Below are 72089 nucleotides of genomic sequence, written 5' to 3' on the forward strand. Positions count from 1 at the left end.
TATTTTTTTCATTTATTTTTATTAGTTGGAGGCTAATTACTTCACAATATTGTAGTGGGTTTTGTCATCCATTGACATGAATCAGCCATGGATTTACATGTATTCCCCTCTTCTCCCCCGCAGCAGTTTTCGTACTTTGCTTGATGATTCAGAGCTGGTCGAGCCGCCAGTGCGACTTCCAGCCTCAAGGGGGAGCCCCAGCCGCGGCGCAGTGAGGCCGCTCTGGCCAGCAAGGGCCCCGCTCGTCTCAGTGGCCAGCCCGTCCCCTCCTCTCCGTCTGCTGCCGTCGCCTCTGCCGCGGTCGCCGGGAGGAAGGTGGTGCTGCTGCCGCCGTTCCTCGACTGACTGGCAGGTACTTGGGCCTCGGCCCGCCGGCAGCCCCGGGATGAAATCCACTGACACCTCCCCCCGATGGCCCCGAAGCACCGGAGGGCCCGGCTTGGGGCCTGGCCTAGGGACCGGAGAGGCGAGGCCGCCCGCGGAGAACCAGACCCGTGGTGGCCGGTCTCGGGTCTGTGCTGCCCGGGGGAGCGGGGAGGGCCGGCGCGGGCTCTGGGGGCTGGTTTGAGGGTAGCGGCCGCGCGGCGGGCGTGGCCGGGGCGGGCGGCCTGGCGGGGGCTCGCGAGGTCGACGGTCCGAGCCGGAGCCCCCCGGGCCGGCGTCCCGTCACTCCGCCAGAAAAGGTGCCTTGTCTCGGCCTCGGCACGGACAGTCTGCGGCCAGTTACTCGGAACCCGCAGTCCAGGCGTGAAGAGAAGCTGCTGAGATTTGAGCGAACTGTCCCGATATCACATGGCCCCGGGTACCCGGGTTCAAAGACAGGACTGCTCCTAATTAAACGTGCAAAGCAGGAGGCAGATCATCTTGCAATACAGGGCTTTGCCTCGAGAAAATGACATTTATTCTTTAAAACGGCCCACGGTGCTTAGAATTGGCTACCGAATATAACGAAAGGGAAAAAATACATCATTTAATAGCATCACTTCTCATTCTAAAGAATGAGAGCGTAAAGAACTCGGATAGTGGGGTGGGAATTATAGTAAGAGCAGTCTTCAATGCTTACTATATGTCATTGTGCTGGATGCTTTAAGTCGTATTGTGTCTATATTTAATCCTTGTAGCAACAGCAGTGGGTACCATTTCCATATTACAGATAAGGAAACTGAGGCACAGAGTCTAAAGTAACTTGTCCAAGGTCAAACAGCTAGTAAAGGATTTGAACCTCATCTCCTTACTCCAGTGTTCCTGCTTGTTATCTATACAAACCTATTCCATAAGACTTTTGTTTGCTTATCAATTTGACTTGTAATAGGTTGGTACAAAAATAATTGCGATTTTGGACCATGAATTTTAAATCATTGTAACTAGGTGCCAGCACATCGTTATTAATCAAAATAGAAACCATTACAATCAACATATTTTTGCCAATGAAATATAAGTTTGTTTATTCCTATAGCGTAAAAGTGCATACTTTGGGATTCCATAAACTCTTGGGAAGCATTTTCTGCCTCCTACTGGTTGTGGGTGCGTTTTGCCTGCAAAAAGTTGTCAAGATGCTTAAAGAAGGGGTAGTCACTTGGTGAGAGGTCACGTGACTATGGCAGATGAGGCAAAACCTCATAGCCCAATTTGTTCAACTTTTGAAGTGTTGGTTGTGTGACATGTGGTGGGGCGTGGTCATGGAGAAGAACTGGACCCTTTCTGTTGACCAGTGGCAGCTGCAGGTGTTGCAGTTTTTGGTGCATCTCATCGGTTTGTTGAGCATGCTTCTCAGATGTCATGGTTTCGCCGGGATTCGGAAAGCTGTAGTGAATCAGACCTGCAGCAGACCACCGGACAGTGACCATGACCTTTTTTTGGTGCAGGTTTGGTTTTGGGAAGTGGTTTGGAGCTGCTTCTCAGTACAGCCACAGCGCTGGTTTTCACTGGTTGTCATATACAGTTGACTTTTCATTGCATGTCACCATCCAGTTGAGAAATAGTTCATTGTTGAATAAGAGCAGATGACACTTCAGAATGATGGATTTTTTTTTGATTTGTGGTCAGCTTGTGAGGCACCCACTTACTGAGCTTTTTCAGCTTTCCTATTTTCTTCAAATGCCAAACAACTGTAAAATGGTCAACGTTGAGTCCTTTGACAACTTCTCATATGGTGGTAAGAAGATCAGCTTTGATAATGACTCTCAGTTGGTTGTTGGCCACTTCCGATGGCCACCCATTACACTCCTCATCTTCAAGGCTCTCATCTCCTTTGCAAAACTTCTTGAACAACCACTACATGTACGTAGTTAGAAGTTCCTGGTCTAAATACCTTGTTGATGTTGCAAGTTGTCTCCCTGCTTCTTTACAACCCATTTTGAACTTGAATAAAAAAAGAAAAATCGCTCAAATTTGCATTTTGGCTAATGTCATTTCCATAGTTTAAAATAAACATAAAATAAACAACAAGTAATAAGTCATTAGCAAAAAACATAAAGCAAGAAATGCATGTTAAAATGATGTATAACAAAACCACATTTATTTAAAAATGTATTCCAGTATCATATGGCCAGTTTCAACAGTGTAAAATTGCAGTTACTTTCACACCAACCTAATAGCTTGAACTGATTTCCCCAAGGTTTAATTTTCATGGCTAAATGCAAGTATCCTGTACCAACTCCTTTTTAGCTTAAAAAGGGAGTTTAATTAGAAAAATGTTTGCTTATTAAGGAGTATGGTGATAATAAAGTTAAGCATGGACTAGGGCCCTCACACTCTGATACAGTTTGATTTGAAGTAGGGTTTATTTGGTTGTTAATGAGCTTCATTACTTTTCATCATTGTTTGCATTTTGATACCATCTTTAGTGAATTCACTTTGCCTTTGCAATATTATGACAGTAATGCTAAAGGGGAATGAAAGATTTGTCCATGTGATGAAGAACCCACCTGCCAATGCAGGAGACATAAGAGACGCGAGTTCAACCCCTGGGTCGGGAAGAGCCCCTGGAGTAGACCATGGCAACCCACTCCAGTATTTTTGCCTGAAGAATCCCATGGACAGAGGAGCCTGGCAGGCTTCATAGGGTCCATAGGGTTGCAAAGAGTCAGACATGACTGAAGTGACTTAGCACGCAAGTTAATATTTTAGAGGATGTAGGAAAGACATTTGAAAGACTGTAGTAAAGAGGAATTAAGAAATTTGGGGTGTGTTATTTAGAGCAAATTGTATTACTTACTATATGGAAGAGAAAGGCATTTCCAGTTCCTGTAAAGTGGTATTTCCCATTGTGGAAAGAAGTTGGATACTATAGTGTGCTAAATCACTTAGCCTTATCAGGATTTAAGAGTTTGCATATCCAGCACTCCTGTAGCAGATGTATCTGGAGTGCCTCCCAGAGCCAAGCATGGTTCTGATCCCTGGAGATGCAAGAGGAACAATACAAAACAGAATTCCTGTCCTCCTGGGGCTAACATTCCACTGTGGAAAGGTGGGGCTGGGGATGATAAATAAAATACTTTTTAAAAATTAAAATCTATCCAGTCAGGTGGTCATAATTGTTTAGAAGAAAAACAAAGCAGTGAAGGTGGATAGGGAGATCCAGGGAAGGAGCAGAAGCAGTTTTGAAATAAGGAACAGCTTCGTAGAGAAGGCTTTTGAATAAAACCTGAAGGGGTCAGAGACAGCCTTGCAGCTGTGTAGGGGTCAGGTGCACCGGGCAAGGGCACAGGCCCCGAAACCGCCAGGCTTGTTGGGGGACCAGCGGGTTTGAGCAGAGGAAGGGAGGGTGAGGTAAGGTCTAGAGCTCATCTCTCCTGGTGAAGACCGTGGCCTTTCCCCTGAGTGAGCAGGGAGGTGGTTGAAAGAGGAGTGGGGGGACTTGACTTAACAGGTGTAAAGGACCACTCTGGCACCTGTGTTCAGAACGGATAGTAGGAGCAAGGATGGAAGCAGGGAGCCCAGTTAGGTTGGGTCAATATCCAAATGAGAGATGATGGAGTTTAGACCCAAGTGGTAGCAATAGTATAGTAAGAAGCTGTCGTTCTCTAGGTATGGCTGACGGGATTTGCCGATGGATTGGATGTGGAGTATGAGAGTAAAAGAGGGAAGGATGATGCAAGGCCTTTGGCCTAAGCTAGTGGAGGGATGAAGTTGCCCTTTACTGCCATGGGGAAGACATGAGGATGAGAGAGATGGGGAGGTTGGTGGAGCAGGAATCAAGTTCAGTTTTAGACTTGTCAGGTTTGAGATGCCTGTTGAGGTGATGTTTTATGAGACTGGAGTTGAGTGGAAAGGTCCCAACTCAAAATAGAAATTTAGGAATCATTAGCAAATAGGTAGTATTTCAGGCCTTGAGATTATATGGGATCTGTTCTAAAGAAGTGAGGATTGAACTCCGGGACTTTCTTTGAATGTTCAGAGGTTGGAACCACAAAGGAGACTGAGAAGAAGCCTTTGATTTGACATGTCACAAGATGAGGACTATGACATGAACTTTGGACTTAGCAATGTGACGATCACTGGTGTTGATGCAAGAGTACTCTAAGAAGAGTGGGAGAGAAAATCTGATTGGTGTGGTTGGAAGAGAGAATCGAGGGAAAGGGATTGGAGTTGGCTAGTATGGACAGCTTTTTAGAGGAGGTTAGCTGTAAACTCTTTATTTGAAAGCACTGCAGTTGTCCTCACAGTAAATAATTTTATTTCTAGCTCCACCTATTTAGCAGTCAGACTTGGATCACTTTATCATTGATTGGTGAAAGTAAAATAGCTATACTACTATACTGAAGATGATAATGTATTATTAACCTCCAAAACCCACACGCACAAAAGCTTGTCCTTTTTACATAATTCATTTCAGAGCTCATAAAAGCCCTTTGGTGAAAGATGTTCCTTTGTCACTTATTTTTGTTCTTACCTCAGATTAAAATAAAGGTGCTACAAACTGTTCATTTAAAACAAACTACATGCTCAAGAAGGTTGAAAACCAAGATTTATTTTGAAATATGCCTTTTATCTCAACATGTGTTTAGGTTCTTGTTTCTGCCCTCAATAAATTATTGCCCAAACACAAAATAATCTACAAGGTATACAGTATATACCAGATTTACACCATCTTTACTGTGGCTATAAACTCTTTCTATGGTCTTGTTTTGTGCCTTTTCCATAGCAAGTTCAGCTCACAGTTGCATAGTAAAGGTTTAAGGTGATTAAATTATTTTGAAGTTTAGGATTATATCTACTGATTTTTTTAATCCATTAGTTTTATCTGGAAGATGATGTGTCCTTCAGTCTACAGATGGAAATCTTTTTTTAATTTGAGGGAAGTATTTTCTTAAGTTTGTCTTTTTTTGTTTTCTCATTTTTTTCCCCTCTGGCAATTTTTCATGGGTTGGCTCTGTTCTCTAGTTGTCATAATCATTTCACATGTCCTTGTACACTTTTCTTTTGCAGAGTTTCTTAAATTAGGCCTTTCCATCACTGATTTGATTTTTTGTGATATTTGTTATGTTCTTTACTGCTTACAGGGGCATCCCTGGTGGCTCAAACGGTAAAGAATCTTCCTGCTATGTGGGAGACTGGGGTTCATTCCCTGGGTTGGGAAGTTTCCCTTAAAGAAGGGAATGGCAACCCACTCCTGTATTTTTGCCTGGAGAATCCCATGGACGGAGGAGCCTGGCAGACTGCAGTCCATGGGGTTGCAAAGAGTGATACACAACTGAGTGACTAACACTTTCTCTGCTTACAATTTGAATTTTAAATTTTCTTTTATGTTTTTATCTAATTCATAATCTTTTTTTAATCCCAGTTTCCATATGGTACTTTTTTCCCCCTATAACCTGAGTTCTTAATTTTTTTTATATTCCTAAGCCAGATGTTTTCTTTTTTTTCATTTCTTGTAAGTATTTTTCTCTGTGCAGAGCTAATGAGCCTCTTATGTTGCAGGGTTTTTCATTAACTCTGTTCATCCTTTAATAATGGAAGAACTTTTGAGATTGTCACTATAGAAATGTCATACCAAATTTGTTCCATACCATTCTACTAAAGACTTTTGTAGATTTCTTACAAGGAAAATTAATGAGAATTAGATTTTGTAAAGGATTGTATTGTGGTGTTTGAAAAAGATTTACCTATTTAAAGTTATTTTCAGTATTATTAGAACCTAAATTTATGGTTTATATCTTTTTAATAAAGTCCCATTTTCCAAACCAGCCTACACACTTAAGAATGATCAACTTACATCTTATGCATAAAGTATATATAATATATAAATCAAATCAGTGACAAAAGAATAGCTAATTTCCAAATTAAATAGATGCTTGTTCCTTTTTCCAGCTTCATTGAAATATTATTGACAAATAAAAATTGTATGTAGTGTTTATGCAGTCTGATTTTTTAAAAGGCGTACGGTGTGATGATTTAATATTTTAATAAATTTGAAATGATTGCCCAGTCAAGTTACAATTAATACATCCATCACCTCACATAGTTACCTTTGTGTGCACATGTAATGAGAACACAAGATCTGCTCAGCAAATTTCAAGTACACAGTACATACTATTGCCTATAATCATCCTGCTGAACATTAGCTCCATGTCATGAGTGAAAGTTTGTACCCTTTGACCAACACCTTCCCATTTCCCTCTCCCTCAGCCCTGGCAGCCTCCCTTCTGCTCTCTGGTTCTGTGAGTTTGACTCTTTCAGATTCCACATCACATGTAAGTGAGATCATTCAGTATTTGTCTTTCTGTGTCTGACTTATTTCTCTTTGCGTGGTGTCACCCAGGCTCATTCGTGTTGTCACAAATGGCAGGATTTCCTCCTTTTTGTGGCTGAATAATATTTCATCGTGTAATATATATACCACATCTTTCTCGTCCATTCCTCTCTCAGTGGACACATAGGCTGTTTTCATATCTTGGTTATTGTGAATAATGCTGCAGTGAACATGCAGGTATCTCTTGGAGATAAGATTTCATTTCCTTTGTATATATACCCAGAATTCTAGAACTTGAAGGAGTGTAGGACTTGAAGAAGAACTTGTTCTTTTTTAAGTGCTGTTCAGTTTTTCTAGACCTCTTTGTTCACTGCAGTATTTAGTAACCTTATATAATTTAGCTTTTGATTTGCCAGTAATTATTAGAGAAAGAAAACAATTCTAGACTAAAATATGTTCAATAAAGATAGGCATACACCCATTTGATTAAAAAAATTTGATGATTTTTTTGTTCCCAGCTCTTGGTCACGTAGCCATAAACACACATATGCCAAAGAAATACTGATGCTTCTGTGTATTCACAGGACTATCCAATAAGTAGTACTTTTGACAGATTTATGCAATTGAAGACAATCAATCAAAAGATATGTGCACATTGTTATTTAGGGATGGTGCCAAGTCATTCAGAAGCAAATGCAAGAACACACATGATTTATTTAGCTATTTTTTCCACATTAGGTCTCCATTAAATTCCTCTGCTGTATTTTACTTTAAAGAAGTCTTAGTTGTGGCATGCAGGATCTTTAGTTGTGACATGTAGGATCTAGCTTCCCAAGCAGGGATCGAACCCAGGCCTCCCGAATTGGGAGCACAGAGTCCTAACCTCTGGACTATGGGGGAAGTCCCTGTTTTACTGTTTAACGTAAGTGTATTAAAACTAGCTAAGAAACCTGTATTTTCGCTTATGGTGTCTTTTTTTCTTTAGTCTAAGTTAAAAAAATTTTTTTAAATGTCCTGGGTGTGGCATTGTCAGAACGGTTTAGGCATTCTAACTTGGTGGCATTTTTAGCCCTAGTATGTTTTTTTCCAAGAGCCAGATGGCACTGATTCTTTCATTTAAATCTCTTCCTGCCACTTCCCCATTTGGGGCTGTGTTTGCCTCTTGGTTGTTTTTCTTAAAAACAGAACAAAAACTGGTATTGTCTGTGTTTTCCCCACAGTGAGCTTATTTTTATCTCATCTATTCAGATTGTCTGTTCAACTTGTGCTTCAAGTTATCTCCTTGGTGAGCGCCTAGAATTTACCCAGCTTCAGTCTGCCTCCTGCTTGCTGTGCTATTTATTCCATTTAAAAATGAGATTTCTTAGACCTTAGTTAATTCAGCTTCTTGAAGAGAGTTAGATATCATTGCTCCCACCCTTCATTTGATCTTTGTCTTTTGCTGAAACATGTAATACAAGCAGTATTTTTTCCTTAGAAAGCAGTGGCAGAAGCACACAGCAATAGGAATCAAGTGGTAATGACCACTTTAGGTTCAAGGTAAAGGAAGTGTTAGTTGCTCAGTCATGTCTGACTCTTTGTGATCCCCCAGACTGTAGCCCGCCAGGCTCCTCTGTCCATGGGATTCTCCAGGCAAGAATACCGGAGTAGGTTGCCATTCCCTTCTCCAGGGGATCTTCCCGACCCCGGGATTGAACCCTGGTCTCCTACATTGCAGGCAGATTCTTTTCCCTCTGATCCACCAAGGAAGTAAGACTTTAGGTTCTGTATCATTTAAATATTTGGTTGTAACGGAAAACCTAATTTAAACTGTCAGTAGAAAAGGGACTTTATTGATGCCTGTATTTGAAAAGTCTGTAGTTCGTATGAGCTTTGTGTGAGGTTTAGTCAGGGTCTGGCTCTGTGTCCCCATGTGCTTCCATCTCCAGCACCCCCACCTTTCTCTTTATCTGTTTCTCTCTCCCTCTGTCCCTTCTGAAATCCGTGTCAAAATGACTAAAGCAGTTTTAGATGTTCTGTTTACACCTTATTATCAGAAAAAAAGAATATATCACTTTAATATATATCACAGTAAGTAAAGGGTCTTATTGGACTGAAGTATGTCTACTTCTAGATAAAACCACTGCATAAGAACCTAGTGTAGAGGACAGGGAACTCTGCTTAGTGCTCTGCAATGACCTATATGGGGAAAGAGTCTAAAAAAGAGTGATATATGTACAACTGATTCACTGTGCTATAACATTGTATAAATAAATCAACTACACTTCAATAAAAATTAATTAAAAAACAATAAACCACCACAGCTAGAAGAATGTACTATGTCACGTGTTGCATGGCTTGGAGTCAGGGCTTATTTCCTCAGAACACACTTACAGACAGCCAGGAGTGATAGTGCTGGGACCATGGGACAGTTTTTCTGTCCTTTTCCTACCTCTTTGGTATGAACGGTATGCAGCCACTTGTGTGCACCACAGTGGCACTGGGCCTCCGAGAGGATGAAAAGCACAGTTAGCTTTGGCCAGTTTGTAAGATCTTCAGCCTTTATGAGACCTGGTTCTGAACTCATTGTTGGTGGCAGGTTGGAGGCAGCTGTGTGGAGGAGTAAGCATGTGGGAGGAGGAATGGAGAGCAAAAACAAACCCTTCTCCCAAAATAAGCTTAGAGCAAAAATTCCAAAATGAATGAGAAAAGATCCAGTGTCAAGAAAAATCCATCCAGCAATGTTGCATTGGAACACAAACTCAGCCCTAGTGTAAGTAATTGTAGGAAACTATCCAACAAAGTTATTTTTCCTTTTTTTATTGAACTATGATTGTTTTAAATGTTTTGATTTAAGAGGTACAGCATATCAGTTCAGTATTTTTGCAAATTATATTCCATTACAGGTTATTACAAGATAATGGCTATAATTCCCTCTTCATACAGTATATACTTGTTTCTCCACCAAAGACTTTCAATTGTCCTTATGCTCAAGTAGAGAAAGCACTTGCATTTATTAAAAATGTTAAATTATGAAACAAAAAATAACAAGAGCAGATGGAGATGACAAAATTAGAACTCTTAGAAGTGAAAAAGTACAGTAGTTGAGGGTTTTTTTGTTTTTGATGTGTGATAAACTTACTCAATCCAGCCAGAGATGATAAATCAATTAGAAGATAGTGCTGAGAACTGTACCTAGAAGCTACAGCATAGAAAAGTTTTTTTTTTTTTAAAAGAAAAGCATAAATTGAGTTTCCAGCATATATCTAGTAGGAAGATATGATCGAAAAGCAGTAGTTGAAGAGGTAAGTGAGAATTCCCCAGAATTCAAGAGGCCATGGTCCTTAGATTATAAATGATAAAAACTCAGAATTCCAACAGGATAAATAAATCCTCCTAAATAAATCCCAGTGAAACTGTTAACATTAAGGATTAAGTGAAAGTTTTTAAACCAAAGGAAAAAAAAGACTTATGCAACAATTAGACTAAAGCAGATGTCTTCTAGCAATAATAGATGCCAAGAAGCAGTGGAATGATAGCCTCAAAATGCTGAGGGAAAGTAACTGGCAGCTACAGCCTTGTAATCACATGAACTATTATTCAAGAATAAAGTAAAAATAAAGCCACTGTCAGAAGACTGAAAGAATGTACTGCTTATAGATCCTCACTAAAAGAATTGAAGGATGAACTTCAACCAGCAGAGTGAGGCATGGAATTTTTTTTTAAAAAGAGTGGTCTGATTGATAAAATGTTGATAATTTAGTTAACCATTCTTTTTTTTTTTTTTTACATTTTTTTTTTTTATTAGTTGGAGGCTAATTACTTCACAACATTTCAATGGGTTTTATCATACATTGATATGAATCAGCCATAGATTTACACGTATTCCCCATCCCGATCCTCCCTCCCACCTCCCTCTCCACCCGATTCCTCTGGGTCTTCCCAGTGCACCAGGCCAGGGCACTTGTCTCATGCATCCAACCTGGGCTGGTGATCTGTTTCACCATTCTTTAAAAAAATTTTTTAAGGTAAAATCTGTAGACAACAATCATGAAATGGAATGGTCTTGAGACCTTAGTCACTGACCACTCTTTCCTGTGTTGGTGACAATGGCCTGGTAGGTCTTTGGGCAGTCTATAAAAATAGTTCCACAGGAAAGTGGTACAGAGTTTTGCCAGCCTCTAGTCCTGTTTCTGAAAGATACCATAGGCTCTGAGTACGCAGATGTAATCTGAGCCAACTCACAGATCTGCCCTTTCACTAGGAGAGGCTGCATGGGGGCCGGTCTCAGTCAGAAAGAGGATTGCTGTGACTCCTTGTCCACTTGGAATTACTGTTCCACTAAGGAAGCTACCAGGACTGCTGACTCCATCCGGCTGTATAGTCCTGGCATTTCCTACTTCTTGCCCCACAGCTTAGGTTCCTAAGTGGCAGCACAAGGCAAGCTCCAGCCAGAAAACAAAACTTCTGCTTGTAATCCTATACTTAGTTTATCCTCCTAAGCTGGGTTAAAAAAAAAAAAACCTAGTGGGGAAAAATTCCGTATTTCTCTTTCTTGAAACTAAAGCCATTTCTAAGCATGTAACTCACTACATTCTTGGGGTATCAAAGATGTGTCCCCAGAATAGGTTACCCACAGTCCAAAGGAGAGACAGCAGGAAAAGAACCAAAGGCTCCCTTTAAAGCCTTAGACACTCAACTCTCTTACTAAAACTCTGCACTTTCTTCCTACGTGTTAGTCACAGAGATGGGGTGGGGGAGGTCCACCGCCCCTCAAGGCCTGGGCCGTGGCTAGTGGAGGGCCTTGGTGAGGGCTCTGGAGCCCTCAGGGTGTAGTTCCCAGTCTGTTCCCTGGGCCCTCCAGCTCACCTGCTGGGTGAGCTGGAGGGCCTCCAGGAGAAGGCCTGAACCTGCCTCTTACCTCACTCTCCACTTGACAACCACCACACCATCGACCCTGGGCTGAGTTGCTTCCCTAATGGTCCCTCATTGACAGTTACTTGTGAGCAGGGTCCACTGTGGTGCTGACCAGACCTCTCTTGGGTTGTGTAGCTTAGGGAGTGTCCTATTCTGCCCTTTGTCACTAGAATGGGTGTTTTATATTAAGGATGCCACATACACTAGCTTCCATCTAGCACGTAATTCAGAGCATGAATAGGAGCAGGTTATAGGAGAACTGTGAAAACCTGCTACGTTGAAGATGTGCCTTGTATTTCTCCCATAGATCATGAATAAGGCTAGAACCCTAGAGGTGAGGGTTGACATGCAAAGTTACAGCCTCTCTGGTTTTCAGTATCGTCTATAAACCTGGGAGCTTGGGTTAGATAATCTGTTAGGTGATCCTAGATCACCCTTCAGCTGTAAACGTTTCACAGGAATACTCCTAAGAACTCAGTCTTTTGCTTTCAGATGATTTGAGGTGAAGTCTGGTTAAATTTTGTGTACTATTTAGAAAATAAACAATAATTTATGAAAAGTTATAATTCCTATATTTTAAAATAACACCAAATAAATAAGAATGTCATTTTTGTAGCACTTTAACAATTCTGTGTATATGAAGTCTGATATCAGAGGTGGGCCTAATGAGGTTTCGGTTTTTTAAAAGGCCTGGAATCATATTTATGCTGTTTATTTGCCTAGTAAGCTCTTCTCCCTTCTCCTACCCTGGCTGCTTTGCCTGGCTTATGGGATCTTAGTTCCTTCGCAGGACCAGGGACAGAAGCAGGCCCTTGACAGTGAAAACACCAAGATCCAACCACTGGACTGCCAGGGGATTCCCCTTCCTTCCTCCCTCCTCCCTTTCTTTTCCTTCTTCCCTTTCTTTCTTTTCTTTCTTCTTTGAGGTATAATTGACACACATTATATTAGGTAAGCTTTTCTTTTCTAAGGAAAATTGAAGTTCATCCCAATTCTGAACAGTTTCAAAATTAGTAAGAATGACAATAAGTGACTGAGATGAGACAAAGGAAAACCAGAGGCCCTCGTTCTGGCTTTACACCGGTGCTGCTGCTGCTGCTACTAGACGCTCAGGTTGCTTTTGAAGCCCAGGTGGGCCACAAGGTGGCACCACTAGGTCATGTAAGCAAAATACGGCGGTAGCTAGGAAAAAACTTTTTTAAAAAAATCAAATAACCTTATTGCAAAAGTAATATAATACACTTCACATTGATCTCCCAGTACTAATTTCATGTCTTTATTTTATTACTACACATTGAAAATGGGAAATTTCAGTGGGAAGAAGTCCCTTGCTAAGAATTTTTAACATGGCAAACACAGTAAAAATTTTTAGAAAATACTAAAAGGCATCAGAATAAAATATCTAAGATAATATTCTCTTTGTGAAAAATTTAATTTTTATCTACATTAAGTCAATATTTTTCTGAAATTTGAATTGTAACTAGAAAACATTTTTTTTGGCTGTACCAGGCAGCATGTGAGCTCTCAGTTCTGAAACCAGGGATTAAACCCACGTCCCCTGCATTGGGAGCATAGAGTCTCAACCACTGAGTTGCCAGGGAAGTCCCACTGAATTTTAATAATTTAAAAATAATGGTAAGTAATATAAATATTTCAGGATATATATTTTAGAAATTCTTGTTTGGTTTCTTGTGATTTCCTGATGGAGAAATAAAAATTAAGGCAAGTATTTTCTCACTATCCCAACAAGTAAGAAATGCTTGAGAATATTGAGTCCAGGAACACAGTTACTTCCTGTAAGTGGAAAACACTTCCAAATATTTTAATTTTTCTTACTCTTAAAAAAATTTAGTGTGAGATGATTGCAAAGAGTTTATCAGAATGATATGTGCTAGACTGACACTTCTTGCCAAGTAAGAAACATTTCCAGATATTTATTGTTTTGCCACAGTTTAAAAAGTTTACTTCTAGTGAAATGATTCTAAGAGTTAATTCAGAGTGTGTAGGCTAGACTAATGTTTCCTTTTATATGACCTTTGATGAAAAGATTTGCTAAAAACTAATTCATTATATTAAAAAGAATCTTATGAAAACAAACTTAGGGACTTAGTTTTTTCACCTATAAAAATGTGAATAATGATATCGGTAGTACTTACCATATAGGTCTTTTTCATGAGGACTCAGTACTAGAAAAATACTTAAACAGTGCCTGGAGTATAATAACTTGATAAATGTTAAACATGTTGCTAAGCAGTTGTTTGCAGAGTAATAGCAAGCATACAAATAAATAATTTTGCCCTTTCGTTATAAATAATACTCATAACATAATAAATATTTATAAACATAAATTCTTTGTTCCCTAAGAATATCACCTAAGTAATACCTGATTAGCCCACTTTTAATTATTATCAATATATGAGCTTATGCACAATGTACTGGCCTTTCCTAAAGGAGCGTTCTCTAATTCACACATTTGAAATTAACCTCCCCTTTACTGCAGTAAAAGATTTTTAATAATGAAGTAATTGATAACTTGGCATTGAAGAAATCACAAAATTAAAAAATTTTAGACAGTTAAATTCAACTTGGAAATACCATAAAATGTGTATGCTCCACAAATTTAAATATAAACTAAAATTATATCTGTGGTGAGTCCAGCTCTATCTAAAAAGTACTTTTTTGAACTTCTATTGATCATTTTGAGCCTTGGAAGTAAAATTCAGAAGGCTCTACTTTTAAACTTCCTCCTTTAAGTATTCTGCACTGAAATAGCCTGAAATGATGTGTGCGTGCTAAGTTGCTTCATTCTGACTCTTTGTGACCCTATGAACTGTAGCCTGCCAGGCTCCTCTGTCTGTGGGATTCTCCAGGCAAGAATACTGGAGTTTGTTGCCATGCCCTCCTCCAGGGGATCTTCCCAACCCAGGGCAGGGATCAAACCTGAGTCTCGTGCATTGCAGGCAGACTAAAAAGCAGAGATCTCACTTTGCCAACAAAGGTCTGCATAGTCAAAGCTATGGTTTTTCCAGTAGTCATGTACAGATGTGAGAGTTGGACCATAAAGAAGGCTGCGCACCAAAGAATTGATGCTTTTGAATTGTGGTGCTGGAGAAGACTCTTGAGAGTCCCTTGGACTGCAAGGAGATTAAACCAGTCAATCCTAAAAGGAGATCAACCTTGAATATTCATTGGGAGGACTGATGCTGAGGCTGAAGCTCCAGTACTGTGGCCATCTGATGGAAAGAGCTGACTCATTGGGAAAGATCCTGATGCTGGGAAAGATTGAGGGCAGGAGAAGGGGGCAGCAGAGGATGAGATGGTTGGATGGCATCACTGACTAAATGGACATGAATTTGAGCAGACTCCAAGAGAGTGAAGGACAGAGGGGCCTGGCAGGCTATAGCCCATGCTGTCGCAAAGAATTGTATCCAAGTTAGCGACTGAACCACAACAGCAAAAGGACCCTAAATCTAACTTAGTTTAAGGTGAACTGTAAATAAGAATCTTGGAAGTTTCATAGTGAGCAAAGCAAGCCTTGCATTAAGATTGCTATCACAGTAAACCATTTGCCAGTAAGAAATGAAGCTGGTTCCATAGCCTTTCATTATAGTCAGGTTCATCTGTGTCACATTTTTTAAATACATTGCCTAAAAACTTATTGTGATAGTCAAATTTTGTCCAAAAATATTATTTAAAAATTCTCTTAGACTATCTTCATTTTGACTGATTTACAGTGTCAGTGAATTTGAATCTGTGTAATAATTGGAAGACTGTAGGGTGGATTCTTTTTTAATATGCTAGGAAATTCAATAATAAAATTATGGTACATCCAAACAATAGAATATAACTATTAAAAATAATGTAGAAGACTGGTAGCATGGAAGCATGTTCACAATATAATAAATTTAAAAGTTTAACGTTAGTATGTATAGTATGAAGTAAACATTCATTCATATAGAGAAAAAAGCTGTGAGACTGTAACATCAAAATATCAATGATAGTTACTTCTAGTTGTTAGGATTATGGTAACTTACTTTCTTCTCTTTGTTCATGTTTATTTTCCTAAGAATTTAACAATGAACTATAGAACTAGTCATAAGAAAAAATGTTACTTCAAAATCCTGTTATAGTGAACTTAATTGAGTGTACATTCAGCAAAGAATTACTGGATTCCCCCATGTCTGGGTTTCAAGAAACCATGTGCCAGGCACTGTGTAATCTGCCAGGATACACAGACAGGTCAGGCCCGTTTTTGTCTTCTTAGAGGCATGGTCTGTCAGGAATTTTAAAAACAGTTGTAAACAAGCAGCAGAGCTTTGTATAAACCATTTTCTCCTGATTATCTTAATAATTGTATAGAAGCTGCATGGCATTTTGTAAATCTTATAGACTAAATTTGAAATCCACTCTGACACTTAATAACAAACTTAGACACGTTAAATTTTCTAAGTCTTGGAAATTATCAAGACCACTCTATTAGAGAAATATGGAGCTTCCAAGGGGAACTCAGTGGTAAAGGATACCCCTGCACTGCAGGTTCAATCCCTGAGTCAGGAAGAGCCCCTGGAGAAGGAAATGGCAACCCACTCCAGTAGTCTTGCCTGGGAAATCCCACGGACAGAGGAGCCTGCTGGGCTGTAGTCCGCGGGGTCACGAAAGAGTCGGACGTGACTTAGCGACTAAACAACAACATTAGAGAAATATAGCTGCTGAAGATAAATAGACGGAGAAATACATTCCCTGTGTTTTGGGACAGAGTTTGAAGACTGCTCACAGCTCACTTTCTCTTACATGGGGCTTGTTATCGCCTCGTCTAATGTCTGCGGATCCTGCATTGCTTAGGTTTTAAGAAAGGTAATTTTAAAGTGCAAGCAGTTAGGATTTAATAAATTCATTGGGCATTCTTGTTTTATGGTTCTTTGAGATCATTTTATGTTTTAAAAGTAACTGTATCCTTCTAAAAGGATAAGAATAACCAGGTATGGTATAGTGAATCTAGATTTGGGGGTTCCATTTACTGAATGTCATTCTCAGTTTTAGTACTTGCCCTTGACATCAGAAAATGCAGGCAATAAGATCTGATAGCACATCTCTTCAGGTATGCCATTTTTCCTTGAATTTTGTTGACTGTTTGGAACTTGCTTGTGTAGGCATAAGGCTGTCAGTCCATTTGAACCAAGAATGTAGCATTTGGTCTTCCCTTTCCCAGTGACTTTTCAAAATGAAAAATAAATCAATACATTATGTATGGTTGGTGATATTGGATATAGAAGACCAATTTAAAGTTGTGGTATAGTAAATATATGTTAAAATAGAGCATGTTTTCTTCACTATTTGTTAACCATCAAGAATACTTAAAGCTGTTGAGATTGACCTAAAATTAAAATAAAACAATAAAATATAAAAGAAAAAAGAGTATTAACTAGAACTTTATTATCAAGTTGGCGACTCACAAGCTTTCACTGAAACCTCCTTACTGTTTGTTATGTGGGTTTATACAAGCGCTGTTTGGCTTTAGGAGCTGTTATTACTGAGATCTGGGTGACTGCCTTGTCCCAGAGAATGAGTGACTCCATCTTCATGAAGTTTCCTGGGCAGAACCATAGAGCATGGAGTTGGAAGTTTTAAAGCTAAGCTATACCAGCCCTCTAAGACCTGACCCCCAGAGTCCTCCTTCTAACAATCCCAGGGAGTTGGCCTCTGAACCAGTCGTTGAACATTGTCCCTTAGGAATCAAAACTAGGCCATGGTGAACAACCTGAGGACTTCCTGGGGCTTGACTATTCCCACTATTGGCTGTTTTTGTCATTTTTCCTCTGCGAGGAGGAACCAGTTCTTGTTTTCTTTCTTTGAGGTCTTTATTCCCCACTAGAGGTCACCCACTTGTTAGAAACTGCTGTGTTAACAGGGGATCAGTGCTCTATGCAAGCTAGAGTACAGTTGAGGACTGGTCTCAGAGCTGTGCCCAGCCTCGGGAGGGTGGTAATTTACATTTTGGGTACTTGAGTCATATAGCTATTGCGTAGCTGACGTGGGGCTCAAACCTAGGTGTTCCAGTTCCAGATACATTCTGGGTGGGGCAGCCAAGCCCTCTGAACCTCTGACTGTAGGGAAGCTGCCTCTGGAGTCCTATACACTCCTGAAAGCAGCCCCTGGCAGCAGTCTGACTGCATCGCGTCTCTCTCGGAGACCTCCTGCGTTGCCCACCTCTAAGGCTGCCTGCAGTATGCCCACATCCTTTCACAAGGTGACAGACTCAGCCTTCCGTGAGTCTTGAAATATATCACACATTAATGCCTCTAACTCTACTTGTGAAATGGTTCTTATGACACATTCCCTTTGGTAGATACCAGGGCTTCCAGCTGAGCCCTTCCACATGGTGAGTTCTACAAATTCTTCCATAAATAACCTCTTACTCTTCTAGCACCCAGAGAAATGACCTCAAAGAAGACCTTTCTTTCTCCTGTTTTTTTTCCTTACATGGGGAAAATGAATACCTTCGGTCCCTGGTCCTGTGGAGGAACTCAGATCCCATGAGCCAGGCAAAGCGACCACGGCAGGAGAGGGGAGAGCTTACTAGGCAAATAAATAGCAGGAATATGACTCCAGGCCTTTAAAAAATCTAAACCTCATTAAGCCCACCTTTGATATCAGACTTCAGATACACAGAATTGTTAAAGTGCTACACAAATGACATTCTTACCTATTCATTTATTCAGTGTTATTTTAAAATACAGGAATTACAACTTCTTGTACTACAGTTTTACTCATATGTTATCATGAGGGAGACTGACTGAATGGCACACAGGATCTCACTGTATTATTTCTTACAGCTGAAGCTGAATGTACAATTATCTCAAAAAATTTAACTGAAAAAATCTCTAGTCCTCTTCACCCTTCGGACGACAGTTAATATATATCCTGATTTTTATTCATTTCTATTATTTTGAGGGGAAGCTATTAATAGCTTTCCAGTGATTTATTTAGGATCTTTGACATTTTCTTGGCAGGTTTCTAATAAGTAAGTCTAATGCATTTATATAACATTTAGTTTGAAATCGTAAATTTACAATTTGATCAAGTTTTATTTTCTTATGGGTCCTTGTCATATCAAAAGAAACTGGCGGAAAATAGTCTTTCTTGTGAATTTAAGGAAACATTTGAATTACTTAGGGGTGCATAACTATATAATCTATAATTCTGTCTCCAATCACAAAGCAGCAATTGTCCTTTTCATAATGTTGGGTTGACCAAAAAGTTCATTCAGGTTTTCTCGTTAAGATTGTACGGAAAAACCCGAGCAAACTTTTTGGCTAACCCAATATAAATGTTAAAAACTTCAAAATAACCCCTGTACCATTTTAACATTGAAAAAGGCAGATTTTATATTAATATATTAGAGGCTTTGGTCATGAACACTCAGCTCCAGTGGGCAGGACAAGAGACTCAGAAAATAGTAAGCTTTGGGTGAACACAGATTATTTGTTCAAGGAAATCAATTGAGTGGCTCACTGATAAATGAAGTTTGTCTAAACTGGTATTACAGACTCAGAAAACTAGGGAACAGTCGAGAAGGGTGGATGTTTTGAGTATTACTGTGTCATCATGGTATTTGCTGAGCTATTACGGGACTGGTCCTCACATGCAGTTTGTCAGCCCTTGTCTTCACTTCCAGCCTCAAACTGATAGCCTTTATGATACAACCTAACTTACATTGGTAAAGGGAGCTTCCTAAAATGCCACTGATTACTTTCCTATATAAGTTTACTTACGGGGACTTGATAACAGCATGAATGACTAGTAAAAGTCATGAATTTCAGCTGGAGCTATAAATTTGGAATTTAGACTTTACTTTCCAATTTTACCACTTTGCATGGTATCTAGAACATTTTTGGCACACAGAAATGTTTGCCTAGCAAATTACTATTGATTTTTTGTGGTCCATACTTCCTGTCCATAACCTCCCTCCCTTCCATGTTCCTTCAAGAGGAGAGAGTGGTCAAAAAGAAGACTCTGGAAATGTCTCTCAGTGCCCTGAGGGGAAACCTGAGGGGATCCCGGTGAAAGCGCAGAGATAGGGTACCACCCAGGTGCGAGAGGGGTGAGGTCAGGCAGGTGGAAAAGACTGCAGTTAGATCTTAGCCAGTTTCCTTTCACACTGAAAAGAAAAGATGGGGGAACAATCTCAGAGGAGATTTAAATTAAGTATACCAGCATTCAAGACAAATTAGAAATTTTTTTTTTCTTAAATGTACCTATTTGGTTTAACATAAATATTGGATTGTTTTTACTTTTTTCCCCCCACTGCAAATAGCATTTTATTTCTGAAAATTGCCTTGGTGGGCTAACCTGAGATGCAGCCACCATTTCTAATGTGAAGAATATGCATTTCAAATTCTAGTAAGTTCGAGCGAATTTTCACAGTCCAGTGAGTTTTCTTCACTGCTGGTGGCACATTATCAGACTCTTTCGTCTTTCTGACCGTGTTTGTGGGCTCCTTTTGCCACTTTATTACTCCTCAGTGGCTTTGCCAACTTTATAAGTTGATGCCTTACCCATAGATTTTCTAGAAAGTATTTACAGGTCCCTCTGCATTGTCTTGGTTTAGTAGGACAGCAGGTCCTTTGTTATAACTGAATTTTCTCTTTACTGTAGATCCTTGCTGGCACCTTTCTGGATATTCTGGTGAACCTTGTTAAGAATTCAGAGAAACTGTCACGTGACAAAGAAAGATCCAGTCTTAAGGCTTACGTGAGTATTTTCTACTGTGGACTTCTTCATAATATGCGAAAACTTCAGTGAACTGTGGTCTTGATTTTGGGTATATTCAGTTCTGTGACCAAGATGAAAAATGTGATCTATCGTTAGACTTTAGGCTTATTAAATTTAGAGGTTAGTAGTTTCTTAAGGACACAGAGAAATTCACAAAATATACCATGCTTATTCTCATACAAAAAATAGACAAGAAAGTCTTGCCCTTTTTACTGAGCCAATATTCAAAAGAATCCCAGTCTGAAAACCACAAGAATTCTTACTGTGTTTGAACCAAAAAACATAGTGTTTTTTTGGTTCAAAAACACCAAGTAGATTGTTTTTCATTATCTATTCTTAGAGAATTTAACCAAAGCACATTACCTCTTGAAAAATCCTTGATACGTGGTATTTTAATTTTTTAAGACGTTTGTGATACCTCTGTCTGTTTTTATGATCCAGTTAATGAATACTATAGGGGAAAATAGGGAGATTACCCTTGAAAGAGAATTTTGGACTGTTTTTTGAGTAACATCTTCCCATTGGGTTACTTTGTTTTGAAGGTATTATATAGTATCATAATCTGAAGTTTATCTTATCTTGATTTCTGTAATTCTTAATCATAAGCAAATTTCCCCCTTATTTAGAGTTACCCTTAACAGCTCCTTCTCACCCTTCATATCTGTGTTAATTATATCTAGGATATCCCCTCCAGTATGCCCCCTTCTCTCTGCCACTGTATTAGATCAGGTTATCCTCATTTCTTGCTTGGATTTCTACAATAACTTATTGATTGATCTCCTTGTCTCCAGTCTTGAGCCCCTCCGATCCAACCTCTTTATATTGCCAACAAAATCATCTTTCTGAAAGAATGATATACTAAGACTATGCCATTTCCTTGACTTAGAATGCTTCGGTGACTCCTACTAAAATCAAGTATAGTAAATCTTACCATGGACTTATTAGGAAGATTAAATAAAATTCATTAAAAGCCTTTAATGCAGTGCCTGGCTCAGAACAGGCCCTCAGTCTGTGTTACTGTCTCCCCTTTGCCCCCATGGCAGCAGCAGAGCTTAACATGGCCCAGGACCAGAGGGGCAGTGGCTCTGTGGGAAACCAGGCTAAAAGGAGTACCGGCCAAGAATCTCACCAGACTCCAGAGCCAGGCTTTCCTGAATCCCTGTGAGGTTAGGCACAATAGATTGATCTAGCATCCAATTCCATCTGTGTTCCAGAAAGACTTTGCCTGGTAAATTACAAGCCAGCTCATCTGTGACTAAGCTTTTGTAACCTTAGGAGCCATCTTTACAAACACAGCAGTCTCTGCCTTTGTTTTCTTCTTTTGGTTTGTTTTCTCTTTAAGTCCTTAGTAAAGTTTCTTTTGTCAGGCTTTAACTTTTTCTTAAATGAATCAAGGAAGAGATGGTTGCAGGTGGGGTGGAGATGCACACGCCTGCATGCACACTGAGAGACCCAAGAGATTGCTGGGGGCTGGGAGTGTCAGTGAAAGAGGTGTGGACAAACCTATTGGTGAAGTGAGTCTACTCAGATGGGTGCAATATTAGCATGGACACAGCTACTCCCATGGAGACCTCATCTCTCCATCTTCACACAGTGGGAGTTTGGCAAAATCAGTAGCTAGATAACCATAGAAAAAAGCAGAATAGGAGCAATACTGTAAAAAAGATGGACATTCTCAATTTCATGATAGGCCTGGTTTTTAAATTTAGTTTGCTGCTTTCCTTAGGTTTTCTCTTTTATTAAAATTTGACCTTTGTGCTCTAAACAGCATTTGAAAGTGAAAGTGATAGTCGCTCAGTCGTGTCCAACTCTTCGTAACCCCCTGGACTGTAGCCGGCCAGGCTCCTCTGTCCGTGGGATTTCCCAGACAAGAATACTGGAGTGGGTTGCCCTGCTTTCCACCAGGGGACCTTCCCAGCCCAAGGATCGAACCCACATCTCCTGCAGTGGCAGGCAGTTTTTTTTACCCGCTGAGCCGTCGGGGAAGCCCCAAACAGCATCGAGCAGGTCCTTATTGAGTGTGAATTAAGTTAATCGTTTTTTTCATGCTGATTGAGTTAACTTTTGAGTACGTGATTCTGTTTTACAGTATAGAATATCTCAAGTATAATAAGAAAACAAATATACGAAAGAGAACTGCTGTGTGTGTATGTGTGTGTGTGTAGGTAGTTCTTTGAAGTTTAAGGAACTTACCTTCTGACACTGTAATAAAGCTAAATCTAAGCACTTATGTCTTGCTTTACTTTAAAAATATCTCAGTCTTTTTATATGATGAAAAGTGAAATAGGGCTTTATGATAATTTAATTGCAATTTTGATCCAGCAGATATGGGAAAAATTAGACATTTTAATGGAAAATATAATTGATAACTCTGATGTTGTTTCTGTTTGGTGAAGTAATTTATTAGAGGCAGGAGACCAAGGATAAGAAATAGTACTTTTCTAAATGACTTCACTGTCTTGATTTAGTTCGGCTTCTCTGAATCTCAACTCACCTCATGTTTCTTTACAGGCACATTCCATCCACCACATCTGAACAATGTCCTACGTTTTTGTAAATGATTCTTCTCAGACTAATGTACCCTTGCTACAGGCCTGTATTGATGGAGAGTTTAACTACTCCAAGAGGCTTTTGGAAAGTGGCTTTGACCCAAATATTCGTGACAGCAGGGGCAGAACAGGCCTTCACCTTGCAGCAGCCCGAGGGAATGTAGACATCTGCCAGTTGTTACATAAATTTGGTGCTGATCTCCTGGCCACTGATTATCAGGGAAACACAGCTCTTCATCTCTGTGGCCATGTGGATACTATTCAATTCTTGGTTTCCAATGGACTCAAAATTGATATTTGGTAAGTTCTGTGGTTTTTGAAGTCTCGTCACTTCTTCCCATTAGCCTCTCAACCGGTAATCTAATCTTGGAATCTATTGATTTTGTTTCCTCATTGATCAAGTGTAGTGACAAGTTCAGAAAGGTATTGAGGACAATGAGTGAGGGAACAAGAGCCTGACTTCTAGATTTGTGCTGAAGCAGTGTAAATTTTTCTATGAAAATAGTGGCTAGGTTCTGCTGCTAATTAATTATGTATTACAAGACAAGGGAAAAAGAAGAACTAACATTTGTTGAAAATCTGTTATGACCTGGGCACCGCATTTACTGTGTTAGCTCATTGAATCTTCAGAATGAATAGCTCTTAAGTATTCGTTTTATAGACAAAATAGTTGAGACAAGAATTCTGGGTTAAATGACTTAACGCAGTTGGAATTTAAAACTAGTTCCACCTGGTTCCAAAGCTTGTTTGCCTTCTGTCGTGTAATATACCATGCTAGCTTCATTATCTCTCTGGACTCAGAGTTCTTCTTATACTGAACAACTTGAAGAAGTAGTGTTTTTTGTTTTGTTTTAGTGATACCTTGTCTCTTGAGTGGGAACGATATCAGGTCACTTTAAAAAGAAACCTTGACCTTTAAGCTACATTTTTTATACCTAATTTATTGGTGCTATAATGTCCCTAAATCTGAATAAGACAGTAAATGGTTCTGCTACTATAGGACAAAATGTGGTAGGAATTAACTATAGGATTCAGTGTTGGTCGGGCTTTCTCCTGTTGTTAAATGGTTAGGTGAACCAAAGTAGATTATTTGATTGCTTTTGAGCTTGGGTTTTTCTTTTTCTTTTAGTTCTTAGACATTTAAAAAAATAGATACTGTTCTCATGAAATACATAAATGTCAGATAAGAATGAATCTAGAAAAAAAAAATGAATCTAGAATCTAGACTTTTCCAATTAGTTTCTAGGAAGATGCCCTTTTTTCTTTATTCTCATTTATCTACTCTTGATTATGTGTATATTTTTCCTTTTTCCTAAAAGAAAAAAAAAAGGTTAACTCAAAATTCAGGCTCCATCTCAACCACTAGTTCTGTTCTGGTTTTAATTTTGAGTTAATGGGGCCCATGCCTTCCTCACTGAGATCTCCACAAATGGCTACTAACAGTATAGTGTAACAGCTATTTTTATTTTTATGGACTTTCTAGCAACCATCAAGGTGCTACACCCCTAGTTCTGGCAAAGCGCAGGGGAGTGAATAAAGATGTCATCCGATTGCTGGAATCATTGGAAGAACAGGAGGTAAAAGGATTTAACAGAGGAACTCACTCAAAACTAGAGACCATGCAGACAGCTGAGAGTGAAAGGTACTTAAGATTTCATTTTTTTAAGAGGCAAGTCCCTTCAAGTGAATCTTTTTTTGTGGTTTGTTTCTTTTGTCTTTTTTAGTTTATTTATTTTTAATTGGAGGATAATTGCTTCACAGTATTGTGCTGGTTTCTGCCATACATCAACACGAATCAGCCATAGGTACACGTATGTCCCCTCCCTCTTGAACCTCCCCCCACCACCACCCGCACCATCCCACCCGCTAGGTTGTCAGGGAGTGCCGACTCGAGCTCCCTGAGACGAATAGGAAATTCCCGCTGGCGATCTGTTTACGTGTGGTGATGTGTTCCAATGCTCCTCTCTCAGTCTGTCCTGCCTTCTCCTTCCCCCGCTGTGTCCACGAGTCTGTTCTCTGTCTGCGTCTCCACTGCTGCCCTGCAGATAGGTTCGTCCCTGCCATCTTTTTAGATTCCATTTACATGTGTTAATACACACAGTGTTTTTCACTTTCTGACTTACTGCACTCTGTTTAATAGGCTCTAGGTTCATCTGCCTCATTAGAATTGACTCAGATGTGTTCCTTTTTATAGCTGAGTAATATTCCATTTTGTATATGTTCTATAGCTTTTTTATCCATTCATCTGTCCATGGACATCTAGATTGCTTCCATGTCCTAGCTATTATAAATAGTGCTGCAATGAACTTTGGGGTGCATGTGTGTTTTTAAATTATGGTTTTCTCAGAGTACATGTCCATTAGTGGGATTGTTGGGTTATATGGTAGTTTTATTTATTTTTTTTTTTTAAGGAATCTGCATACTGTTCTCCATAGTGGCTGCATCAATTTACATTCCTACCAGCAGTGCAAGAGGGCTCCCTTCTCTCCACACCCTCTCCACCATTCATTGTTTGTGGATTTTTTGATGATGGCCATTCTATCCAGTGTGAGGTGATACCTCACTGTAGTTTTGATTTGCATTTCTCTAATAATGAGGGATGTTGAACATCTTTTCATGTGTTTATTAGCCATCTGTATGTCTTGTTTGGAGAAATGTCAGTTTAGGTCTTCTGCCCACTTTTTGATTGAGGTGTTTGTTTTTCTGACATTGAGCTCCATGAGCTGCTTGTATATTTTGAAGATTAATCCTTTGTCAGTTGTTTCATTTGCTATTATTTTCTCCCTTTCTGAGAGTTGTCTTTTCACCTTGTTAATATTAATAGTTTCCTTTGCTGTGCAAAAGCTTTTAAGTTTAATCAGGTCCCACTTGTTTACTTTTGTTTTTATTTCCATTGCTCTAGAAGGTGGTCATAGAGGATCTTGCTGTGATTTATGCCAAAGAGTGTTCTGCCTATGTTTTCCTCTAAGAGTTTTATAGTTTCTGGTCTTACATTAAGTGAATCTTTTATGACAACTTTTTGTCAGCTTTATATTTATTTGCTTTCAAGTAAAGTGCTTGATACTGTCTTTGAACTCTCTGTTGGTCCTTATGGCTCCAGATTACGACTGAAAAGCCATTAACAGAAAGCATTGTGTGCCCACACGCACAGAATGTTCTGTTAGCCCACTGCTTAGCTGGCAGTGCACGGGAGAAGAGCCGAACAGGAGAGAAGGAAACAGAGGTTTGAGAATTTAAGTACAGGTTACAAGAAGAATGGGATTTCAGAAAAGGCAGAGGAAGATAGAAGGACTTGCACAATATTAGGAAAGGTAGTTTCAGAGATAGGGAATTAAAGTGCTAAGGGAAAATTAAAACAGGAGAGTAAGACAAGATTTAACACATACACAATTCAGTGATGTGAACGTGACTTTAACATGAGTTGGAACAAATGAAATTTGGACTCCTATATGTAACTGAAGCTAAGATGGAGTGACTGACAGGGTCTCAAATATCTCATCATTCCTCTTCTAAAAGCAGTTTAGAACATAGTTCAGGAAGCTCTGACAAGGTAATCAGTCATCTTTTCTCTTGGCATCACGGGCTCAACAGGTAAAGCCTCTAGGCCAGATTCAGTTGTACCAGCTTGTAGTTTGGTTGACCACTGTGGAATTTCAGCCTTCCAGACGTTGCAAGGTAAGAAGTATAATGAACTTAGATAATCTCCCAGATTTTTCAGGGGACTGGGGCCCTCATTAGCTACTGACTCAGTAGCAGATTGACCAGGACTTAGAATTAGGAGCATATGGTCCACTTAGACTGTTCGGGTCATTGTCTCTGTGAGTTCCAGGTGAAATCTTCTTTGGCTTTCATACTTCACCCTTAATTTGATTCCTCTGTGCCCATGATTCCTTTCCTCCCTCTTCATAGACTTGCTCGCGTACTTCTTTGGGACCACTGATTCCACTCTCAAGTTTAGGATTATTTTGTTTGTGGCAAACACTTATTATTGTCCAAAGAAATTAAAGTGTTTTACTTCTAAAACGGTGCATGCTCCTCATGACTTATCACTGAAGGCTGGCAAGTACATAAAAGAAGAAGTCAGCGGTGCGCTGCAAGCCCTTCTGTCACCTGCATGTTCTGGACTGGCAGTCAGAATGCTGTAAGAAATTTAATAACATTGAGTTGTTTTTTGTTAAAGATCATATGCTTCCAAAATAACTTGAAATTTATTTTCATAATGACTTTGGCCTTCTGTACCATGAAAAATGTTCTAGATGTGCTCTTTCCTGGTATATTTTCAGGACCTTGCTTGGTATATTTTGTTACTGTCCAGTTTCTTGGCATCTCTGTATTAGAAATATGTTTTATTTTGCCTCAGTTGTAATTCCTTATTAACTCAGAAGTGATTAGTCATTTGAGCAGTGCAGTGTGAAATATTTATTCCTGCTTCTTTCACATACCTGCCATTGCACTTTAGTATGAGGATTTGTATTATTTACAGCATTAGGTAAAGCTTGTTCTTTAAAAATTGAATTATTAATACTTGTACTACCTAGTTGCCCTGTCTTACTCCTGCACTTTAGTGTCGTGATAGGAAGGTGTGGTTGAAGCTTAAGCTAAAAAGCTTAAAAGCATTGGTCATTAGGGAAAATGCAGATTGAAACCAGAGTGAAATACCACTTTATACCCAACAGAATGGCGGCAATCAAAAAGATGGACAATAACAAGTACTGGCAATGATGTGGGAAAATTTGAACCATCCTACATTTGCTGGTGGGAATGTAAAATAGCTGCTGCGGAAGACAGTCTGGCAACTCCTCAAAAAGTTACACAGAGTCACCATATGACCCAACAATTTCACTTTTAGGTATACACCCAAGAAAATTGAAAAAAACATGTTTACACAAAAGCTTGTATGCAAATTTTATAGAAGCTTAATTTATAATAGCCAAAAGGTAGAAACCACCCAAAAGTCCATCGTTGATGAATGGATAAGCAAAATATCATCTATCCATTCAGGGAAATACTATCCCACTATAAAAAGTAATGAAATACTGATATGTGCTGCAACACCGATGAGCTTTGAAAACATGCTCCATGAGAGAAGCCAGGGGCAAAAGGCAGTAGTGGTTGCCAGGAGCAGGGGAAGGGACAAGAGGTGGTGGTTGCTGAAGGGTACAGAGTTCATTATAGAGGTGACCAAGATGAAATTAGATAGTGGAGGTGGTTCTGCAGCTCTGTGAATTTTCTAAAGAACACTAAATCATGTACTTTAGAAAGATGAATTTTATGGTACATGAATTATATCAATTTAAAAAAAGTGAGAGGGGGAAGCTTAAAGGTGTTGGCTAGCACATGGCATTGTGGCATAGCTGTGTGATGATTAGCCTTTTCTAGAATAGGAGATAAAGCAAGATTTTGAATCTATTCAGTATTTTCCTGTTTCCTTACAATTCCCCGAAACATAGCGTAACTTCTTAAGGGCCTATAAATCAAGTTGATGAAAAATACTTCCCTACACCATTTAACCTAAGTTTAATTTAGTTCCTTTTTATTTAGGTATGGGCTGACAGAGACAGTGTAGATGACACTGTACACAAAAAATTACACATTGTACACACAGACCATCATGCTAGAATCACATATTTCCTAGATAGTAGAAAAATATTTCATCGGACCAAGTCACCATAGACAGTTCTGACTGTCAGAACTTCATGAGCTCTTAGAGAAGGTGCGACTGAAGTCTCATTTTATAGGTCCCCACCCACCCCCACTGTCCAAAAGTAGAATGTTCCTAGGAACCTTCTCCTTAGGTCCAGGTGGCATAAAGTGAAGAAGCAGTTACCTTAGGACTCATCTTACTAACAGATGCACAGAACAAATTGAGATGAAACACAGGTGCTCACAAACACCGCTCAGGGCTGGGGCCGCTGGACGCTGAGATGCTGTGAGGTCCCTGGGGAAGGAGCCTGGTGGTGCCAGTCTTGCTGGAAGACAAATGCTGAACACTGTTTCTGTTTTACGCCTTTCTTCATAGAAAAGCAAAAATCCTCTTGGGATTTCTTTTAATTAGCAAGTACAGGTAGTATAGTAGGTGTTTCTTAAAAGTGAGGTGGCATAAAGTGAACTTTCAAAAAGTGGGGGATACCTGTATATCTAACACCTTTAAGTATGAGAGCATTCTGAATCAGACATAGTCAATAAATTTCATGTAAGTCAAAATGACGACATTATTAGAACAGGAAGTACAAGCATTTAAAAATATGGAGTTCAGGGTCCCTGTGTATCAAGCTAACTCAGATGTTTTGAAAGCCTTTTCTTTAAACAGAGTAAGTGAAATATCTGTGGCTCAGAAGTTTGGGGTTTGTGATAACTTTGTAGTCATAGAAAACTTGAGTGCTTTCTGCCTCTCCACAAGTGGTTATTCTAATAAATAGAGAAGTGAGCCAAAAAAAAAAAATTTAACCTCTCCTGAGCTTCTCAGAGTTCTAGTCTTATCTTTGAACTTGCTAGAGTTTTCTTTAAATTTTTGTATTGTTATAGATTCCCATTGAAAATGTCTTCTCCTATTCAGAAGATAAACATTTTTTAACATATAAAAAAAGTTTGGATGTCACACAGACTGGCCCTTTACGAAGTCATTTTCCCAGGATTAGAAAAGACACTAATGCCAGGAAAGGCTGAAAGGGCTGTGGTTAACAGTGTCAGTGAATCAAGTAAAGTTGTAACTTAGCAAAAAAACCTGCCACTTGTGCCTGATGAACCAGACTCTAAGACCTTGTTTTGTGCTGTTTCCATTGTTCCAAAATGGTCAGAAGAATATGAAAAGAAGTTTAGGAAGAATAATAACAGCAGTCAGTAGCTGATACCTGTGATTATGGTCATTGTGGCTTTAATCTAAATGACAGCCTGTTATTGGTCCTGCGTGTTGTGACATAATTGTGGGTGCTAATCTCTGGGAGCTTCGAGCTCATCACAGCGCAGCCTCTCGAATACCAGTGTCAGTTATACTCTATTTGTAGCAGTCATGTTCTCACTTATATAGTTTTTATGGTACCTGTACTACCTTATTTTCAACTAGACTCAGCCTTTATACAGAAGAGAAGTAAACTTATTTTGTGTTGTTGTACAAGATAGAGCTAAAACCAGTGGGGGGAAGCTAGTAAGAGGAATCTCTAATGGCTAGCCCTGTCCAAGTGTATAACAGACTGAAGAGTAAGCATCCATTATTAAAGTATTTCACTTTAAAGAAGGAATTCCTTCACTGGTCAGATTATTGAACTAAATTGATAAAAATCCACCTTTGAAATTCACACACTGTATAAAACAAGTTTTTAGATTTTCCCATCTTTGCTTATTTTCCTTAACATGAATTCTCAGATTTTGAATCCTTGTGTTGAACTCTGCAAATAACCAGAGTGTATTTTGCTACAGTATCTGATGACCCGCTAAGTGACTCACTTGACCTTTTTCAAGACTTCCGCTTCACGGTTGGGATGCTTTTATTGTCGTTGTTCAGTTGTGTCCAACTCTTTGCAACCCCGTGTACTGCAGCACGCCAGCCTCCCTGTTCTTCACCATCTCCTGGAGTTTGCTCAGACTCATGTCCATTGAGTTGATGATGCCATCTAACCATCTCATCCTCTGTTGCCCCCTTTTCCTCCTGCCCTCAATCTTACTAGCATAAGGGTCTTTTCCAATGAATCGGCTCTTCGTATCAGATAGCCTAAGTTTTGGAGCTTCTAACTTTGACTCTTCTAGATACTAAACCAAGGAACATAATCATTACTGTTTAGCAATTTATGGTTCAAGGTAAATTGTCCAAATACTTGCAGATATTTAAATCGGTACATAAATGGGTATTTAAATCAGTACATAAATGGGTTAGAATATATATGTCAGTTTTCTTCTCGTCAATGTATATTTTAAGGTTGGTCTTCTTAAACAATGCAGTTTCTGTGGTTTCTTGTTTTTGAAATGGGTGATGTCTTGTTTCATGTCCTTTCTTTCCCCTTGCTTTTCTCACAGCGCCATGGAAAGCCATTCCCTCCTCAATCCCAACCTGCAGCAGGGTGAGGGGGTCCTGTCCAGCTTCCGCACCACGTGGCAGGAGTTTGTAGAGGATCTGGGCTTCTGGAGGGTGCTGCTCTTGATCTTTGTCATCGCTCTGCTGTCTCTTGGCATCGCCTACTATGTGAGTGGGGTGCTGCCCTTCGTGGAAAACCAGCCTGAACTGGTGCATTAAAGGAGCTCCGGGGAGAGGAGACAGATGCCAGTGTCCTGGCTTCCAGTGTTTGTTCTCAGTTTCTTAAAATCTCTTAGTGCAAAGCAGTGAGGGCTGTACTTTTGTTTCTTTTTGCATTTTTACACATTGTAGTCCTTTTAGAAGAACAACCTGTCTGTTGGAACTAACTACATACTGTAGTCAAGGATACTGTCCTAAAGCTACCTCCAACTCAGCCTGACTTCTTAGGAAAGGCTCTGCAAAGCCTTGTTTGATAAAAATGTGGCATTGGCTAAGGAATGAGAGATAGAGGATGAGACTAGGAAATCCTTGCTACAGAAACCTTACCCTAACATAAGACCAACCAGGGTGAAATGTTTAAAGTTCATCTTATATGATTAGTTGTGGTTGGTAATTTTGTTTTGTTTTTGCTTATTTTTGCAAGAGCTGCTTTTCACTATTTACTTTCTCTGGGGAATAGTAGGGTAGGGGGAAATGAAACCTTCAGCTTAAAACTTGAAGCACTTTTTTCAGATTTTGTAGCGCAAATCAGTATTGTTGGGACCTGTTTGGTTTATTTTAATATTTTCAAGTCTAGTCACAAACCAAACAGAACTTTTGAAAAGGAACTATATTTTCCTCAAAAATGATTGATTTGATCTTATATTTATTTGTTTTTAAGATAAGTTTGATTTTTTTTTTTGTAAGCTGCTTTGCTTGTTGTTAGTGTCTATGAAAAATGAACTTGAGAATTTTCAACTGAGAAACTTTCATTTCCCCCTAGTGTTTATTTCAAAGATATTCTATTCATCAAAAATACAGTTGGAAAACTTTTTCTACTCAGTAGTTAGCAGGAATAAATATTTCTGATGTTTAATGTCACTGTAATTCTGTAGCACCATTATTATGGTGAAAAATTCAGTTCGATAAGCTAGCTGTGTTGTCATGATCATATCATAGTTCATAATTTTTTCATTTTCTGTGCAGTCCTCTTTAGAGGCCCTGTTAGAATTGTCATAACAATCCCATCCATGTCAGTTGTTCTCTGGTGGAAAGAATCAATGGAGCATTTCTGAGTTAACAGCGCTGAGCAGTATTGTACCAGGTGTCATAAACTCTTTATGAATGGTAATATTATGTAAATTGAAATCTGGCCCTCAGACCATATTGCAGCTTTCTGCAGTGTGTTTGAAGGCCTCTTGTTAATGATTTCGCTATGTTTATATCATATTATTGGGTTATTAAAAAAAAAGATATGAAGACTTGATAATTATTCATTAGGTATAGTCAGAAAATTGTGGTGAAAGAACTAATGGTTTTATTTTTCAGAACATAGTCATATAAGCTACTGCTAATTGAATTGTTGCTAGAATTAGAAATTATAATTTAGAATAGAATTGGTATTTCTGTGATTCTTTTTGCTTCTTAATATTTTCTCTTTTGCATTTATACATCTAAGATTGAGGCATTTTCTTTCATGTGACTTTATCCTGTCCTAAAGAGCTGTTCTGGAATTTCTGATTTACCTGACTGCCTCAGGGTCAGCTCATAGCATCTTGCTTTTAGATTAGCTGCAAACAAAATTAATCATACTTGATGTAAATACAGCAAAAAACAGTGGACATTAGAATGGAGAACACTTCAGATTAAAAGCTTTGGAATTAGCTTTGCATTTGTTTGTAACTCTAAACAGATGTGCAAAATTGGTTAACATATATGTAATATATTGTATTTTTAAAGATTAATGTTTCCTTTTAAGTGATGATTTCTTTGTATTCTGTTCTCTGCATTCAGTACTCAATAATATTACCAATAAATATATTTATAATCTGTTAATCACAATTTATTTTCTTATTTATCATTGTTTTCCTTTTAATTTAGGATTTTTAAAAAATAGGTTCCAGTTGGCTGTTCAAAAAAGCAAGGAGCTTTTTTTGAAACCCCATGTAATAGGTGTATCAAGTTTCATTTATGTTTGGCTTATAAATGTTCTGACACTAATTTGGGTGAATTACTTATGGATTTAAGAGTAATAATGCTGCTATTGCTAAGTCACTTCAGTTGTGTCCAACTCTGTGACCCCATGGACTGTAGCCCACCAGGCTCCTCTGTCAGTGGGATTCTCCAGGCAAGAATACTGGAGTGGGTTGCCATGCCCTCCTCCAAGGGATCTTCCTGACCCAGGGAGCGAACCCACATCTCTTATGTCTCCTGCATTGGCAGGTGGGTTCTTTACCACTAGCGCCACCTGGGAAGCCCGAGTGATAATGCCTACCATGATTTAGCACCTCCCAATTGTGCAGATCACTTCAAAGCCTCATCTCATTTAATCCTTATGATCATCCTTATATTCCCTGTAAAATGAGGAAACTGACACTATGAGGGTTAAGTAACTAACTGGTCAGTTACTTAAGGTCCAACAGGCCATAGTGGAATAGCGATTCCACATTCAGGCTCTATCCCCAATTTTAGGTTTGTTCTTTCCTTTTCCCCTGCTGTCTTGCCTGAGTCTGGCAGTGGAAACATCTGGAATCGTACCTACTGCCATCTCAGCAGCACATGCTACTGAAATTTTCAATCCTGTTTCTAAATATACCTTTTCCTCCTCCTGTATGTCCCATGTTTCTGTAACCTCCCAGGGTTTCTAACCCATAATATTGAAGCTCAGATCCTGGCATATTCAGAAAACTTGACACAGTTAACTGTATCTGACTGCCCACTTCTCTACCTGTGATTTCCTCATCACATACCGTACTTAGTAAATGTGTTTGTTGACTCTTGAACAGTGTGGGGGTTAGGGACTCAGGGTGTTGACCAATGCGTAGTTGAAAATCAGGGAGTAACTTTATAGTGAGCCCTGGGTACCCAGGTACCAAGGTACCTGGTACACATCCTGGTACCCAGGTACACATCCTGGAATGTGATGTCAAGAGGACCTTAGGAAGCATCACTAGGAACAAAGCTAGTGGAGGTAATGGAATTCCAGTTGAGCTATTTCAAATCCTGAAAGATGATGCTTTGAAAGTGCTGCACTCAATATGCCAGCAAATTTGGAAAACTCAGCAGTGGCCATAGGACTGGAAAAGGTCAGTTTTCTTCCCAATCCCAAAGAAAGGTAATGCCAAAGAATGCTCGAATTGCACTACCACACAATTGCATTCATCTCACACGCTAGTAAAGTAATGCTCAAAATTCTCCAAGCCAGGCTTCAGCAATACGTGAACCATGAACTTCCAGATGTTCAAGCTGGTTTTAGAAAAGGCAGAGGAACCAGAGATCAAATTGCCAACATTTGCTGGATCATTGAAAAAGCAAGAGAGTTCCAGAAAAACATCTATTTCTGCTTTATTGACTATGCCAAAGCCTTTGACTGTGGATCACAATAAACTGTGGAAAATTCTGAAAGAGATGGGAATACCAGACCACCTGACCTGTCTCTTGAGAAACCTGTATGCAGGTCAGGAAGCAACAGTTAGCATTGGACATGAAACAACAGACTGGTTCCAAATAGGAAAAGGAGTACATCAAGGCTGTATATTGTCACCCTGCTTATTTAACTTATATGCAGAGTACATCATGAGAATTGCTGGGCTGGAGGAAGCACAAGCTGGAATCAAGATTGCTGGGAGAAATATCAATAACCTCAGATAATGCAGATGACACCACCCTTATGGCAGAAAGTAAGAGGAACTAAAAAGCCTCTTGATGAAAGTGAAGGAGGAGAGTGAAGAAGTTGGCTTAAAGCTCAACATTCAGAAAACAAAGATCATGGCATCTGGTCCCATCACTTCATGGCAAATGGATGGGGAAACAGTGTCAGACTTTATTTTTTTGGGCTCCAAAATCACTGCAGATGGTGATTGCAGCCATGAAATTAAAAGATGCTTACTCCTTGGAAGGAAAATTATGACCAACCTAGATAGCATATTTAAAAGCAGAGACATTACTTTGCCAACAAAGGTCCATCTAGTCAAGGCTATGGTTTTTCCAGTAGTCATGTGTGGATGTGAGAGTTGGATGGTGAAGAAAGCTGATGCTTTTGAACTGTGGTGTTAGAGAAGACTTGAGAGCCCCTTGGACTGCAAGAAGATCCAACCAGTCCATCCTAAAGGACATCAGCCCTGGGTGCTCATTGGAAGGACTGATGTTGAAGCTGAAACTCCAGTACTTTGGCCACCTGATGCGAAGAGCTGACTCATTTGAAAAGACCCTGATGCTGGAAAAGATTGAAGGCAGGAGGAGAAGGGGACAACAGAGGATGAGATGGCTGGATGGCATCACCGACTTGATGGACATGGGTTTGGGTAGACTCTGGGAGTTGGTGATGGACAGGGAGGCCTGGTGTGCTGTGATTCATGGGGTCACAAAGAGTCAGCCACGACTGAGCAACTTAACTGAACTGAACTAAACTTGTAGAACTCAGGGTTCTACACCTGCAGATTCAACCAACAGTAGATGATCTTGTAGAACTGAACATATTTAATGAAAAAAAAAAAAACCCATGTATAAGTGGACCCATGCAATTCAACCCTTGTTCAAGGGTCAACTGAATTTTTCTTTTTTTTTTTTTTTTTGGTCTTTTTGATGATAGGTTTCATGAGAGCAGGAACTCAGATTATTTTTTTCTCTCCTATTTGTTCACAGTGCACCGTGTAGAACTCTTTGAACACAAAGACTTTTTTTTTAAATCGTAAGTGCATTTTTTCTTTGCAGATTAAGCATGTGCTTTTCACACGTTTCCTCCAACAGGCTGCATGTATGTGAACGTGCTGGCCATTTTTCCGCCATATGTCTGCCGCTGGATGGAAGGACTAGAGTCTTGTACTGCAGGCTCCTTGACATAAGAGCATGCAGGCTTTGCACCAGCGCAACGTGCCTAACGTATACCATAGGTTTTAAAAAAAAAGCTTAGTTGCTTTCCTTTTTACCACTTGGTATAGAAATGCACAACAGTATTCTCTTTTTATTGTTGTTGTTATTTTAACCAGGCCTCAGTCTTTGACTTGTGAAGTTGTTTATGAATATATCAAAGTGCTTTCAGCTGCAAGAAGTCAAATCCAAATTCAAAGCAGATTAATTGATTTATGTAACCGGAAGCTCAGAGGTAGAGTAGACCCCAAGGGTGACATAATCCAAATTTAGCTCAGTTCCTCCGTGCTTTTCACTTTGTCCTCCTCTTTGTTGGTTTCATTTTCCACGTGGTTCTGAGATGAGTCCAGAATTTTCAGGCCTCACATCCATTTGTAAGCATGTAGAGAATAAGAAAAGAAACCGTCTTTCCTTAGGTGTGGGCTTCCTTGGTGGCTCAGATGGTAAAGAATCCGCCTGCAGTGAGGGGCACCTGGCTTCGAGCCCTGGGTTGGGAAGATCCCCTGGAGGAGGGCATGGCAACCCACTGCAGTATTCTTGCCTGGAGAATCCCCATGGACAGAAGAGCCTGGCGGGCCATAGACCTTTGGGTCACAAAGAGATGGACACGACTGAGTGACAAACACTTCCTGAGGTGTTCTCCTAGGAAGCTTTGCTGCAAAATGCCCAGCAAACTTCCTCCTGGTATCTTTGGCCAACATTACATCGTGTACCCTATTCTCAGACCAGCCAGTGCCGTGTGCCGGGTGACGAGGCCTGTGTTGAAGTATCAGTCATGGGGAGGATGAGATTGGTGGAATTATGTGATTGGCTTGGACCAGCGGTTTTAGAAATAAGCGGAGGCGCTCCTGTCAGTCAGCGGGCAGGAACCGTTTATGTCCTGTGGCACCTGGGACAGTTTAGCACAACAAAGAACCATTCCACGTGCCATATGATTCTTGAATGTTCTGCTGGCCATCCATTCATATGGATCTTTTTCTTTTAAGTTTGTTATCTGAGCCTAAAACCTAACTCTACTTTACATTTCAAAGTATTTTTTCATATGGTTTTCATGTGCCCCGAATTCTCTAAGAATACAACTGCAACATAATTGAGGGGAGACTCGACTCCCTTGTGGCTCAGATGGTAAAGAATCGGTCTGCAATGTGGGAGACCTGGGTTTGATCCCTGGGTCGGGAAGATCCCCTGGAGGAGGGCATGGCAACCCACTCCAGTGTTCTTGCCTGGAGAATCCCCATGGACAGAGGAGCCTAGTGGGCTGCAGTCCACAGGGTCACAAAGAGTCGGATGTGACTGAGCGACTAAGCACAGCACTCTGTTTTGTTCAAAACTTGACCAGGATCTTGACCTCTTCCTAAGAATCTTATTCTTGGCAGCAGTGCTAGTGATGACAGTTGAGTCCCCCACATAACCCTGTGAGTGGGCACTGCTGACTTCTTGTTTCTTCTAGTGTGGCTGTGTCTGGGCACTCACGTATCGAGATGCACACTTTGTTATCAATTACTTTCCCTTTATTTTTCCTTTATATTACATGATTTATACTAAGTCGTTCTATTAATTTCAGCAATTGTTACTCACTTTTATCTGGGACGCCTACTGCAGCTTCCTTTATCATCTCGGTATACCTTCTCCTAGTAGTTTATTTTGGAGGGTATACCAGGAAGTAGCATTTCTCAAAGTTAATGGAACGCTGGGGAGAAGAAAGGCGGCCAGCACTGAGACAGCCCCAGCTGTGCTAGATGAAGTAGAACCTTGGAATCAAGCCCATTCCTCTGGGCTCTGAAGTTGATTCAAAACAGTTTTCTAGGGAGGAACTCAGCCTTGCTGTGGATACCTCCTTGGCGTCCCTCCAAGTGCTGCTAGGCTGGCGTTCTGGCCAGTCCTTCACGCGTTCATTCTCTTCACTTTACATCATGAACAGACAGCTCCACGTCAGGCATTAGGGGTCTCCACTCACTGGGCAACAGAGGTTTGGTCATGCTCTAGTTAGATGTCAGGGAATACAGTCTGGAGTTCCCTGTTGCCTAACAGTCATCAAGAAACTTAGCAGATAACCACATTCACGGTGTTGCTTGGAACCTGTTGTAGATGGGCACTGTCCAAACTTTCTACAACAATGGAGATTTTCCGTATCTATATCTGTCTAGTGTCGTAGCCACTCATCATTGTGGCTGCTCAAACTCATTTAAATTAAATTAGAAATTCAATCCTTCATTAGCACAGTTATCCAAGCCTGAAACTCAACTGCACTCACTGTACATTTAAAAACAAAACCCGCCACATTTCTAGTGCTCATTAGCCACAAGAGGCTGTTTCATTGGACGGTATTTTTTTCCGGCTGTGCCAGGTCTTAATCGTGGCACACGATCTTTAGTTTCGGCCGTGGGATCTAGTTCCCTGACCAGGGCTCCACCTGGGCCTCCTGCACTGGGAGTGCAGAGTCTTAGCCACTGGACCGCCAGGGAAGTCCTTGGATGGCAATTTTTGCAGAAACTTCTCTTGGACAGCAGTATTCTCAAATCTCCCTTGGGCTCGTCGGGTTGGATAGAGCTAGCTATGAACGGTATGAAGGCGGTTTCCACCACAACTGCTTTTACTGAGCTCTTTGTTAACAAGTAGTAACACAGTGCAGTGCTTCTTAATCCTCGGCGGATTGTTCTTCTATTCCCAGCTCACGGTTAGGGCAACTGAGTCACCTGAGGCAGGCTGGAATAATGTCCCAGGTCACACAGCTGTTAAGTGGCAGAGCTGGGGTTTGAAGTCAGGCAGTATAGGAGGGGTCTCTTCTAACCATTACGCTGTGATGCTGCCCTCTCCTCAGTCCTGGTGCCATCGCCTTGGAGTTTGAATTGTCTCGAGGACCAGCCCAGTGTACTAACCACTGCATCTGTTACAAAGAGAGTGATTGAAGATGCTGGCGGCACAGTTCTTCTGTATGAAGATCCATAAGTGCTTTTCGCAACCACAGAAAACTACATTTCTGCTGAGCTTTGCTTCCATCTTATGTTCTCTATGAATTATGGAGTTGATCAAGTAGAATTCCTCTTCCACACTGGACGCTGTCAAGTTTAATGCCAGATGGGAGTTCTGTCAGAAACGATTATAACAGTAGTCATTATGGTGATTTATTAGGACCACATTCCTGATTCATTTTATATATCCTCCTCTTTAGTTTTATTTCCTATTCTAAATGTTCATTTTAAATTTATGCTATTCTGTATTATTTAAGCCCCCCGTCACTTGTGGATCATAATAGGGGATGGGTTGTTAATTAGGCAGTTATTAGTTTGGATTGACAGAACTACCACAAAACTATCTGTCATTTTCCGGAAACTAATGACATAAAATGTATTGACCTTTTGCAACTGGAAAAATAGTTGTTGCCTCCTATTCAGAATGCAGTTGCAGTTTTTGGCATTACTGCAATTATGTTTACCTTCCTTACGTGTCTCTCTTTGTTCCAAAAAGTATTTGAGTTCCCCTGAATAAGCAGGTAGTAGTCTAAACCCTGGAAGTCCAGTGTCCTAGTTCTATTCTAGCATTTTAATGACTCATTTGAATGAAGCTTAGAAAATAAACATTAATAAATACTAAGAATTTTAGAGATAGTGCTCCATTAGAAGTCATCTAGGGAGGGTAAAAGGCCAGGAAGGACTCAATGACTGTGGTCCCTCAGGTAAGAAGGGCAGAACTGTAGTGTGAATCCACTTTTCCACTCAGCTCAAGTACACCATCCCTTACTCTTGCGATCTCCATCCCCGCACCCTCCACAGACCATTCTAATGTTATTTAAAAATACAAGTTAGAGCGTTCTCTGTCACCACACACAAAAATAACCTCAAAATGAATTAAAGACCTAAATGTGAGACCCAACACTATGGAACTCTTAAAGGAAAAGAGAGGCAGAACGCTCTGAAATAGATCACAGCAAGATCTTTTTTGATCCACCTCCTAGAGCAATGAAAATAAAAACAAAAATAAACAAATGGGACCTAATTAAACTTAAAACTTTGCACAGTGAAGGAAATCATAAGTAAAACGAAAAGACAACCCACTGAGTGGGAGAAAGTATTTGCGAATGAAGTGCTTGACAAGGGATTAATCTCCAAAATATATGAACAACTCATGCATCTCACTATTAAACAAACAACCCAATCAAAAAATGAGCAGATCTAAACAGACATTTCTCCAAAGAAGACATACAAATGGCCAAGAGGCACATGAAAAGATCTCAACATCAGTAAAATAAATGGAAATCTTAATTACAATGAGGTATCAACTCACACTGCTCAGAAAGGCCATCATCAAAAAATCTACAAACGATAAATGCTAGAGTATGGGGGAAAGGGAACCCACCTACACTGTTGGTGGGGATGGAAGTTGGTACAGCCACTATGGAGAACAGTATGGAGGTTCTTTAAAGAACTAGAAAAGACCTATCATATGATCCAGCAATACCACTCCTGAATATTTATCTGGAGAAAACCGTAATTCAAAAAGATACATGTACCTCAGTGTTCATTGCAGTACTATTTACGATAGCCAGGATGTGGAAGCAACTTAAATGTCCACGGACAGAGGAGTGGATCAAAAAGATGACGTGTATATATGTGTGTGTGCATGCATGTATGCGTGTGTGTGCTCAGTCATGTCCAACTCTTTGTGACCCCATGGACTGCAGCCCGCCAGGCCCCTCTGTCCATGGAATTCTCTCGGCAAGAACACTGGAGTCGGTTACAATTTCCTTCTCCAGGGAATCTTCCTGACCCATGGATTGAACTCGTATCTCCTGTGTCTCCTGCGTTGGCAAGTGGATTCTTTACCTCTGTGCCAGCCATATACATATATACATGTATACATGCATACACACAATGGAATAGTACTCAACCATAAAAAGAATGAAATAATGCCATTTGCAGCAACATGTGGGTGGACCCAGAGATTGTCATACTGAGTAAAATAAGTTGGACAGAGAAAGACATATAAGGTATCGATTACATGTAGAATCTTTTTTAAAAAATGGTATGAATGAAGCTATTTATAAAACAGAGATAGAGTCACAGATGTAGAACCAAACTTATGATTACCATGGGGGAGGTTGAAGGGAGGGATAAACTGGGCGATTGTGATTGACGTGTGCACACTACTCTATGCATTAATAGCATAGATAGCCCAGGGGATTCAACTCAGTACTCTGTAATGACCTATGACCTAAATTCCATTCTATTTAGAATCTAAAAAAGAGTGGATGGATATATGTATAACTGATTCACTTTGCCATACAGCAGAAACTAACGCATCATAAATCAACTATACTTCAATAAAAATTGACTTAAAAAAAGAGTATTTGATGCTAGATGCATGAAGATAAGCTTCACATTGTGTTCCGAGTATTTTAATATTTAACCAAAACAATAATAACCAAAATATTGACCTGCTTTTGTAGGCTGATACTGTCATAAGCCCATATATATATAAAAATATAAAAATCTTTTTATTTTTGGCTGCACATGGGCTTTCTCTAGTTGCAGCAAGTGGTGGGGGGCTACTCTAGTTGCAGTGCGGACTTCTCGTTGCAGTGGCCTCTCTTGTGGTAGAGCATGGGCTCTAGCTTGCAGGCTCAGTATTTGTGGCACACGGGCTTTGCTGCCCCATAGGATGTGAAATCTTCCCAGACCAGGGATCAAACCCACGTCCTCTGCACTGGCAGGCAGATTCTTTTTTTTTTTTTTTAATTGGAGGATACTTGCTTTGTGGATTCTTAACGACTGGACCACCAGGGAAGTCCAACGGTCATCTTCCCCTGACAAACATTTTAAGTGAGAAATCTTTTTACTTCTAAAAACAAACAAACCAAGAAAAAGAGCCACATCAAATGATGGACTTTCTCTATAAAGTGTCTTGTGTGTGTGCTAAGTCACTTCAGTTGTGTCTGACTCTTTGCTACCCTATGGACTGTAGCCTGCCAGGCTCCTCTGCCCGTGGGATCCTCTAGGCAAGAATACTGGAGTAGGTTGCCGCGCCCTCCTCCAGAGGATCTTCCTGACCCAGGGATCAAACTCACATCTCTTAACGTATCCTGCATTGGCAGGCAGGTTCTTTACCACTCGCACCACCTGGGAAGCCCATGAAAGTGTCTTACACTGTAGAGATGCTGTGAGAAAGGTAACAGAATGTTCCAAAATACCACTTTATCACTGGTAAGTCCCACTACTTATTAGAACAATTATGTCTTTAATACTGCTGCCTGGTGCATACTTTTTGTTCAAGTTAGAAGATCAATGGTTATAGGACCATTTATAAACTCAAGCCCTGGAGTTATAAAATGCCCTGCTTGATGGTGTTTAACAAGGCTCTTCACTACCTGGTACCCTAGTGTGTCAGAGATGTCTTGCAGGTGTTAATTGAGCTCTTCAATATGTGTTCCTATGTGTCCTTTCCCCCATCTTTGGAAGCATTTCTAAAATGAAAAATGTGTGAAGATAGGAGAATAACTCAAACCAGGATTATGCTGTCACTGTATCTGCTTAGGAATCACTCTTTTTAGGGATATTGCCTAGATTCTTCTCCCCTTTTCTTTTCCCTAAAGGTTTGGTTTGGTTTTGTGAAAGTGTTAGCCGCTCAGTTGTGTCCAACTCCTTGAGACAGCATGGACTGTAGCCCACCAGGCTCCTCAGTTTATGGAATTCTCCAGGCATTTCCTTCTCCAGGGGATCTTCCCAACTCCAGAATCAAACTCTCCCACACTGAAGGCAGATTCTTTACCAACTGAGTCACTAAGGAAGCCCTTTGTTTTGTTTTAATTGAGTCATTTTTTCATGTCCAATTAGTCTAATGATCAATTTAACAGTAAGCACTGACCAAGGATAATTCAAGTTTGAAATGTGCAATAGTAAGTCTACTCCTGAGATTTAAAAAACATAAATGAGTAATTTTTTTATTTGCCAGAATCATTACAAATTAATGTATACATACATTTATATTATGAATAAATATATTCCAGTAAATTTCAACTGTTTTCTTTTTCTCTTTTTAAAGTTGTATCCCTTTTAAAATGATATGGTATGCAATATTAGTGTTGCAGAATGCTTACTCTGTATGTGTGTCCATAAGCCAAATTCCTTTTTGGAGGTTCAAGGATAATTTCTAGCCTAATTCTCTTGCATTTTCATGCTATAAATTGCAAGTATTTAAAAGTGTGGCATTGCACAGTTAATTGTTTCTTCTTATAGTTGGGCTATCAGAAGGTTATTCTTTGTCACAATAAAAATTAATATTCCCTTTCTTTGGAGATTAACTTCTAAATTTGAAGACTCTGGGTCACAGTTGGCTGGACTGTTTTACTGAAATTTCAGCCCCTAAGAAACAAAAATAGGTTTTGAAATAGTTTCTAGGTCACTGGCACAGAAAGCTGTCCAAAAGCTGTAGCTTACTGTCGATAGTCCTAGTTAGTACAATTCCATCAGCACACGCTGTTCGTTTAGACTCTGACTCAAATTTAGAAGAAAATAAAATATAAGGATCCCTAAATTCTTACTCTGTAAGTTCAGGCCTGGATGATTCTCCCTTCTTTTAGTAGAGCCCCTGATTTGGGGAGGGGAGACATTTAATCAGATTATCAGTTCTGCATTTGTCCTAACTTCATTTGTTAGTTTAGTCTCAGTTCCAGTTTGGATCAGATGGCGCAGGCTATGGTTATACTGGAAAACATGTAGACTTGGAGGTACAAATCCTAGCTCTACCTAGAGCTCCCCTGGTGGTTCAGACAGTAAAGAATCCACCTGCAATGCCGGAGAACCCAGGTTTGATCCCTGGGTGGGGACGATCCCCTGGAGAAGGGGATGGCAACCCACTCCAGTGTTCTCGCCTGGAGAATTTCTTGGACAAAACTGCTTAATATGGACTGACCTTGCTCAAATAATTTAGTTTTTCTGCGTCTCTGTCTTTCTTTATCTGTAAGACAGAAATAATACCCTCCCCAAGATACTTACAATTAAAGGAATAATAAAACTGTCTTATTTGAGTACTGTGTGTTTGCATGTATGCTAGACCCTACAAGTGTTGATACTGTTGTTATCCCCATAAAGATAACAAGGCTTAGTAAAAAGTGAAGTATGTCTCCTAAGGTCATAGAGTAAACCAAAGCAAGAATCTAATTCCAGTGATTTTGCATGTAGCCATTAGAACATTTTGCTTCTCCTATTGAGTTACCACATCTGAAAGTACCTAGTACTTTATAGGGACTCAATACAAGTTACTTCTTCCTCTCTCTCAGCAAAATAAATGATGTGATTTATTGACTGACTTTTTATGAGGAAATGATCTATATAGTGTGAAATTTCTGACTTGGTGAGGCAGCTTTAACAACTGCTTTATTAATTGCAACCCCCATCCATTATTTTTCATATCAGTGGCCTTATAGAACCGTCCGTGCATCATCTCATTAGCTCTGGTAGCTCCTCCTTGATAAAAGAGCCTTTCAGCTGTCAGTTGAATCCAGAGACCTCTCCACTGAGAGGGAGAAGAGAAATGTCTCAGCTCATCACCTCTGAACTGTCCCATCTCAAGTATACACTGCGAAAGGAAGTACCTTTATAACAAACTGACATTTTAAAATTCCAAATGCACACCCTGTAAGACTCAAGAGGGTGATTTCCACTGAGTTCTGTGAGAAAAGATCCAGATGTTGGTGACCACATTTGCTAAATTCTTTTAGAAGGGATTCCTCTGTTAGAAGTACTGTTGATTATAACTTGGAAATGAGAATTGTGGAAGCTTATGTTTTCATTCTAATTGAGCTTGGTTTCTGTTTAGGAAGCAGAAAACTTTTCTCTCCTGGTTTTTGTATCTGTGATGACATTGGTGCTGTCAAGACATCATCTTGCCTAATTACAAAAGTGTTTTAATGGCTGAGCCTAGAAACACACTGTACTTCTTAGGATCTTCAAAATACATGTGTTAGTCTGAAATGGGAACATTTCAGATGCTTCATCAACAAATCTTCAGCCATTCTGGAATTCCCATTCTAGAAAGTGGCAGTCCCAGCCTCCAACGCAAGGAAGCAATGCTCTTTTATTTCCCTTCTGACAAACCTTAGACTTTGCTAAGGACTGCCCTGCCCATGTCTTGAGCTGTAGTTGGAAGACAGACTGAGACTCAGAAGGCAAGTAATGATCTTGTTCTCTGGCCCTCACTCAAAGAAAGTTATGAGTAGAAGGGACCTCCCGCTCTCCAAAATCACGATTCTCTTGCTGCAAGCTAAACATCTGATCCTGCTCAAAACGCAGCTTTATTATTTTTTTTTTTTCTCTAGCTGTGCCACATGCCACACAATATCTTAGTTCCCTGACCAGGGATCAAGCCCATGTCCCTTGCATCAGAAGGTGGAGCCTTAACCACATTGGACTGCCATGGAAGTCCCCAGAACACAACTTCTGTTAAATCAAGAGGATTATTCTTTTTAGAAAGAAACTATTCCAATTCTAAAATTATGTGGCTGAGCCCTTTTTCTCCTGCTAATTGAAATTCTTTATGGTCTTTAATGGAGTCTAATGACCCAGACAGTGGCCTGACTTTGGTTCACTGGCTTTGTTGTTGTTGAGTCGCTAAGTCATATTCAATTCTTTGCGACCCCGTGAACTGCAGCACACCAGGCTCCCCTGTCCTTCACTGTCTCCCTGAGTTTGCGCAAACTCATGTCTATTCAGTCAGTGAGGCCATCTAACCGTCTCATCCTGTTGCCCCCTTCTCCTCCTACCTTCAATCTTGCCCAGCATCAGGGTTTTTTCAGTGAGTCGGCTCTTCATATCAGGTAGTCAAAGTATTGGAGCTTCAGCTTCAGCATCCATCCTTCCAATGAATATTCAGGTTGATTTCCTTTAGGATTGACTGGCTTCCAACTGCTCACACATTCTCAGCTGTGGGATAAATATGGACTGTCAACTTATTTTTAAAGTCAGCCTTTTAGAGTGTGTTCAGACATTTCTTGATTTCTGGATAAATTAAGTTATTACAGAAGGTCAACATGGTGCTTCTGAGTGGCAACGATGGATAAGAAAGGAGGAGGTGAGGTGCCCCCACCCTCAGCACCCAAGGGAAACACACACACCCAGCTTGGTCTCCCAGCCTTACCACTTACCAGCTTCACATGAAAACAAAATAAACAAAGCAGACCTTTTCACAGACAGCTTCTGTGTGTGACCAGGAGACAGAATGGTGTGGTGGTTAAACCTGGGCCTTGAAGTCAGACAGCCCTGGTTTGGATCCTAAGCCCACAGTTAGCTTGGAATGGCCTCGGGCAGGTTACCCTCCCCCTCTCCCCGCCTCATTCATCATCTGTCAGCTGAGTATAGTAACCCTAACCAGAGGCTGCAGGAGACAATGCCTGTGAGAGGCTCAGCCCAGGGCCTGGTGGGCAATAACTCTTCAATTATTAGCATACTTATGTGATTGCTTCCCCTTTAGGCCAACTGCTACCTAGAATGGTGGCAGCCCCGAGCCACACTTCAAAAAGCTTTCACTTCCCGAGAGACAGGACTACCTCTGTTCCCTGGTGATCGGTCAGGCCCTCAGGCAATGAGTGACCAGGTTCCCAAGGGGCCGAACGGCTTCCCCCTCTTCTTTGAGCTTTCATTAAATAATACCTTCATTATTAGCTCAAGAGGACGTGGATCCCTGCCCCTGCCAATCCCCCCCGAACCTCCCAGGAGGAAGCCCAGGGTTTTGTAGCCGAGGAGCTACTGCACCCCTCCCTGTGAGTGCTGAGAGATCTGAGGGCCAGAATTGGGCAATACGCCTCGTGATTTCCAGATCCATCCTCTCTCGTTTGGTCCAAGAGCATCTCTGTAAGGGTAGCAGAACGGGAATTTTTTTTTTTTTTTTTTTTACCCTCCCCACCTTTTCAGAGAGGGAAATAGGCTCAGAAACTCTGCAAGGCAAAACAGAAGCTGAATCCAGGTCACTGTTCTCTGCACCCAGCTGCCGTCCCCTGAGCATCGGATGCTGAGAGGAGGGACTCGAGCTGGTGTGCCCGGCAGGCAGGGCGAATCCCATGGTGACTTCCGGAGCAGCATCCCTGCAGTTAGAGAGGAAGCAGGCGATCTCTCCACCAGGACCTGCCCGTCCAGGCCCGCCCTGCGGCCTGCCTAGTGCACCTGCCTCCCTCCTCTCTCCCAGCTCCTCAAGGCAAGCTCAGGGGACCGTTTCTTCCTCTGCCGGGGCAGGATGCGAAGACGTCCCCAAGGCAAGTCACATCCATCTGATACTGAATAAAAAGCTGCTACTGCGTCTGAAGTGACAACTCCCTGGTGGGTGACGTCATGCTGTTTTGTTTGTCTCCATGGACTGTGTGGAGATCCGATTTCAGTTGCAAAGAAAATGGTCTGGAGAAAATAGTTACTTCATTCGGAAAATTCCAAGAAACCATAAATACAGTTTGCAGCGGATGAAAGTGCATTCACGAGCGGACAATGATCTGGGGATGGAAGAAGAGCTCCCAAGATGGGGGGGCCCTTCACCCCAGCCAGGCCACTGGCAGCCCCTGCTTCTCTGGGCTTTGGGCAAGACCCCCAGCAACCCCCTCTCCCCTGAGGAGACCTGGTAACCCAGTGGGGGGTTGGCTGGGGACATGGTTTCCCTGGTCCCACCCTAAATCGCCTCCTGCCAGTCCATCCCTGGAGTATCTCACACAAAGCAGCCCTCTTCCCTCTCGTAAGTGGTTGGCCTGCATTTCTGAGTTGCTGTTAAAGCAAATTATAAATAACATCTCATTATCTTGTTTTCCTTTCTTACACACTTTCCAGCCTTACAATCTCTTGTGAATCCTTTTCTGCTCTTCATATCCTTTTCTCTTTTTTCCCCTACTGTTGGCACAGTGAGAAAGAGGGAATAAATAGAGGGTGAAATCCTATTTTGCTTTTCATGAGAAACTGAAGTGTATAATTCCCAGTCCAGATCCCCAGCCCTGGGTCAGGGGGAATGACCACAGCCAGGCAAGGCTGGGGGCAGATTGCTTATATCCAAGGGCAAGTTTTCAAGAAATGTTGCCTTCCCTTGACCGTCTTTCCTTTCTCCTCTCTCTCTCCAGTTATATAAAAACAATATGGCAAGATTACGGGGTCGGTGAGGGGCTTCCCAGGTGGCTAAGATGGTAAAGTGTCTGCCTGCAATGCAGGAGACCCGGGTTCAATCCCTGGGTCGGGAAGACCCCCTGGAGAAGGAAATGGCAACCTGCTCCAGTATTCCAGGATTCCATGGACGGAGGAGCCTGGTAGGCTCCAGTCTATGGGATGGCAAAGAGTCGGATATGACTGAGCGACTTTACTTTGTTTCACTTTCACAGATTTTTGGAAGACATGAGAAAGTCTCCCTAACCCAACCTCTCCTTCCATCCTTGCATCCACCTGGCGTCAGGTCCCCAGGACACTGAGTCCCTATTTCCATCTTTCTTGTCCCCCTGATCCCATTTTGGGGCACCCCCTTACTGGGGCCTGGCCTCCACAATGTTTCCAGGCTGTGGGAGCTGGTCTTTCCTGACCCTCCCTCACAGCCTCATATTTCCATCTCAGACTCAGTTCCCAGCGGCACCAGGCCCCTTGTATTCATGCTGATTACACAGAGCCCTTTCTTTTGTCGTAAGACCTGGGCTGCAAGTACCCACTGGACTGGGTGTCCAAGCAGGTCAGCCCCCAGTGCCCACTGCCGCCATCCTGCAAGTCTGAGTGGGGCCACGTTGGCCTTGACACTGCCCCAGGCACAGTAGTTTCCCGCCAAGCCACCTGGTCAGGGCAGGGGCTCTGGGACAGGACAGGGAGCCCCCCTCTACCTCCCAATGCCCTCCCATTCTGCCTGGTTCCTGGACGCAGGAATTCAATATGGGAATTCAATAACCACCCAAGGAACCAGGGGGAGGCCAGGTGTATCTCTGGGAGGGCTTTCGGCCCCTCCAGCAAAGCATTGCCAGATAATGGAAGAATAAAAACCAAGCCAAGCTTCTTTAAAAGTCCCCGTTAACCCAAGTAGTCAAATTCTGAAGGGGCCTTTGTGTTAATGGGATCCTGCTGTATCTATTGATGACTTGAAATAAAGGGACCATCAGCTTGCATTTAGGAAGTGTGGATTTTCAAGCTCATGGGATTTGACTTCTAGACATCAGTAGTTTTTCCTCACAGATCAGCCTCTCCCATAGAAACCCAGTGCAAGACACTGAAGGAATTTTAAATCTTCTAGTAATCACACTTTTGATAAGTAATAAGAAAGAGGTGAACTTAATTTTTATAGTATATTTTATTTAATGCAGTATATCTCAAAAAGTAAGATGGAATCAATATTACAAAATATTAATGAGCCCTGTCACATTCTGTTTTGCCCTAAGTCTTTGAAATTTTACCCTTTCAACACCCATCAATCTGGACCGGCCACATTTCAACTGCTCAGTATCCACCCTGGGCCACAGTGCTGGACAGTTCAGTTCAGTTCAGTCACTCAGTTGTGTCTGACTCTTTGCGACCCCATGCACTTCAGCACGCCAGGCTTCCCTGTCCATCATCAGCTCCTGGAGTTTACTCAAACTCATGTCCATCGAGTCAGTGATGCCATCCAACCATCTCATCCTCTGTCGTCCCCTTCTTCTCCAGCACTATGCTGGACTGTGCTGTTATAGACAAATGTCTCTGATCCTGGGAAGGTTCCCAGGAGATACGATCCTAGGAAGTGGGCATTGGCTCTGAGAACTCAGCAGCAGCTCCAACAAGGCGCTACTCGATCTGAGACCTTAGGGCACAACCGAGAACAGGACTCCAGAGCCCGCCTCAGTTTTCTCAGTCCTGACGTGGCCTGGGATCCCCCAGACCCATCTGTTCCTTGCAGTCTCTTGTTTCAGCCTGGTCAGATCTGGGCGGATAAGTCAGGGGTAAGAGAGTCAGGTTTGCTTCCTCTGGAGAAACGTCATTAATTTACCCAACGAGCCCTTACGGGGCAGCTTCTATATGGCAGGCCCTGTTCCAGGACTTTGGGATATAGCAGTGAACAAAACTGCTGTGCCCTTGAGTAGACAGACAATAAGGAAACAAAATAGGTAAACGGATCGAAGAGTGTATTAGAAAGTCGTAAGTGCTGTGGAAACAAAGGAAAAAATAGAGCAAAGTAAGGAAATAAGTGTTGTGGATGAGGCGGGTTGCAGTATTAAATGTCATGGTCAGAGCAGGTCTCCTTGAGAAGGTGAGGTTTGAGCTAGTCTGTATGCAAAGGTTTGAAAGAGACGAGGATGTTGGCCGCTAGAGCATCCAGACAGCACAGCTAGAGCAAAGACCCTCAGGGTGTGTTCAGGAAATAGCAAAACACACAAACAATGTGTCTGGAGAGGAATGGGCAAGAGGGAGCATATTAGGAGATGAAATCACAGGATAAGGTGATGGGGGCAGATCAGGCAAAGCCTTGCAGGTCATTTGCAAGGACATTGGCTTTTATTCTGAGACAATCATGATAGAATTTTGAGTAACACCAAGTTAAGTGAAAGTCGCTCAGTCGTGTCAGACTCTTTGCAACCCTGTGGACTATACAGTCCATGAAATTCTCCAGGCCAGAATACTGGAGTGGGCAGCCTTTCCCTTCTCCAGGGGATCTTCCCAACCCAGGGATCAAACCCAGGTCTCCCGCATCACGGGTGGATTCTTTATCAGTTGAGCCCTGAGGGAAGCCCAAGAATACTGGAATGGGTAGCCTATCCCTTCTCCAGGGGATCTTCCCAACCCAGGAATCGAACCAGGGTCTCCTGCTTTGCAGGCAGATTCTTTACCAACTGAGCTATCAGGGCAGCCTTGAATAACATTGCTCTGACTTAAATTTCAACAGAGTCACTCTGGTTGCTGTGCTGAGAAGAGAGTGGAGGAAGCCAAGAGTGGTGGCAGGAGGGTTGGGAGTCTGTTTCAACATTCCAGGTGAAAGGTGATGGTGCTTGGACCAGGGTAGTAGCAACAAAGATGATGAAGAACAGACAGATTATATTTTCAAGGTAGAGTCAATGGGAGAAGGAAGAGTCAAGGGTGACTCCTGGGTTTTTTATTCGAGCAAAAGATTAGATGTCAAGGCCATCCACAGAGGTAGGAAAGGCTGCACACAGGCAGTTTTATGGGAGAAGACCCAGAGTTTAGTGTTGAAGATGTTGAATTTGACATGTCTTTTCAACATCCAAATAGAAATATCAAGTAGGCAGTTAGAATGATGAATCTAGAATTTGGAGAAAGGTCAGGACTGGCAACACAGATTTGGAGTTTGCAGCATATGGGTGGAGTTTAAAGCCATGTGACTCAAGGAGACCATCCGAAGAGTGAGTACAGAGGAGAGTATCCCAAGACACCTCAAAGTTAAGAGGTTGAGAAGATAAGAACCAGCAAAGGAGACTGAGGAGGAGTGAGGTAGGAGGAAAACTAAGAGACCAACATGCCCTGGAATCCAGAGGAAAAAAGTGCTTCAAGGAGAAAGGTGTGAACTGTGTCAAATGCTCTTGACAGTCACGTAAAATGTGGCTGAGAAATGAGATCTGACCATTGGGTTTAGCAACATGGAGGTCGCTGCGTTCTTCATGAGAGCAGTTCCCAGGGCGCAAAAGCGTGATGGTGTAGACTTAAGAGAGACCATGTGGGACAGAATTGGAGACACTGAGTTCAAACACCTCCTTCAGAAGTCTTGCAGATGGGTAGCTGGAAGGGTAAATGAGGTCAAGAGAAAGCTCCTTTTAAAAATCAACTTTTTGGGAATTGCTAACAGTCCAGTGATTAGGATTTAGTGCCTTCAATACCAGGGTAGGGCTCTGTCCCTGGTCAGGGAACTAAGATCCAGTAAGATGTGTGGTGCAGCCAAAAAGTTCAATGAGTTTTGACAAATATATATATCCGTGTGATCACCGCAACAAAGATGTCTAACACTTCCGTCACCCCCTCAAAATTCCCTTGTGCCCCTTTATAATCCCTCTCACCATCACTACCACTGATCTTTTTAGTAACTTTATTTGTTTATTTTTGGCTGTGCTGGGTCTTTCTTGCTGCCTGGACTTTCCCCTAGTTTCAATAAGCGGAGGTTACTCTCTAGCTGTGGTGCAGGCTTCTCATTGCGGTGGCTTCTCCTGTTGCAGAGCACAGGCTCTAGGGCACACAGGCGTCAACGGTTGCAGCGCAAGGGTCAGTAGTTGTGGCTCCTGGGCTCTCGAGCGCAGGCGCAATAGTTGTGGTGCACAGGCTTAGTTGTTCCACGGCATCTGAGGTTTTCCCAGATCAGAAATCGAACCTGTGTCTCCTGCACCGGCAGGTGGGTCTTTACCACTGAGCCACCAGGGAAGCCACCACTGATCTGCTTTTTGTTACTGAGGTTAGTTTTGCCCTTTCTAGAATTTCATATGAGTTAAATCATCCAGGCTGTACTCCTGAGCCTAGCTTCTTTTGTTCAGCCTGTTTTTGAGACATAATGTCTTTTATAGCATTAAGTGGCATTCCATTGTATGGATATATCACACTTGACTTTCCTTTCACTTGCTGTTGGATATTTGAATTGTTCCAGTCTTTGGCTATTGTGATTAAAGATACCATGAATATTTGCATGTAAGTCTTGGTTTGGACATGAATTTCACTTTTCTTGGATACAGATCTAGGAATAGAATTGCTGGATCATATCATAATGTATGTTTAATTTTATTAAAAAATTACCAAAATGTTTTCCGAAATGACTATTTAATTTTACATTCTAATCAGCAGTGTGTAAGCTCCAGTTGCTCCACATAGTTACCAAACACTTGATACTGTCAGGAGGGTTGGTTTGTTTGTTTATAGAGTGCTCTGGTATACCACTGGCCCAGCTTTCTCTAATGTTACCATCTTACAAAGCCATGGTATACTTGTCAAAACTAAGAAATTAACTTTGGTATGGCACCAACAGGGTTTCCCAGGTGGCCCAGTGATAAAGAATCTGCCTGCCAATGCAGGAGACTCAGGAGACACGAGTTCAATCCCTGGGTTGGGAAGATCCCCTGGAGGAGGACATGGCAACCCACTCCTGTATTCTTGCCTGGAGAATCCCATGGACAGAGGAGCCTGGCAGGCTACAGTCCGTGGGGTCTCAAGGAGTTAGACACGACTGAGAGGTTAAGCACAGCACAGCAAGGCTTTCTTATGATTCAACTGGGGTTATGGGTTCTAAGGAAGAACACTCCAGGGGTGAAGTGCCCTTTTGATTAGATCGTATGGGGGGGTGTACATGATAGCAATGTGACTTATCATGTTGGCTTAGCAAGTGATGTGACCATCATCACTTGGTGGAAATGGTCTCCAACAGGTTTCTTTCCTATTAAGTTACTCTTTTATAAAGTTACAGCTATAAAGTTATAGCTTTTATAGAGAAAGCTTTCTCTATAAAAGATGGAGAAAAGAACAGTCTATCTGTATGTTGATACAAATGAACCTATAGAGAGCAAAATATTGGGAGAATGTCTTTGGCTTCTTCTGTAAGTTTTGAAAATCTTTTTCACTCTCAGAGTCTCCACCTTGTCTCATCAAAATTTTACTTACCCATAATGTAACGTCCTTAGGCTCTGTTGGAGGTCAAAAGACCTGTTGACAAGATCAGGGCAATTTTCCCTGGTGACCCTATGCTGGCTAAGAACTCCAGGGAACCAGGTGTCAAGTCTGGTCAAGCTGCAGAAGTCCTTGGTGCTAGGGGAAGGGCTGACCTTTCTCCCTCCTGCTCAGCTGCTCAGCACACAGGTGCCCAGCGTGGATGCGGAATTCCGGGAACCTGTGTTTGAGCAGAAAAGAGCCCAACATCTGTCATGGGGAGCTATAGCAGCTGGAGCCTTCTGGGGGCGACTGTGGGGCCTGATAACTGTGGGGGAGAAATCTCAGAGAAGGAAGCAGCACACAGGGCCCCGTGACTCCCACTCAGAACCCAGAACAGTGACACTCATGTGGCTTCCATCCGCTCACTGGGATGATGGGGCTCCGGGAACAGGTCCAAGCTCTGGCTGGGGGCTCAGAGGAAAGAGGAATCTGAGTACCCCAGGGCACGAGATGAGATAGGCATGACCTTGGAGGCTCAGGTTAGAACCCAGTGATGGAATAGACAGCCCAGGAGAGAGCGAGACCCGGGCTGGGCCCTTGGCTGCGGCCAGACAACTTATCACCCTCTCCCTCCCCCAGCCCACCTCTGCAATCCCTGGGCTCAGAGATCTCTCATCTTGTTCCAACTGGGGAACTCCAGGCCCACGGGGTGCAGGGGTGGGGGGAGAGAGTGGTTATGACAAAGGTGACATATCCTGGCTGGCAGAAATGATCTCCAGGCATGTATTTTGCAGAGGCCAGCAGTATGGTGTCTACAGAGATATATACATCTGCAGATGAATCAATCCACACCCAGCCCTGTCACCATCGAGAGGAAGGTGGTAAATTCCCTCTCGTTCAGAGAAGACCTCTCTTCTCAACCGGCGGCCCACGGGTTTCTCACCAAGATAGCAATTCATTGTACAGGGAAGGGAACTTACCATTGGAAATTCCCACTTCCTCCAGAGAACAGTGCACGCAGGGTTAACCTCGGTGAGTAAGAACCCACCCCACCGCCCCCATGCCTCCGAGGACAGCTTTGCTCTCTGGATGACTGCTGCCACCCCAGGTCTTATCCAAACTCTCGGCCCAAGTCTGAAAAATGCCCGGGACCTACCTAGGAGCCAGTCTCCAAGCACCAATACTGATGGACTGAAGCAGCTATCCAAGATTTTTCCTGCCCTGCATCTTGTCCTTCTGACAGCAGCCTTTCGGCTTTCCTTAGGGGAGCGCTTTCCCACCCTCTCTGTTCATGTGCTTCTGTAGGGGCACCTGGCCCAGGCCCTAGGAATGGACCCAGAACCCAGGCTGGGGACTTGCCTGGTGGTCCAGTGGTCAAGCATCCGCCTGCCAATGCAGGGGACATGGGTTAGATCCCTGCTCTGGGAAGATCCCACATGCCTGGGGGCAACTGAGCCTCTGTGCCTTCACTATTGAAGCCCCCACACTCTAGAATCCGTGCTCTGCAACAAGAGAAGCCACTGTGATGAGAAGCCCTCGAACCTCAAGGAAGAGTAGCCCCCGCTCACCGCAACTAGAGAAAAGTCTGCGCACAGCTCTGAAGACCCAGTGCAGCCAAAAATAGATAAATACATTTTCAAAAAAGAAAAAAGGGCCCAGGCTGGGCCAATTAGAGACAACTTGGGCAGACACTGCTAGTCTGGGAGTGGAGCTGATGCTGAGGAAAATGGGGGCTAAGAGGTGAACAGAATCCTGAGAGCATCCTAGCTCCAGCTGGTATTTTAACTTATAGCATCAGGCAAATTCCTCTCCATCTTTCCCCTTCTCTCCTTCTTTCTTTCCCTCCCTCTGTTTGTCTCTTTCTTCCCTCCCTTCCAGCCTTCCTCCTCCTCCTCATTCTTCTTCTCCCTCTCTCTCATACTTATGTCGGTACAGTTCAGTTTGAGTTTGGCTTTCATCTCTTGCACTAAAATTGGTCCCCCAAAATACCCTGATGGCATTTCCACTTCATGTGCCTGCCCATCCCCCCTCCCACCTTCGACCCTGAGAAAGGCCGATGCTGTGGTGCTGTGGAGGCTACCAAATCATCCCAACCTCCAGCCCCTTCTGTCCCCGATAGTGGGGAATAAGAACAGAATTTTCAGTTGAATGCACATATTGTTCTGTTATTGGCTTCCCTGGTGGCCCCTATGGTAAAGAATCCACCTGCAATGCAGGAGACCCAGACGCTCCCTGGGTTGGGAAGATCCCCTGGAGGAGGGCACGGCAACCCACTCCAGTATTCTTGTCTGGAGAATCCCATGGACAGAGGATTGGCAGCTACAGTCCATGTGGTCGCAAAGTCAGACAGGACTGAGGCCACTTAGCACACTTGCTTGCATCTTTCTATTATATAAATAATACAAAAATTAATTTTTTTAACTTAGAGAAGAGGGGGAGAATTACTCCTAAACCAGCTACAGTGAGCATTTTAGCTTATTTCCTTACAAAGCTTTCCCCAGGCACAGTCATATAGTTACAGACCCCAGCGCACAGAGTGTATACCACTGTTGCCATTGTCACCATCACTATACAGGTATTGTCATTAGCATTCCTCTTTCTGTGGTTTTTAAAAGTCTATTTTCAACAGCTTCCCTTCAGCTATTGTAAGATTGGAAAATAAGGAGTGTACAGCATAAGCCCACTTGCTTAGGTGGGAGCTATTACTATAACTAACCGTTCTTTTGTTGTGTCTGGGAGCCTGAGTTTGATCACCTGGAGATTTATACTGATGCCTGGATCGCACCCCTAGAGATTCTGATTCAGTAGGATCCATGGGGGATTCCAAGAATTCGTATTTGCAAGCAGCTGCCAGGTGATGCCAGTGCTCAGGTCTCCGCGTGTGGAACTCACCCTGGGGCTAAAATGCATTTGCTATTCAGCTGATTTATAAACATATTCAAGCACAAGAAGCCCAGATTTAGACAAATCCCAACTTTCAGTTTAAGAGTCATTTACTAAACACTAATTCATGCACCTGTAGTTTTTCAGAAGCCTACGTTTTTCTTGGGGGCCAAGTTTCCAGGGGGAACTATGACCTAGAGCTTGACATCTAAACCCTGTGGGGTGCCCCGATTTCACACCTAAACCCCCTGGAGTCCCCCGATTTCACACAGGCTGAAAAGGAGAAACATTGTGAAGTGAAGAAGGTTTCTTTCACTATTCTTTTCTAACCTTCGTCCAGCTGGATAGAGGTTAAGGGGCAAGCCATGGGGGACTGGAGCCTTCAGTTTAGTTTTGTAATTACTGAGTGTTGCGGACTATTCAAGGGAGGTGACGATGAACAGAACGTGGTTCCAGGCCTGTAGGCAGTGACGACCAATGGAAAGAGAGAGGAACACGAAATAAAGAAATGTGAGGTGTCCTGAGAAAGAGCGAGGGTTGAGGGGTGCTGCCTGGGAGCATAAAGAAGACCTGGGGCAGCCTCAGGGGGTCAGGACACTGAGCTGAGGAAGACCTAGCCGTTGACCAGGGAGGAGGGGAGGGAGGGGAAAGGGCCGTGGCTGAAGGAACAGCGAAGCGCGGAGGTGCTGTTAGGTGAGGGTGGTGAGACAGGGAGGGTGAGGAGGGGCGAGGCCCAGACAGTCTCAGCCCGAGGCCGGGTTTGGAACCTCCCATGTCCTTGAGCCCAAGAGCTGCTGGGGACCACTGGAGGATTTTCAACCAGTCCACTAAGTGGAATGACGTGGTTTCTCTGATTGCTCAAAATGTTGCCTCCAAGACAACATATTTTGATCAACCATTCCCCAAGCTCAGTTCAGGCCTGCACACGCTGGGTCACCACAAGGCCCTGTCAGCTGGGACCACAAGTCTGTCTAAGGACAGTGTACTGTGTTAACTGCTGGAAACAGAAACCCAAGTAGCAGTGACTTACTGAAATACAGGTGTGTTTTCTCTAGAAACCAGTCCAGGGTTCACAGGGGGGCCCAGTGGTCAAACTCAAGTGTTTCTAGCATTGGAATCCACTATTCTTGACTGCCTTGCTACTCAACACGTGGCCCGATGCTCCATTGCTGGGGATGAGTTAGAGCAAGTGTTCTATCATGCAGAACCGCAGTCTGTCTTGTAACTAACCCCTGCGTGATTTACTTGAATGCCTGTAGTTGAACAAGTTGGCCTAATCACTTACTGCAGCTAAGGAGATGGCTCACGCCGTGGACTTGGACTTTGGTTAGGTGAATTTAAGGAGGGCCCAAGAAAGCAGGGCTTTGCTCTGGACTGACTTCTGTCAGGAAACGGGACAACTTTATGGTCAGGCACCTTGGAAGTCTTATCTGTAAGGAGGGTAGACTAGATCAAAGCTAAAGTCACAATTGATAAAGAAGCAGCTGTCATTCATATTAGCCAGGGGAAGGAAATGTTCAGTATTTTGTGCTTGGTTTTGTCTGCATTTAGATAAACTTATGAAGTGGTCCATTTGACTCACTTTATGGCCTCACAGGCACAGAATGGCCATGCCTGATGTTGGTGTTATATGAGATTGTTTAGACTAAGGCCTGGCTGAAAGTTGCTGTTGTTCAGTTACTAAGTCATCTCTGGCTCTTTGTGAGCCCGGGGACTGCAGCACGCCAGGCTTCCCTGTCCTTCACTATCTCCCGGGATTTGCTCAAACTCAGGTCCATTGAGTCGATGATGCGATCCAACCATCTTATCCTCTGTAACCCCCTTCTCTTCCTTCCTCTTTCACAGCATCAGGATCTTTTCCAATGAGTTGGCTCTTCGCATCAGGTGGCCAAAGTATTAGAGCTTCAACTTGAGCATCAGTCCTTCCAATGAATATCCAGAATTGATCTCCTTTAGGATTGACTGGTTTGATCTCCTTGCAGCCCAAGGAACTCTCAAGAGTCTTCTCCAACACCACAGTTCAATAAGGCAGTAGGGGAGACTGGGTATAGAGTTGACACTGGCAGTCTATCTCTCAGACAGGGAGGCCTGGGCTCAGGAATGGGGAAATTCCAGGCCTTGGAAGGTGATGAGATTTTTATCTTCTCCTGCTTATCAATATTTAACATTCCTCCTGCTAGTTGGGTGGGACCTTCACGAAAAAGAATAAGCCTGTCTCCAGGGTCTGCAAGAAATTCTTGTAAAGTAGAATTTGCTTCTCAAGTTTTCCATACCAGTGGCTGGGAGAAGGAGGGGTCTAAATGAGTTGAAACTGTCCCCTGCCTCTGGTGGGAGAGCTGTTGGAACAAAAAAGGACAGCTCAGAGAAGAGTCAGTCTGGTATGGCAGAACCAACACAACACTGTAAAGCAATTATCCTCCAATTAAAAAAAAAAAAAGCCGATCACCAGTGGTGTCATAGTAACACCCACCTCACAGCGATGCGCCCCACCCTCACCACACACAGGACAACCCGCTCACATAGACCTCCACCCCCTTCAGAGTGTCCCAGGCATTTTCTGGAAACCCCCAAAGGGACTCCTCACATGTCCTCCTCACAGTGCCAGCTGCCAGGTTTATTGCCTCATTCAACACAAGTTTACTGAATACCTTCGAGACACCAAGCCCTATGCCGACGATGCCAAATGAATGATTCAGGTGTCAGAGAGATGCATCACTGATTGTAGACAGCTGACAGCTTATTGAGGGAAGACTCTAAGACATCTTATTGAGTATCATCTTAAAAAAAATATACAATCATAAATTGTGGAAGCACTGTGATAAAAAATATCTGATAGTGACCAGCAGGAGACAGGGTGTCCCTTAAAAATATGCCAAGCATCCTGGCGTGCTCCCATTCAGGACACAACTGCTGTTTTTTCAGCAGGAAGGAGTTTCCCCTGCACCCCCTCATGACCCACTTCTCACTTCCTTCAGGTCTTCCTTCAACCGTCACCTTCTCGAGGCCGCCTTCCCCTGGACGCTCCCCCTCCCCAGACCCTGACTCCCTCGCTCCGTCCTTGTTCTCTATTCTCCCTAGTTTTACCATCTACCATCTTGTCTATTGGTTTACTGATTGTCTCCCCTCCCTCCACCAAAAACTTCCTTCCAAGAGATCAGGGTTTTTTCCCTATTTTGTCACTGCCCCCAGGGTCTAAAAAGAGTATGTGTTAGTGCTTCAGTGAACGTGTGTTGGATGAATGAATGAATGCGTGAGTGATGAGCACAGGAAGGGGCTATCAAGGAGGACCCCTGGGACCACGATGGCGAGTTTGTCTTTTCCCCCTCGGGAAGCAAGATGAAGCAAGGGTGAAGGGGATTTGATTTATGTTTTATCACTTACACTTGGAAAAGGCCAAGGTGGAAATGGGGGGGGGGGTGAGTTACAAGGTGGGCGGCCCATGGCCGTGGCCAAGCCTGAGAAAATCGTGCTTGGATAAGATGGTGGGATGCGGGGGACAGGTTAGAGGTGGAGGGGACCAGGTACTTGATTGTGCTGAATGGGAGAGGAGTGGATCCTGGCCCCTAGAATTCTGGCCTCGACTCCTCAAGGTGGGCAGAAGGGAGGAGGAATAGGTGGGGGCAGTCAAAGAGTCTCCCTTGGACTGTGTTTTCCCTCTCCTGCTCTGCCCCAGCTGTCAACATCTGCAGCCTCCGACGAGCATGGCCAGAGTCTCAGCACGGCCGCTAAGACCGTGCCCATCCGGGAGGGCTACGGCCGTGCAAGTGTGCATGAAAAAGGTTGCCTTTCCCTATTACTGAACAAAGAATGTTGCCTGGAGCCCATCAAACCAGCAGGCACCCCTGACCATGCACTCAGAGGGGATCAGGATGAAGAGTAAGGCTCCAGGCTCCAGACAGCCAAGGTGCCGAGCAAAGCAATGATTTCAGTGAGCCAAGACTCTTGCATCTTCCCATACATGGAAAACCGCTAAGTTCATTAACTTGAAATGTCTGGTTTTCTTTAATTAACAGTCATCTTTTGATGTTCTGACTACCTGATTTTTTTTTTTTTTTTTGCATAATTCCTATATCCTGGCTCCTCCCGCACCCCCTGGGAGCTCCCTGTCCAAGAGGCTGTCTTCCGGACTTAAGTCCTCAGTTGTGTCTGCCAAATAAAATATAACTCCCAGGTTTTAGATGGTGGCCTTGGCACCCGCTGAGGCAACTATGCTCCGTTCCGTGCAGACGGGGGCTATGCCTGCCCCCCACCTCTCAGGTCCTCACCCTTCTAAGGTCCCAGGGCCTCACTCCAATCCCTCTTTTCTTGGGGTGCCTGCTCCAACTGTACCTGCCTGCCTCCACTGACTTGCAAGACCTGCTTTACCGTGCCAGTGTCCCGAGGGGAGACGCTGACCTCAGCCAGCAGCAAGGCAGGCTCCCAGCTAGCAGAGCAGATACCTGGCCCATCTGCTCAAGAGCTGCCCAGACCCAACACCCAAGCAGGCGCGGGAGTCAGAGGGGGCCAGGAGAACTCGCGGGAGCCTAGGACCCACAGCTGACACACTCCCCAAGGGCCCAGCCTCCTCCCAGGGCTCTGTCCCTAGCTCCAGGGGAACTGAAAGAGGCCTCTGACAAGACCCCGTGCCACCAGAGTCCAGTCTCAGGGTCCACAGGTTCCGCCGTTTTTCTCGCTTCCCTCCCCAGCCCCGCCTTCCAACCCCCAGAGATGCCCCCATCCCCTCCCCACCCCGCCTCCTCCATGAAGTCACCCCTACCTCCTTCTGCTCCTTTGATCGTGTTCTCCTTGGGGCTCTTGGGCCCCTATATCCTTATTTCAGAGTTTGGGGCTGTGTGTTTCAGTCCAGTTCAGTTGCTCAGTCATGTCCGACTCTTTGCGACCCCATGGACTGCAGCACACCAGGCTTCCCTGTCCATCACCAACTCCCAGAGCTTGTTTTCACCTCCTGCTTTTTAATTCCTCCAGGCCCAAGGGTGTATGTGACATTCCTACAGAGGGGGGTGGCAGACACAGACTGCAGCTGACCGGACATTCATTCAAGTCCAGCCTGCGCCTGTGTGACCTTGGGCAAGGAGCTTAACGTCTCTGTGCCTCATTGATAAATGAGGATACTCATGCCTACCCAAGAGGCTCCCGGGAACATTAAATGAAACCCCATTTGCAAAGAGCCCAGGCCGATATCTGACGTGCAGTAGAGACACGGCTGTCATTCCCATGTGACAAGTCTCCCCGCTCCAATACGCGACAGCACTCCAGGCATTCGGCAGGGGCACAGAAAGTGCTCGGTGGCCAGGTGGGCTGAATCTGGGTCTATAGTTGGCTCACGTGGGTTAGGCACTGGAGCATTTGTTCTCATTTCTCTCCTGACTTGTCTCCTATCTGCGGGTCTGAAGAACTACAGGCTGATGTCTCATTTCTTCAGACCCTGAGCCAGCAAAGACATGTCAGGTCAAGTTCGTGGATAAGTGTAGAAATAGACACTGGCCCCTCTCAAGGGGTGGAGAGGATCTTTCTCACAAAAATTTTCATCGTTCATCCTACCCTTTTGCTTCCTAAAAGCATCCCTAAAGCAGGAGCAGGTTTTGAGGCAAACTTCTCTGAAAGACAGATTTTAGAGATACTCTTTGGAGATCTTTCTGGTCCTGTCTGACCCTTTGCCATGACTGAGGACCTAATAAAAATCAGTGAGCATCTCCAGAGCATGTGGTCATCATGATGCCTCCCTGATCCAGCCCCAGGCATATTTTATACCCATATCCTCTGTCATACCCATGACAACCCCATCCTACAGGTGAGGAAACAGATTTGGCAAGCTCACACAGCTGGTAAGTAGCAGAACCAAGATGTCCACTCTGCTTGACCTGTCCCAGCCCACACTCCTGACACGGGGCCACTCCCCTTGGTAATGGGGTGAGCACTGGCCTGGAATCTGAGAAGCCAGTTCTGAGCCAGTGATGGACGCTTTCCCTGGAAACTCAGCTTCATCCCTTTCTACACGGGGCGAGGAGAGGCCACCCTCCCACTGCCAAGGTGAGGGTTTGGGGTGGGGGCAGGAAGAGAACAAAGAGTGAAAATAAATTTCTTTTTAATTGACAGCTAACCAGATTTTCTCTAGCAGCAATTTATATCTATTTCCCCTCATTCAGGCAGCTGGGAATATGAGAAAAGCATTCAGCCGTTTGAAGAGTGCTATTTAACTCATGACAAAGAACAGTTCTTTTGAATCTCTGAGAATTTTCTGTAAGTCACATGTCATTTTCACTTTCACCTATGAAACTGAAGCTCACATTCATCTTTGTAAAAAAGCCTCCCCGGGTGGGGGCAGGGGGCGGGGGGAGTGGAGAGGCAGCCAGCAGCAGAGACTGGGTCTCAGGCCTCCCTGGAAGCACAGACCGTCCCAGCAAGTTGCTGTCTTAGGCCCAGACCTGAACTTATTCTGGAAGAAAGAGCTGAAAAAGGTCACGGTGAACCAACAGAAAATCATCAATGTCTGTCTTTATCTCTGTGGGCTTGGACTCACTGTAGCAGCTCCCGGGAGCCCACAGGGAAAAGCCAGGCTGGGAGGAAATGGAGTTCCCCGGGCTGGAGAGGAGCCTGAAGGTTGGATGAGACCCTGTCCCACACCTGCTTCCCTCGTAAGGCATCCCCTAGCTCCCTCGTAAGGGACCCTGCCAGGTAGAAACCAGACCAGCGCTGGGCCAGGAGCCAGAGCAAGGGCTTACCTGGTACAAACATCTGCTAAGCTCTTTGAACCAAATGAAAACCCTGCTATTTTAATGATCGTAAATTCCTACAGCAGTTTCCCCCAGTACCCTGGCTGTCATGTTAATGGAATCATTTTTCAACTTAATAGGTACCTGCACAGGGCCGAGTGTGTGTATGTGTGTGTGTGTGTTGTGTGTGCATGTGTGTGTGCGCATGCGTCTGCGTGTGTGTGTTTGTACACGCCTGCATTTTTCAGGAGCGAGGATATTTGCATAACACAGATATGGCAGCAGATACCAGATAAACAGGAAGTTTCAGACCTGTGCCGTTTCCTTTCACTGTGAATCAGCAGCCTCTGTCTTCTCATACGGAAATGGTGGAAGTCACAGGGGATGGCTCGGGAATGCGCAGTACAGGGGAAAGCACAATGGTTCCCAGCCCCCTTCTTTGGTGGGGGGCTTCCCTGGACGCCCACCCCTGCTAGCGCACCTCAGGCCCCTGCTCTTCACCCACCCGGCTTCCACAGCCCTCCAGATGCTTGGACACCAGCCCCAAACACGTCAGCCAGTGCCCGGCCACATGACATTCATTCCACCAGCGCTTGGAGGAGGCCAGGCTGGGGGGCCGGGGACACCTCATCTCCTGCTTCCCCGGGCCCAGGTGTGTGTCCCAGAGAGGCGATGTGGGGTAGCAAGCACAGCCCTGACCTAGCACCACAGTCCCTGGGTTCAGACCCTTGGGCTAACCAGAGAGGCCTTGGGCCACCTGCTTTGAACTCTGAGCCCAGGTTTCCCTATTAGGCTTGTGGGGCTGATAGTGGCCTTCTGCGGGTTTGGAGCTGTGATGCAGTACATATGAAAAGCAGGGAATAGAAAGCATCAGTTAAAAAGCATAGGCTTTGGAATCAGATGATACCTGAATTCAAAACCCAGTTCCATTGTGTTCTGGATGTGAGATGGGGCCAATTACCAAACTTTTCTGAGTCTATTTGCTCATCTGTGAAAAGCAGATAATAAGAGTCGTCTAAGGGAACTCTCCTACACTGTTGCTGGGAATGTAAGTTTGTGCAGCCACTGTGGAGAACGGCATGCAGATGCCTTAAAAACTGAGAACTGAGCTACCATATGATCCAGCAGTCGCAGTCCTGAATATGTAACAATGAAAACACTAGCTTGAAACGTTATATGGTTATATGCACCACCCCAATGTTCACAACAGCACTATTTACAATAGCCAAGACATGGAAACAACACAAGTATGCATCAGCAAATGATTGGATTAAGAAGAAGTGTGTGTGTGTGTGTGTGTGTGTGTGTGTATACATATGTATATATATATGTATACACACACACAATGGAATAATACTTAGCTGAAAAGAAAAAAAGAAATACTGCCATTTTCAGCAATGTGGATAAGCTAGAGATTATTATGCTCAGTGAAAGAAGTTAGAGAAAACAAATACTCTTATGATATCACTTACAGGTGGAATCTAAAAAAATATACAAATGAACATATAGGAAAAGCAGAAATAGACTCACAGGCTTAGAAAGCAAACTTCTGGTTACCAAAGAGGAAAGGGAAGGGGAGAGGGACAACTTCAGGGTATGGGATTAACAGATAGAACTACTATGTATAAAATAGATAAGAAATGAATAAACTCTGTATAACACAAGGAACTATAGCCATTATCTTGTAATAACTTATAAGGGAGAATAATCTGAAAAAATACTGAATCGCTGCTGTACATCTGAAACTAACATAATCCTGTAAATCAACTATACTTCAATAAAAAAAGAGTAATCCACCGGATAGTCTGTTGAGAAGGTGAAATGGCATATTACTTGGCACCCAGAACAGTGTCTGGCTCACAGGAAACTCTCAGCTCTGTGAACCAACTTTCCTACTGCCTTCTCCCCTTCTTCCTTCCTCCGGCCTCAACCAACGCAATAAGACCTGTGAGGTAGGGACCACTGCTGAGCTTCCCCAGTGAGCACCCAGCCCTTGGCTGGGCACATAGTAAGGTTTAACAGATCAGTTGAATAAATGAATGGAAGTTCTTGGTTCCTAGCAGGTGCTGAGGAAATATAGCTGTATAAAACAAATCAGTACGAAACCACGCTCTCTCTGTTGCTGAAATCCCTAAAAGGGGGCCAGTATAGAATAAAGATTATAAGCATCATGGGCTTACACAGCAGTCAGATCTGCTGTGTCCTTTAACTTCTCTCAGCCTCTCTTTCCTGATCTGTAAAATGGGCACACTAGTAGTAACTCACCCACTACTGTGAACTACTGGGTTGTTTTAGAATTACATGAGACAATGCAAGCAAAATACTTAACACAGTACTCTGCACATAACTGGCATGTGGAGGAATGTGTCCGAGAAATCCCAGCTTAATGACCCTGCAAGAAGATGATTCCAAGACTTGACTTTTTTTCCCAAGGGGACAAGTCTTAGGCCTGGCATCCCTCCTGCCTCATTTCTCTTGGTTCTCCCTTTCCCAACAGTGTCCCTCTTCCTTCTCAGGCTGGGTGGTCTTTTCTTATTGAAGAGTTGGCACTTCTGAAGCCTGGCTCCCCCCACCGCTGTGGGATTGCTGCACAGAGAGCAAGCCATGCCCTCCTGACCCCAGCTTGCTGCACTGCACAGGGGTGAGGGGGGTCCAGGGGTGTGGGAGCCTTGTCTCTGCAAGGAACACAGCACACTCGCCCAGGTGTATTTACTCTGGGGCTCAGACACAGTGTACATACAGGTGAAGCACCAAGATCTGTACTCAGTGTGGCTTTGCATCCAGGCTCTGCACAGACAAGCTGTCTGATCTCAGACAAGTCTGGCACCCTTTCTCAACCTCAATTTCCTAATCTGAAAAGTAGACACCAATGCTAGTTGTTGTTCAGTCACTCAGTCGTGTCCAACTCTTTGTGACCTCAAGGACTGCAGCACGCCAGGCTTCCCTGTCCTTCACTATCTCCTGGAGTTTGTTCAAACTCATGTCTATTGAGTCAATTATGTCATCCAACCGTCTCACCCTCTGTTGGCCCTTTCTCCTCCTTCCCTCAATCTTTCCCAGCATCAGGGTCTTTTCCACTGAGTCGGCTCTTTGCATCAAGTGGCCAAAGTATTGGAGCTTCAGCTTCAGCATCAGTCCTTCTAATGAATATTCGGGGTTGATTTCCTTTAGGATTGACTGGTTTGATCTTGCAGCCCAAAGGATTCTCAAGAGTCTCCTCCAGCACCGCAGTTTTAAAGAATCAATTCTTTGGCACTCAGCCCTTCTTTATGGTCCAATTTTCACATCTGTAGATGAAAAAACCATAGCTTTAACTAGACAGACCTTTGTTGTTTTTTGACTATATAAACATTTGTGATACCAATGCTAGTACCTAGGGCTGATTTTGAAAACACTTAATAACCAGCTTTGGCGCTAAAGCTGTTAGATGAATTCCGGTAAATACAGGCACAACTGCTAAATATTAACTCTGCTGATTTCTACTGCAGAGGTTGCTATGGCTCCTGGCACAGTGGAAACACCCTAAACATTAGCTATGATTTTTATGTTTAGCCCGTGTCACACAGTTCCCAGAGCAGTCCCCCGGGGAAGAACATTCAGAGAAGCGAGGCCCCTGGAAAGACCAGGTCTTTGTTCTCTCCCATTTTGACTAAGACCCCCGTGCCTCTCTTTGCTCACCAGAGAGTCACAGAAGTGCTGGGGATGAGAAAGGACCTTGGTCTTCTCTGCTCAGTGCAAATCATAGTCCGTCCCTGAGTTTCCCATGACCGGGAGCTGGTTTCCCTGTGAACGCTCTTTGCAGATCTTCCTCACAGTCACAGAAGAGCCAGACACCCGGGACCGAGTCACGGAGTCTGTTCGCCAGTGAGAGGCTGACTCGTCACAGGGTGGGCCCTCGTGCCTGGATGCCTGGATGGAAAAATCCAGTGATTTGACTGTGCACATGCCGCTGGACATCTTCTGTGTCTGAGGTCAGAGATTCCTTCTCTCCTGATATCACTCTTTGGACCAGGTATTTGAAAAGGGTCCTGGGCGTGCAGAGCATGGAGGCAAGCCCTCCACGACAGCAGAAGTTGATCCTCAGGCACCCCCATTCTCCTTCCTGCACCCCAACAATCCAAAGCCAGAAACGCCAAGGACAGTGAACCCAGCAGCCCAGAGGCTAGAGGTCATCTCTGCCCCCGAGGCAGAGTCTGCAGAGGCCACGCCTGCTAGGGCCCAGGACAGTCGGTCACCTTGGAGGCCTGTGATTAAAGCAGTCATCTCCCTTCCTAGACCCGGTGGCCCATCTATGTCCGCGGCTGCATATCTATGAAGTCCTGTGCTGTCGCCTCATAAAAGATGCTCCCACTGGAGTGAGTATGGACGCAGCCAGAGAGCGAGGTGCCTGTAACTTGGGTGAAGCCTGCCCATCAGAGCTAAATAATACAATGCAAACCCAGTGGGATTTTCTAGTAACTCTTTTAACAGAGGACTTTTTTCTTTTTAGCACTGCATCCTTCATGGTTAGAGCCCAGCAGGAATTTACCCATGGGTTTTTCAAGCAACTATATTTGTCCTTTGCTGTGTCACAACTGTCAACAAAATAACATAACACTGTAATAATAAAGCTGCCATTTCTTGTCTGTGAACTCTGCTCTGACCTCTAGCAGGTATTTATACATATTCTGTCCTTTGGGGGTATTTCTTGCCAAAACCCATGAGAAAGGAAGCATAATCACAATAATAATTATTATAATTATAATTTAATTTAGTAATCAGTAAGTATAAAACAAATGTTATTTTAATAAAGCACATATTAAACTTTTTCAGCATGCTAAGTTTTGTACTCATCGTCTTATAACTACCATCTCACTTGTTGCCTCCATGATCCCCATAATGTAAGTGCTATTATTGCCCCATTTCACAGAAGAGTAAGGGGAGACCTGGGACTCCAGACCAGATCCACAGCTGCCAGACCTTGTGAACTTCCTCACAGGCTCCACCCAGCCTGCCTCGTCAGCCCTGCTTCTTCTCATTCATCTTCTACTAGGGAAGGGGAGGGCCAGGAGACTGAGGAACCCACAGCCAGCATGCAGGCCACTGAATTGGCCAAGCACCAGAATGCAAACCCTCCTGGCAGGTCAGAATTCCGGGGCTGGCTTCCCACCACCTCCCCGCCAGTCAGTGCAGACTAGTGGTAACTCACTGCTTTGTGTACTATGTGTAATGGACTAAATCCCTTCAGTTGTGTCCGACTCTGTGCTACCCCATGGACCTGTCTGCCAGGCTCCTGTCCATAGGATTCTCCAGGCAAGAATACTGGAGTGGGTTGCCATGCCCTCTTCCAGGGGATCCTCCCCACCCAGGGATCGAACCCACATCTCTTATGTCTCCTGAATTGGCAGGAAGATTTTTCACTTCTAGAGCCACCTGGGAAGTCAATTTACCTCTTCAGCTCAGTCACTCAGTCGTGTCTGACTCTTTGCAACCCCATGGACTACAGCACACCAGGCCTCCCTGTCCATCACCAACTCCCAGAGTTTACTCAAACTCATGTCCATCGAGTCGGTGATGCCATCCAACCATCTCATCCTCTGTCATCCCCTTCTCCTCCTGGCCTCAATCTTTCCCAGAATCAGGGTCTTTCCCAATGAGTCAGTTCTTCACATCAGATGGCCAAAGTATCAGAGTTTCAGCTTCAGCACCAGTCCTTCCAAAGAATAGGACTGATTTCCTTTAGGATAGACTGGTTGGATCTCCTTGCAGTTCAAGGGACCCTCAAGAGTCTTCTCCAACACCACAGTTCAAAAGCATCAATTCTTCGGTGCTCTGGAGAAGGCAATGGCAAACCACTTCAGTATTCTTGCCTTGAGAACCCCATGAACTTACTCCCTTAGTTCAAATGAAATAATGAGGATAACTTCTGTCACCTGCACTGATAGCTCTGTTTTAGCCACTCAAACCACTAGATTTGACACTTCGGGAGCTGAAATGAAAGGACCGAGGACCGAATAACCTTAGCAGCAAATGCAGAGCTGCCATATCCTTCCCCACTGCCCCAGTTTCCCCTCTTATTAACACCTTGCGTTTGTGCGTCACATTCCTTATCACTGATGAACCAATACTGATACATTATTGTTGACTCAAGTCCATAGTTTACTTCTTATTTTATTTATTTATTTGGCTGTGCCCGGTCTTCGTTGCAGCACACGGAACTTCCATCTTCACTGCCACATGTGGGATCTTTAGTTGCAGCATTCAAGTTCTTCGTTGCGACATGTGGAATCTAGTTTCCTGAGCAAGGGTGGAACCCAGACCCCTGCATTGGAAGTACGGAGTCTTAGCTACTGGACCACCAGGGAAATCCTAGAGTCCATAGTTTACATGAGGGGTCACTCTTGATGCTGTACACTCTAAGGTTTGAACAAATGTATAACAACTCATATCCACCACTACAGTTCTGTAGAGAACAGGTACACCAACCCCTGGCACCATTAACCTTTTTATTGTCCGTAATTTCACCTTTTCTAGAATATCACATATATTAATAGCAGTTGGAATTATACAACCCATAGGCTTTTTTTAGATCAGCTTCTTTAACTTAGGAATATACCTGTAAGTTTCCTCCACATCTTTTCATGGTTTAGCGGCTCACTTCTTTTATCCTTGAATACTCCTCTATTGTCTGGAGGTAACACAGTTAATCCACTCACCTACCACAGGACCTCTTGGTTGCTTCCAGGTTTGGGCAATTATGAATAAAGCTGTTATAAACATCTGTGTGCAGGTTTTCGTATGAAAACTAAGTTTTCAAGGAGAACAATTGCTGGGTAAGTGCATGTTTAACTTTGTAAACAGTATTTTAATTTTACCTTGCATATTGTGTGCTTTAACGAAAGTGCTTAAGCTGTGCTGCGGATTTGCGATTCTTTCAAGAAGAGCAAGAGCCTCCCCAAGTATAAAAGCCTAGTTCTCCAGCCTCCTTCCTGTCCTCACTTCTTAGCCTTTCCATCCTTCTCCACCCTCTGGGGACACAGAAAATCGGATCTCAGACCCACCAAGCTAGGGTTCAGTGCCAACACCTGGTTCATACCTTCTCCGGGACAGGGAAGGAATTGCACAGCATTTTTGTTTGTTACCATGCAGCAAGTGGGATCTTAGTTCCCTGAACTCACAGCCCTCTGAGTGGAAGCTTAGAGTCATAAGCACTGGACCACCAGGGAAGTCCCAACTGTTTGGCTTTTACAGGCAGTTAAAATTCGGCTGTTGCTCAGAGTACACAAGGATGTCATTTACGTCAAGCCAAATTGTTTAGAAAGTTAATAGGATTTGCAGTAAACTTTTGGAACAATTCTGAAATATAATTGAACTAGTTGTACACATATGATTAAGTTTTTCAATTTTAATATATTTCATTTCTTTCTCTTCCCTGAATGCTGTTCCCTTATTGAACTGCTCCTTCATCTTCTTGATATACATATTTCTACTTTGGAAAATCACACTCATATTTTATTAGCTCAGCAGGGCAGGAGGTAGGCCTTGTTTGTCTTTGTAATGCCTATGTAAATATTTATTGAATGAATATTTTGGAGAAAACGATCTTGTTTTTCCCTCCAGTTTGAAAATGTCTTTCCACAAGAGTCAGTCTTTACAAATCTGTACCCATGAGCATCGTTGTAATGTCATTCACATACTGATTTAACATGCATTTAAATGTGCTCTTCCCACCTCCCTGCCAGGTCACAGGGGGGGATCAGCAAGGGCATGAGTTCAACCTCAAGGGCTGTCTCTCAGGATCCAAGCTCCCAAGTCTTAGGCCTTTCTCATGAGGGTCTGGATGAGCCTGTTGCTGCTGCTGGCAGGTCCTTTACACACAGTCCCTTGGGGCCCCTTTGAGGCCAGCTGCTCCTGACCCCACTGAGGATCTCCGTGTTCCCGCTTTCCAGGGGTGCCTTTGGGGGACTGATTTATGAGGAGCCTCTGGTGTGAGGAGCCACCGGTACCACAGTGGCCTGTATGCTGACAGCTCTTCCTTGGGTTTTCATTCTTTCCAAACTCCTCAAAGGAAGCCTGTTGTTTTGATTTGTTTAACCTCTGGGTAAAAGTAAAGGTAAACCTCTGGTGAATCAAGGTAAATTGGAAGTGGTCAAATAGGAGATGGCAAGAGTGAACATTGACATTTTAAGTATCAGTGAACTAAAATGAACTGGAATGGGCAAATTTAACTCAGATGACCATTATGTCTACTACTGTGGGCAAGAATCCCTTAGAAGAAATGGTATAGCTCTCATAGTCAACAAAAGAGTCTGAAATGCAGTACTTGGGGGCAATCTCAAATTGATCTCTGTTTATTTCCAAGGCAAACCATACAATATCACAGTAATCCAAGTCTATGCCCCAACCAGTAATGCTGAAGAAGCTGAAGTTGAACAGTTCTATGAAGACCTACAAGACCTTCTAGAACTAACACTCAAAAAAGATGTCCTTTTCATTATAGGGCACTGGAATGCAAAAGTAGGAAGTCAAGAGATATCTGGAGTAACAGGCAAGTTTGGTCTTGGAGTACAAAATGAAGCAGGGCAAAGGCTAACAGAGTTTTGCAAAGAGAATGCACTGGTCATAACCAACACTCTCTTCCAAAAACACAAGAGAAGACTCTACACATGGACACCACCAGATGGTCAACACCAAAATCAGATTGATTATATTCTTTGCAGCCAAAGATGGAGAAACTTTATACAGTCAGCAAAAAACAAGACCAGGAGCTAACTGTGGCTCCAATCATGAACTCCTTATTGCCAAGTTCAGTTCAGTTCAGTTCAGTTGCTCAGTCGTGTCCGACTCCTTGTAACCCATGGACTGCAGCATGCCAGGCTTCCTCATCCATCACCAACTCCTGGGGTTTATTCAAACTCATGTTCATTGAGTCGGTGATGCCATCCAACTATCTCATCTTCTGTCATCCCCTTTTCCTCCCACCTT

At 43.0% G+C, this 72089-nt stretch overlaps 1 protein-coding gene across 2 annotated transcripts; it reads left to right on the top strand.

Annotated features, from left to right (window-relative positions):
• Positions 1-207: 207 nt before the first annotated feature.
• On the top strand, positions 208-32953 carry ANKRD46 (ankyrin repeat domain 46). 2 transcript variants are annotated; one of them, XM_043483746.1, is made up of 5 exons: positions 208-352; positions 20246-20341; positions 22874-23211; positions 24395-24553; positions 30922-32953. In XM_043483746.1, the coding sequence occupies exons 3-5, from the start codon at positions 22901-22903 to the stop codon at positions 31136-31138; spliced, it is 687 nt and encodes a 228-aa protein (XP_043339681.1). In that variant the 5' UTR covers positions 208-352; positions 20246-20341; positions 22874-22900; the 3' UTR covers positions 31139-32953. The 2 variants fall into 2 exon arrangements, with proteins under 2 accessions (XP_043339681.1, XP_043339682.1); XM_043483747.1 differs by lacking the exon at positions 208-352 and adding an exon at positions 13183-13225.
• The last annotated feature ends 39136 nt before the right edge of the window (positions 32954-72089 follow it).

Source organism: Cervus canadensis, chromosome 12 (genome assembly GCF_019320065.1).
Source record: "Cervus canadensis isolate Bull #8, Minnesota chromosome 12, ASM1932006v1, whole genome shotgun sequence".
Lineage (NCBI taxonomy): Eukaryota > Metazoa > Chordata > Mammalia > Artiodactyla > Cervidae > Cervus > Cervus canadensis.

What these genes read in the sequence shown, in the direction of transcription:
- ANKRD46 (XM_043483746.1), top strand. Translation starts at nt 22,901, where the DNA reads ATGTCCTACGTTTTTGTAAATGATTCTTCTCAGACTAATGTACCCTTG. An exon ending in GGACTCAAAATTGATATTTG is followed by an intron (nt 23,212 to 24,394) that starts GTAAGTTCTGTG and finishes TGGACTTTCTAG; the next exon opens with CAACCATCAAGGTGCTACAC. An exon ending in CAGACAGCTGAGAGTGAAAG is followed by an intron (nt 24,554 to 30,921) that starts GTACTTAAGATT and finishes CTTTTCTCACAG; the next exon opens with CGCCATGGAAAGCCATTCCC.